The sequence below is a fragment of the Protopterus annectens genome, chromosome 4.part0 (assembly GCF_019279795.1).
Source record: "Protopterus annectens isolate FY-2018-M chromosome 4.part0, PAN1.0, whole genome shotgun sequence".
Classification (NCBI taxonomy): domain Eukaryota; kingdom Metazoa; phylum Chordata; order Ceratodontiformes; family Protopteridae; genus Protopterus; species Protopterus annectens.
In genome coordinates, this window is record NC_056733.1 from 1,849,895,775 (window position 1) to 1,849,967,863 (window position 72,089).

A 72,089-nucleotide genomic window follows, 5' to 3' on the forward strand; every position below is an offset into this window, starting at 1 on the left:
TGGTTTAGTAGATCTATGTGTGGCTGGAGGTGTGGTGCAAGTGTTAACCTTCTCCTCTTGACTGTCTGTTCCAGTCTTGGGTGGAGACAGCTTAGCCTCCAGTTTGGCTGTATAATTGCATCTCTCGCATATGTTAGTGTTTTGTGGTAGGAGGAGAGGGTTGTCTGTGTACATGAGGCAGTTGTAACACTGCCTCAGGATACCCAGATTCACCAGCTGGACTGGAGAGTACACCTGAAATTGCCCTTTGGTCATGCCAAAATAGTAGGGTGAGCTGCTTAGTTATCTAAGCGGCTTATACATTATCTAGCTATGTAAATATTCTCTGAATGGCAACAATAAAAAGGCTTTCAATGTTGATAATTCTTTAACAGTGTGCTTATTAAAGCTTACTTGCATCTTACAATCCCAGGTAAGCTTACCTGATGGTCATTGAAGTGCTGCTACTTAAACACAGAGCAACATGCACTGCAACAACATGCATTTTTCTGAATAATAAGAAGCATAAAATCAACAGTATAAAAATTTGACAGAAAACCAGAACATTCTGCAAAATCAGTGATAGATGAAAAAACAACTGTAGTACTTGTGTCTACCTTGGATGGAGGGATACTTTACACAATTACACTGCATAACTAATCCTTGCCTTGGTTGGACACATCCAGAGTCACTACATGGGGGAGTGGGGTACAACAAGTATGTCACAATTTGAAATGTCTCTGGCTGACAGTGATGGCCCTGACATATTTGTCATGCCTCTCAACCTCAAAGCAAGAAATATGGAAAAAGCCATAAATAGAAATGGGACAAAGGCCCAAAAGTAAGGACAATTTTTAAATATTGCTCTTATAAGCTTAGAAAGATAATAGAATATCAGGTCTTGCATTTGTATGAATTTTCTGAAGGGTATGAAATCTGAAACTCAAATGTCTGTCATTATTTTCTAACCTCAGTCTTTAATGATTTGCTACTAATTTACTAAAAAAATACAATTTTATGAAAAACGGACCAAAAATGTGATGCAAAAATATAAAATAGCCGCACAATACAGCTGGGAACCTGTCAAAAAAGGGACACTTTTTTAATATTAGTACTCTTAAGTTGAGCAGCTGACAAAATAAAAGAATCTACATACATTTCTAAAATAAAAGTAATCTGTAACTCTGATTGTTACAATTATTTATTAATTGTAAACCCTCCATGTTTCTTCTAAAATTGCCATTTTGCGAAGGGATTATTAGGGGGAGAGCAACATTTTGAGCCAAATTTGGAAACAGTTGAGAGGTTTAAATATGCCTAATTCTATAAAGCAATTTATTTCCGCATACCTCTCAACCTCTTAATGCAGGAAATCTGGACAAGGGCAAATATACTGGGAGAACAAACAGTACTAAAAGTTGCTCTTGTATAAACTTAGACAGTTGCTAGAATAACAGGTCTTGCTTCAACATTCATTTTTCGGAAAGGTATGAAGTCTGAAACTCAATGTCTGCCATTATTAAGTGACTGCAGTCCTAAATGATTTTCCAGAAAACCACACATTTTATGAGGAACAAACTGAAAATAAGAAGCAAAAATCTATTCAATCTGTGAAAATCTGTACAGTTTAGAGGTATAGTTTAGCCAGGAGAATTGTGCGGCAGAAATCCTACACAACGGACTTAGCTCCCTAGGTGTGGACAATAAGTTACCCCCCCCAAAAAAAAAAACAAAAAAAAACAAAGATCTAAGAGAAGTGATTGCTTCAATCTGGCTTCATCACTTTCAGTGGCAGTCAGACTCAGTGAAAATATTCACTAACAAAAAAAGTTTGTGCTTGTAGACAGTTGATTTAACTGGATCCTAATCTAACACATTCAACCAAGAACAGGGAGAGGGCATACCTGAGCTGATCAGATAATCAATAAACACGTTCCTGATTTGTATTAAATTATATTCCTTGTATAATACAGTACAGTTGTTAGACGGCATTTTAAATGTATTGTTTTGAACATTCTTCCAATAAACAATGAAACAAAATGCATGCAACAATAATGACAAAACTACCCAATTCAGAACATTTCCATCATGAAAGTCTACTCAAACTTCTACAGTCCACCAGTATCAGTAAATATGCACAATCTCTGCAGAAGTAAAAGTCATCTAAATAACTCCACATTAAAGAGATCTGTAAATAATGAAGAGGATACTGCTAGCAAACAACTTTATATTTCATTGTTTCATCTACAAATAAAGTGCCTGTTACCCTTGAGGAATAAATTGCCTATGTTACATTAAAAAATGATAAGCTAGTAATATTGCAATAGGGAATGGATGGCAAACTGATAACAGGTTCATAGTTACTAGGTATATCTGCCAAAGAGGACATTCTCAGGACTGCAGCATCCACCCCTTTTAAAAGTACAACACAGTACAGTATCAACAATGCATGTACATACTCTGGGAGTAGAATCCACAGCCTTCTACATCAAAAGCAAGTATACTACCTGGTGTGCTATTAGCAATCCAAGCAGGTGCAGCATAAGCAGCACCAAACTTCTCTTCAAGCTCTCAGCTCCTTGTAAAATGCACTTGACACTCAACTGTATCTCTCAACTTTGCAGCACAAGAAATTTGGAAAAAGCCAAAATGTATTGGGGCTACACAAAAGCCCAAAAACCAGAGACACATTTTAAACATTGCTTGTATAATCTTGGAAAGTTGCTAGAATAAAATGTCATGTTATAGCCATGCATTTGCCTGCAGAGTCTTGGCCCCTGGACCCTACATATTACAGTCATTATGCCATATAAACTGTTTCTTGAAAGACACAAAGACTGAAACGTAAACGGCTATCATTTAGTGAAATCAGTTTTCACCATAACTCTCAACCTCTTAGCACAAAACACCTGGACAAAGCCAATAATGGGGGAATACAGCCCCCAAACATATTCAGTGAATACAGTTCTCAGTTCTCACCGTAGCTCTCAACCTCTTAGCACAAAAAACCTGGACAAAGCCAATAATGGGGGAATACAGCCCCAAAAATAGGGACAATTTTCAAATATTGATCTTATAAACTTAGAAAATTGCTAAAATAAAAGGTTTTGTGTAGTGTTACCACGGATTTTATGAAGAATATGAAATTCAAATGCCTGTCATTTATTTCAAAAATCCAGAAAACCACTGATTTTATGAGGAACAGAAAAGATTCAGAACAAACATATGATGCAAAAATCTGCAGTGGTGGTGGATAAGGAATTCAGGCTCTTGCTACCTTGTATCCAAAGTACAGGGTTTGAGCCTGGTCCAATAGTGATTGCTTCAATATATTCCTTGCAGAGCTTCTGAATTACAGCAGCAAAGTCAGTCGCCATTACTGTCTTGCAACAGTCAGTCTGAGAGTGTGTGTATGTGCCAGATATGAGCCGGGAGTGCTGGGAGCCAATCAGTTGCTATGTAGACTGCAGACATTGCAGCCCATTCTCTATTCAATCTATGTGGTTTGTAACCACATAGACTTCTGAGCCATCTACACTGATGGCCTTCTTTTTGTAATCTGGACTGGTAAGATGGCAGTCCAGATAGGAAAGCACACATATACAGAACTTGCAGCTAGCTTTCTGTTCTTTTCATTTTACAGCTGGGGGGAGGCTGCAGTCCAATAGCACAAGCCACCCCTGCTTCAGAGAAATAAATGTCAAAAAGGAGAAATTCTAAGGCCGACCCCTAAGAGAGTCCACTTGTGACTGGTCTCTTTGTAGGCATGGACTCTAATTTCTATCTTACTGGGTCCTGTCTGTGAGACAGTTGGCTATCCACCAGGTGACATATGGGTTTGTACCTAACCTCTTGAGTTTGTCAACAATGCCTGAGTGGGGTATTGTGTCAAATGCCTTGGTCAAGTCAAGCTAGGCAATTTGAACCATTTTTTTCTCATCCATTGCGTTGGTGACCATTTCAAAGAAGTCCACCAGGTTGAGTAGACATGACCTCCCCATGATGAAACCAAACAGGGTGGGGTCCATTGTTTGGAGGCTTACTAAATCATTACTGATCATTTCCATGATAATTCTTTCCTTGGCTTTGCATAAAAAATAGAGAGACTTACGGATCTGTAGCTTACAGGGTCTGTAGATGGCCCATCTTTGTGCAGAGGGATGACTGTTGCTGTTCTCCATTCATGAGGCGCAAAGCCTGTTTGGAGGCTACAGTTAAATTGCAGTTCCAGAGGGCCTGATAGGTCATGTTTCATGCAATTAAAAGGCATCCTGAGATATTATCTAGGCCCATTGATGCAGTGTTCTTGGCCTTAGAGAGAGGATTAAGGGCCTGTACCCTAGTTAAAGCAGGGAGAGTTATCTTTGATGGTATTTCCTGAGGGACGTTTGAGGGGGAAAGAGGGTTTAAAGTTGGAACTGAATTTGTCAGCCAGTAGGTTTGCTATATCTTCTGACTCAGTATAGATGGCTCCATTTACAATGAACTCTGCACACAATTGTGTATTGCCTTTGAGGTTGCAGACATAGCTAAAGAATGCTAAATATACAGTGAAGGCTTGTAAGGAAAGAAAACAAGAGCAATTTATACCCTGTATCAAGATGGAAGATAGAAGGTACACAACAAGAGAAAGAAGATTACATTTAAATTTAAAGATTAAATAAGTCTTCTTGAAATACTACTTTAATTTATACAGTTCAAGTGGCCACTGGACAAATTACCACCTGGTTTGGAGAGAGGGAACTGAATAATACAATAAAAGAAATAAATCAGGAAACATAAAATATCCAAATAACACAGAAGGAGGTAAAATGGGAAATAAATGATACTACATGAGAAAGGCAACAGACATGGGTAAATTGTACAAATTAAGGAGAGGTATTTGATAGAAATGGTAATGAGCTTATATAATGATATGGCTATGTGCAGGATTAAACAAAAAGAAGGCTCACATAGTGCTGAACTGACAACCAGGCACCAGAAGGCAGGAATATTCTCAGTTGCACAGTAACAACAAGGGAAACCAACCAGTAATAACAATTCTAGCTTCAGACCACATAGGGAAGTGCTCAAACAACCACAAGGAGTTACTAGAGAATAGTTTATTTTCCAACAAAAAAAAATAAAAATGGTTAAGTGCTTTCGTACTATATGTGCAGGACTTCATCAGAACTGTTTTATAAATGCAATTAGCAGCATTTAAATAGTAAGAAAAAAATCACGATTCCATTCAAAGTACTGCATAAAAAGCAGTCATCTGTAGTAACATGAAAACACAAAAGAAATTTAAGAACATAATACAATTATATTTTTTAAAACTTCAAAAAAATGAAATTCAAGTATAAAAAGATAAAAACCTTATTAAATATCTTAAAAAAATATGTAAAAGTCTATAAATAATGTTGCTAATAAATATATCTAAAGGTGAGCAGCTCTGTATTTCAAAACTTGGACAATGGAGATGTGTTCATTTAGCTCTTTATCATTAGAGACTTTGTGTGTGTGTGTGTGTGTGTGTGTGTGTGTGTGTGTGTGTGTGTGTGTGTGTGTGTGTGTGTGTGTGTGTGTGTGTGTCCTTTGTAAATGTTTCAGAGGAATTCTGAAAAAAAGGAATGAAAGCGTTCAACATCATGCTTGGTTTTCTGTGTTGCCTATTTTGCAGACATTTTGGTTAATTGTTTTTCTATCTTCTAGTGCATTTATTCTTTTATATATATATATATATATATATATATATATATATATATATAGTTAGTTAGCAAGGAGTGTGAGGGCACAGGTGGGCTTGCTCCTGCAAAAAACAATGTTTTTTTGTTTTTTAACATTTTGCAAGTGTCAGGACTGTTTCTTGGAGAATGCTATGTGTTGACATTGTCATTTTCAAAATTATTGCATTGACTTTTAGCAAGCCAATGTTGGGTGTATTCGATATAGAATAATACACCCCATATTAATACACACAAACACACAAATATATATATCTATATCTATATATTAATATATATATATATATATATATATATATATATATATATATATATATATGCCGAACGTTTCCTGAAGTTCATTCATTCCAATGCCCTGGACTAGCTCATTCTTACCCCCACTAGAGGTAGCAACATCCTTGACCTGGTCATTACTAACATCGGCGACCATTGCTCTACACCAATAGTCAGCCCCTCCCTGGTTAGAACCAACCAGAAACTAATCACCTTGGAAATCTACATCCCTCCCACCACTCCAGTAAAGGTAACCACCATGAAAAACTTCTCAAAAGCTAATTTTGGGATCCTAAAAATAGAGGTGGCTAACTTCACAGCACCCATGCAAATGGAGGATAGTTGTGTGAATGCAGAATCATACACCAATGTATTGTGCGAACACGTACACAAATGCATGGACCTTGCCATACCCAATAGAACCAAGACACTCTCCTTCAAAAAAGGAAGCCAATCTGGTGGTCCCCTGCCATAAACAAACTCTTCAACAGAAGGAGGAAACTGATGCGGAATAAGGTGAGGTCCCAAGACTGGAAAAACTCCCTTATCTGTCTCAACAAAAAGTTGAGATCCCTCATCAAATCCTCTAAAGCTAGGTATGAAAACAGAATTGCAGCAGATAGTAAAGACAACCACTAGGTCTTCTATAGTAACGTAAAGAATCTCCACGGCAATACCCAGATCTGCTCTGAGCTACTGCACAATGGTACCTCCTATACCGAGCCAACAGATATTGCCAGTATCCTGGCCGACAGATTCATTGCCAACTTTACCCCCCCAAAGGACCAATCACAACACCAGTAGATTGCCAGGCACCCAGTATTACTGCTGCACAGGTTAAAGAAGAACTGTCCAAGGCCAAGAATACAGCTTCTATGGGACCTGACAATATCTCTGGCTGTGTTCTACATGAACTACAGAGTGAACTGGCACCTCAACTGTGTGCCCTGTTCAGTCACAGCCTCACTTCAGGCTTTGTCCCTGCCAAATGGTGCACTGCTACAGTCAACCCTCTCCACAAAGGAGGAGCAATTACAGACCCTGGGAACTATTGCCCCATTAGCCTGACGAGTCTGATATGCAAAGTTATGGAACGCATCACCATGGACCTAATAAACAAGGATATAGGGAATCTCCAAACTCTGGATCCCACACAGTTTGGTTTTGTGAAGGGTAGATCATGCCTGCTCAACTTGGTTGACTTCTTTGAGTCAGTCACCAGAGCTGTGGATGAAGGCAAGGTGGTTCATACAGCCTAGCTTGATGTGGCCAAGACTTTTGATACCATTCCCCACTCAGAAATCATAGAAAAACTCCTTAAGCTTGGTATCAACCCCAATATCGCTAGATGGGTTGCAAACTGGCTCACAGATAGAACACACAGTGTGAAAGTAGCTGATTCCAAGTCAGATTGACAATTAGTCACGAGTGGAATCCCACAGGGCTCAGTCCTGGGTCCCCTCCTGTTTGGTATCTACTTCTTTGAAGTCCATGCCAACACAAAGGGACTATGGCTGACAAAGTTCGCAGTCGATTGCAAGTTGAGAGCTATTATTAACTCCTCATGTGATGTTGGCATTCTACAGAATGGCCTCACTGTGACCAATGACTTGTGTCAGAACTATGGCCTTAAGCTCAATGCCAAAAAATGCGTCGTCATCCCCTTTGGGAAAAATCTGGTTCCCATGAATTACAACATTTATGGTACTCCACTGAACACAAAAGACATTATAAGAGATCTGGGAACAGATGCTGACAGTAACCTCTCTTTTGATCACCACATTGCTACTGTGGTCAGAAAGTCCTTCTATGTGGCACATCTCATTACTAAGGGTTTTGCATCCAGGAAGAAAGAGGTCATTGTCTCCCTCTACTCTTCCCTCATTAGGCCAATCATCGAGTACAATGCCACATTTGACAGGTACCTCACTAGACACCTGCAACAACTGGAGAGGCTGCAAAAGTACCTCACAAAGAGGATCCTAGGCCTTAAACATTTGTCCTATATGGACAGACTCAAAAAACTTCAACTATTCTCTGTGTCATATCACCTACTTAGAGGCGATCTCTGCTTGACTTACAAAGCCATGTCTGACCCAGCTCTGTTAGAAATGCTACATCTAAAGAAATCTCAATCCCTCTACACCACATGCTCCAGAGACCTCAACCTCATTACAACAACTAACATAACATGCTGGAGGGACACGTTCATAACCCAGAGACTGCCCATGCTATGGAACAGACTTCCCATACATGTCAAGCAGAGCACCTCGTTGACCCTGTTCAAGAGAAATCTTGATGAGTTGATGGGAAACAGAAAATTCACACCGGGGATAACACCAGTGGCTCTACTCGACAGAGGCACTGGGAACTAAGAACAGGTGGCAGTATGCAAGTGTAATCCTATGGCTAGGCTTGTAAAGGCCGCAGGGCCATTAGCCGAGTACACACCTATGAACCTATATATATATATATCTATATATATATATATATATATATATATTTTTTTTTTTTTTAACTTGGAGACAATAGTAAGAAATCTGAAAAAAGATGTTGTACATAATTATATATAAGTATTTCCATCAGAATGGTAATACCATGTGATTCATTTTTTTTTTTACATTAGGTCTGTCAGTACAGCTGTTCTGAGTGATAAACTTTAATATGACAGAATATGAAGGGATGAAAAAAGGGGATAGACTTGAGTTAGAAGAGCTATTAGATGATGAGTGAGGGAAAAATATTTTGGTAAAGTGGTCAGCAGTGAAGCATATACAATTAGATTTGTTAATGAGTATTTATTTGTGCTGCACTCTGAATTAAGTGAAGGAATATCATTGTTCCTTTAGGGAGGATGGAGAGAATACACATATACATGTACAAAAAACATATAGTGATACAGAAGTTTAGACACATAGCAATGAAATATAGTAAAAACAAAACAATTTAGATACAAAAGCAGGTTCAAAATACAAATAGTCAGAACTTACTAGTAAGTAAGATGTGTGTGTGTGTGTGTGTGTGTGTGTGTGTGTTCTGCATTCAGCTGTATCTCAGCAATAAGCATTAAGTGTCCAGCAGCAGGTTTAGATTTGTTGGGATTCTTGCATTGACACAGTGTGTTAACCATCACTTTTGAAGGATTTGCATTTGTATTCCTTGAATTAGGAGTTAGGTTATGTGGTTTTATTTGATAAAAGCTGCAGCCAATTTGTTTTGACAAGTCATAGCTTTGAGTGGTTTGTTCTCCACATGGTATAGAAGAACCACATACAGAGAAATGTACCACATAGCTGATACGTCAGAGTCTGATTTAAATTTTGCTTATTTTACAAGCACACAGTTTGTGCTTTTTATGTGCACGGATATCTCAGTCATTCTAATAAAATATCAAAAATGATATTTTAAAAGGGAATTCACATAAGGTGACTTGTTTTTAGTTAAAACACATGATATTTTGCAAGCATGGCATTTGTGCTATGTGGTATATTCAAGGTACGACGGGACATGATGAACAGACTTGTCTGTTAAATGAATAGTCCCATAGGTATGGATGTTGTAGACAGAATGCAGCAGTTTATATTTTTTCATAAAGTAAATAAGGAATGTTGCACATGCTTGTGGCACAAACAGACTACATGTCCATATTTATTCCACATGCATGTATCTATGCCATCAGTCATTGTCTTTTAGATCATTCTGATGAAGAACAAGTTGATATGGATCATGAAGCAAGAAAGGAAGTGGTTGTGGCAATTGCAGTATGAGGCCCTTGCACTACTGTTTTGCCTGTCTTAATAGGCCTATATATGCTTATGCAAGCAACTTGTAGCAACTGAAGTAAACATGGAAAGGGGGTTTATGATGCTGTGGTGGATCTCTGTCTCCATGTAGTAGAAAGTAATTGACAAAATCACCTTGACACAAGAACACCACCAAACTATGCTATCACAACCAGCTTACTGACCAAAATACACACATAAGGATAATAACACAGCAAATATTGAACCATCCATTGCATTTGTTAGAACGCATGAAAACTTTAACATTATAGGCAGCATTGACCACTCACCCTCAGTGATCACAAGCAGCGCTACTCTCTTATGATCACTTTAAACACCCAAATTGTGAGACAGTGTATCTCCATTCAGGCTCTTCCCCCCTCCCCTTTCATAGCTACTTGACCATATCCTGTAAAGTCAAAGCCAGCTGCACATTAATCAAGTTCAAACCTCTTTGCATCAAATTTACCACATCTTTTCTATACCAAACTAAGTCTCTATCATCAAAATCTCAAAGATTAACCACACACACACATATATGGCAAACAACTGCAAAATAGGCATATTTAAATCCTGTATTGCACTTTGTTAATTGTATTTATTTGAATTGCTGCTTCATTTTTGCTGATTGTGTCTGTATTTTTTTCTGCACTTTAAAATTCTGTACTACTGTCTTATGTAGTATAAGCTACACTCAGACTTGCTGAATCTAGACTGTTTGCTATAACTGTGCTCTAATCCAACCATCTGGGTCTCCCTGCACCCTTGGGGCAGAAGTGTGTAGCTCAGATTCCATTTGAGTTGGGGTTTGCTGGAGAAAGGCTCAGTTTGGGGATTTCCCATTGGTGTTTATTTTAAAACGATTGAATTTCATCTGTATTTAAGCCTTGCATTTGCGTGTAACTGCACAGCGCACAATTACATTTTCCCTAGACATCTGTCAGTAGGACCCTCCAAGTCCCATGTTGCTGTGCAGGCAACTCAACTGCACACTGAGCAGCATCGTCACAGCTCTTCACCCTAAACTGTTGACAGAAAAAAACCCTCTGTTATTCCTGCATCATAAACTAATCTAACTTAACCACTCCTCAACAGTACTACAATATAAACCTCCCATTATGGATGGCTACTTTTCCACCATTTCTCCGGCCAGCCTGAATGACTTTGGCATCCTGAGGCAATACAGTAATTGCCTCATGTACACTGACAACCACTTACTCCTGAAATAAACAAATACCATATGTGAAAGATGTAATCACACTATCAGTTTGGAAACAATCCTCTCAAATAACACATCACCAAGACATGAAACAGGTTGTCAGCTTACACACTTCGCCTTTCATACAAGTTCAGGACACAACACTTAAATGCACATACCTGGAGGCACTCACTAGAAGCCTACCAAAAGTTCAGAGACCGACCCCAAGTGCAAATTATCTGCACACACCTCAAGATGTATTGAAACCACTGCACATAACAACACACATATTAGTGTCTCACCAAATAAGACCCTAAGACAAGACACCTCAAAACTAAAATGTCTCTGTCATAGGAGACTTCATAATGAGACACACAAATGTCCTCCTCACCAGACTGGACAAGAAGGTCATGGTTAGCTGCCTATCAGGTTCAGGATCTGTCAGAACATGCATGCACTCAGGTCACTCAACAATAAGTAGCGTTATGAATTTGTGATAGTCGACACTGGGCTGAATGACTTGAGATGTACCTCCCTGAACTATATGAAGAGAGATGTGACTAAACTCTCAGATTGTGTCCCAGGGAGGTATGACCCTGCCCTAAGCAGCGTTCTATCTTCAGCCAGGATGATGCCACAATATAAACAAAAAATGATTGACTTCAACAATTGGCTTAGGTCCTGGTGTTATTCCAGGGAGATCCAGTATTTGTCAGCCTGGAAAGACATGGTCAACAGACCACGCTGCTTTGCCAGAGATGGTCTGCACCTGTCTATTCTAGGCTTTTAGATACTGGCTAAGGTACTCACATCCCTCATAGTGCCTTTTTAAGGCAATGTCAAAACAACAAAATTTCTGACATAGGAAAATCCACTTGAGACAAACTCAAGGTTCTGCTGCTTAATGCTAGGAGTCTAAACATGAAACTGCACTCCCTGGAAGCACTCCTCACCTTTGAAGTTGCTGATGTCTGAGCAGTCATTGAAGCATTGTTCAAGGCTGCAGAGAGCACACCAGCTGGGCAAGGCTACAATGCCTTCAACACCTTCAGACTTCAGAATGAGCATGAAAGAACCAAAGTTGGAGGTGTATCCATCTTTATTAAAGCCAAGTACAACTCAAGACTGGTCAAACAGTGCAACTCTCTCAAACTACTGCATCCCTAATTAATTATAGACAAAATACCCCACCACATCATTGCTAGCTATAGGTCCCCTCCCTGAACTAAGAAAAGCCCAATGCCTACCTGGATTTGCTGGAGTCATTCCCCATACAGCCCAAAACCTTCATAATGGGAGATTTTAATTATCCCTTCACTGAGTGGGTAACATACATGAGCTCAAACATGCTCGCCCAGAGGTTGCTGGACTCTGTCAATACAAATGCTCCAGAATGGATAGTCTGCACCCCCACAAGGGGCTCTAATGTCCTTGAGATAGTACTGCGATCACTGCACTGCCCCCTGTGTGATGTGCTCCCTGTTAAGTTCAGACAATAAATCAGTCCCATTTGAAGTAACTATTGGACTCCACACCCCCAAAGGAGCAAAAAAACTAAGGAACTTCTCCAAAGCAAACTACAGCCTGCTAAGTGATGGTATAAAAAGCTTTATACCCCCTGCAATCACAGGTAAAAATGACTCTTATGCATAGATATACACAAATACCCTGTGTAATTATCTTAGCAATTGTATAGACTTGGCTGTACATGACCAGATTAAAATTAGGTCCTCCCAAAAAAAAAAAAAAAAAAAGCCGCCTTGGTGGACATCTAGTATAAACAGATTATATCACAAAAGGAAGAAACTAATGTCCAAGAACAAGAGGCAACTGCCTCTGCAGAGGAAGAATTCCCTCCACAGACTGAACAAGCAATCAGAAGTCTTGTAAAGTCCTCTAAAGCTAATTATGAAACTAAAATAGCATCCCCAGCCAAGGACAATCAGAAGGCATTCTTTAGCTACATCCCAAATCTAAAAGGGAGTCCCCCAGCTATGTGCCAAATTAGTAGTAGATGATACCACACACACTATACTGAGGAAATTGCCACCCTGCTAGCTGACAGATTTGGTGCAAAATTCACCCACCTATCCCTAACAGCCATACCCCAAAGCATACCTGACACCAGTTCTCTACCTAGTATCTCTACAAATTAAGTCATATATGCACTCTCCAAGGCCAAAAATAAGGCCTCAGTGGGGCAGAACTGTGGATGGTGGTTTGTAAGGGTCAGAAAACTAGCAACGACTGCAGATGCAAACACTTCTTAAGTGAAGAAGAAAAAAGACAGAAAACTCATCTGCTTAGTTCATCTGCTTAATTTCAACTTTTGAACCCCCATTTAATATTAGTTTTGTTTAGTCGCAAGCAAGAGCTAGGCTTTTATGGTACATTTGAGTTAACTTTGCTGTGATCATATTTTGGAAAAGACCAGCATCAAGATCTTGTTATTATTGTCATTATGGGTCAGACAGAAACAAAAAGTGTCTCATTAAAAGATGTTAACCAGAGCCACTAACAGTTTAAGACTTTAATGTTAAAACTAAAGCACATAGAATTTTGAAAATAAAATAAAACTTCATGTGCAGATATTAACTGCTGAATGCTGATACACTTTAATCAAATGTCTTCCTCATCCTAACATTTTCTACATACTTTTAATGTGCTTTAGTTTTAACGTTAAAGTCTTAAGTAGGGTTGCCATCTATCCATTTTTTTCTGGACTATCCAGAAATCAAATCAATTTTCCAGTAGTCTGGAAAACACTGTATGTTTCTAAAAAGGAGACAGATTATCGGAGTTTGTAAAATTGGCTGATTTACTATGCTTTTTTATTGAAAAGCATAATAAATCAGCTGAAAGCAGGCATCAGGAATGGAAAAAGGGGGCTTTCCTGCAAGCTGATGTCAAAGTGATGTCACAAAATGGGAGTAACATGGCCGAGAGTCGGGGTGGGAAAGGATGGGGTTATGGCTGATGCGAGGCATGTGGCCTTAGTCCGGTGTAAGCCACAATGAAAGGTGGCAACCCTAGACTTAAACTGTTCATGGCTGTGGTTATCATCTTTTTATGAGAAACTTTGGATGTTCTTCATCTCACATTGCTGCAGTCCTTACTTATGGGTAGTCCGCTGTCCTCGGTCGGCCCGAATACCAAAGTATTAGGCTGACGTCGGTCATGGGCGCCTAGATCTGACATCAGAGCGTCAGGGTATAAAGGCGCATGACCGACGTCATATCCTCAGTCTTTTTTGCCGCATGGTCCGATGCAGAAGCAGCGTTGCAAGTGCCGTTCGGCGTTCTGAAATTTTTCGTTTTCGGAGTTTCAGACCGATACCAAGTTGGGCTAAGTACCCCGTTGGAGAATATTTTTGTTTTTTCTTGCCTCAGTTACTTACCGGATGTCAGAAAAAGTGAATAATTGTATTTCTTGTGGGAAACAGATACCGCATAGGGATTACCACTCGCTTTGTATTCCTTGTTTGGGACCGGAGCATGACGTAGTCGGGTGTCGGTTTTGTGCTAGGTTTAATAAGCGCACTATAAAACGGAGGTTAGATTGCGCTAGGTTAGTCTTTGGCAAGAGGTGTAATTATAATATGCCGTCGGATGTTCCGACGCCTGCTTCTACTAAGAAGTGCAAAGACAAATCTTTAAAGCCTAGGCAGGATGATTCGTCCGTTTCGGACGCCGGACCTTTAGAAGCTACAGCTGAACAGGTGGATCTGGCTGAAGTTTCTGTTGAGTCCCAGGGGGAAACTTTGATTTTACAGGATGTGGCCTCTCAGGAGGCAGGTCAGGCTGAAGGGGCCTCTCAGGTTACTATTCTCCCTTCTATGCCTAAGGTGGTTAGGCCTTCTGCTACTGTTTCTAAGGCTCCTTCTAAGGGCAGGTCTGTCTTGCCTTCCTCTGGTGTCAGTTCTGGTTCTTCAGGGTCTGTGCCTAAAAAGCACATGCTTAAAATGGCAGAGGATTTGATTACTTTAATTAGAGGTTCTATGCCCCTCCTGATAAGAGGCCCAGGAAGGAGGCAGAGATGGAAAGTTTGGAGCAGGCCTCAGATGATTCAGAGTCTTCTGCTGAAGACATTCAAGATTTCCTCCTTATTCTGATTCTGATGCAGAGGATTCCACTCCTTCTGCTTCTCCTCCAGAGGATTTTTCATTTTCAGAAACTCTGCATTCCATGAGGGAGCATTTTAAGTGGGAGGGACAGGATTACTCTGATTCACGGAAGAGACTTAGGGAGTTCTTGTTTTACCACAGCATAGACCCTTAGCTATACCTCCGGTTTTGGATGTTGTTTCAGATGTTTTCTCGAAGCTTCCCTTAACCCAGATTCTGTGCCTCCTGCCCCAGTTAAACCGGACAGGTATTACAGGGTGCCTGAGGCTCATAAATATCTGTATAAGAGTCCTAGGGCGGACCCAGAAACTATTAGTCAGGGGCCTAAGGGTGTTAGAGCCTCTGTTGTTAAGAATCCGGTTCCTCTGGATAAGGAAGCTAGAGCTTTGGATAGATGGGGTAAGAAGGTGTATACCTCTTCTACTTTAGCAATGAGAGCTTTGAACTGCCAGTTTCATATGTTGAAGTATCAGAATTTCCTCCTTTCTCAGCTAAGATCTAAAGTGGATGCTTTGGCAGAGGGCATAGAGTGTAAAGAATTGCAGGATTTAGTGCATGTTTCTGAACAGGTGGGTAAGCACTCTTTGCAATGTGGTTTTGATGCTTTACAGGCTTCTTCTAGGGTGGCTGCCACTGGTTCAGTTATTCGTAGGCACGCCTGGCTTAAGGATCAGAATTTGTCTGAGCATGTTAAGTCTAGAATTCTGGATGCCCCTTTACAGTCTGAAGTTTTGTTTGGTCCTCCTGTGGAGTCAGTCTTAAAGAAAATGGAAGACAAGGCTAAGTTTATGCAGACTGTTAAAGATTTTTTGCAGGTACAACCTCCAAAGTTTAGTAGAAATTGGCCTACTAAGGGGTGGACGTACCCTTCTTCTGATTCTCAGTCTAGGGGTAGATCTAGGCATGGTAGGGGCAGAGCTCAGAGTACCTTCAGGCCGAGACAATGGAGTTCGCCTGCTCAATCTGCTGGTGAGGGCAGGGGCCAGTCCTTTCGTAAACAGGCCCAATGACCTGCATTTTCAGCTGCCAGATTCTTCTTGCCTGGCAGCTCCTTTGGGAGGAAAGTTGGCTCTTTTCAAGCAAAATTGGCATTTAGTCACCCAGGACAAATGGGTATTGGACATTATAAACCGAGGTTACAAGTTCTATTTCCATACCATGCCTCCTTTCAAAGGCATGCCAGACGTCCTTCCTCGGCAAAGGATAGAGGCTCACAGACAAATTTCTTTACTTCTTCAAATAGGAGCTATACAGCCAGTTCCTCTGTCAGAAATGGGCCTAGGATTTTATTCTCGCCTGTTTCTAGTTCCGAAGAAAGGGAACACGTGGAGACCAATTTTGGATTTATCTATCCTCAACACTTACCTGGACATTCCAAAGTTCAAGATGCTGACTTTACAACAGCTTTTACCTCTGTTGGGAAAAGATCACTGGATGGTTACTCTGGATCTCAAAGAGGCTTACCTTCATGTTCCTATCAGGCCCAGTTGCAGGAGGTACCTGCGTTTTCGGCTGGAAATTTACATTATCAGTTCTCTGCATTGCCCTTTGGCTTATCTACTGCGCCCAGAGTGTTCACAAAGGTTCTGGCTCCAGTGATAGCATTTTCAGGCTAAGAGGAATACAGATTTATCCTTATTTGGACGACTGCCTGATTATTGCACAAGAAAAGGACGAACTTCTTCATCATCTACAGTATGTGATGGCAGTGTTAAGATGCCTAGGGTATTCTGTGAACGAAACAAAGTCCAGTCTAGTACCCTCTCAGGACATGTGCTTTCTGGGTGTGAGACTGAATACAGCTTCCCAGATGGCCTTTTGACCCCGGACAAACAAAGAAGCCTATCTCTTTATTTCCATCAAATGTCTCTACGGTCCAGGCTGACTGCAAGGACAGTCCTTCAAGCCTTGGGGTTCATGGCATCTTGTATTCTGGTGCTTCCCAATGCCAAATTGCATATGAGGAAGCTTCAATGGTATCTCAAAAATGTATGGACACAGCACTGCCAAGATCTAGACACTGTCATTCAGATAATACCTTGCATTCAGAAGGAGTTTTTGTGGTGGGCTCAGGAATGTCACCTAAACAAGGGACTCTCTGTGACCCGGCCAGAGGCGAGTCAGATTCTAACGACAGATGCCTCGGACAAGGCTTGGGGAGCACACCTCAATGGAAAATGGGTGCAAAACACGTGGCCTGTCAAACTCCAACATTTGCATATCAACTTGAAGGAAATGTTAGCAGTCCAGTTTGCATTGATGGCTTTCAAAGATTTACTTCACCCAGGGCAGGTGTTGATTCAAACAGACAACACTACTGTCATGTGGTACATCAACAAGCAGGGGAGAACCCATTCTTACCCTCTTTGCAGGCAAGCGATGATTCTGTGGGAAACTGCTCTCAATCTACACCTCAGTCTTCAGGCAAGGTTTCTACCAGGAGCACAGAACTCCTTAGCAGATGTATTGAGCAGACAAATAGTGGATCCTCACGAGTGGAAATTGGATCCTCATGTATTTCAACAGTTGACAGTGTTATGGGGAACTCCAGACATAGATATGTTCGCTTCTCCACTAAATTACCAGTTGCCAAAGTTTTGCACAAAAATGTTTCATCACACAGCTTGGAAGGTGGACGCTCTATCATTCAGTTGGAACAATCTGCATGTATATGCCTTTCCACCTCTGCCTCTTCTTCCCAAGGTACTTTTGAAGGCCAGACAAGACAAGCCAACCATGATTTTGATAGCACCGGATTGGCCTCGACAACACTGGTACCCACTACTGAGGAGTTTAGTACGAGAACCTCCATGGCCTCTGCCTTTGATTCCGCACCTTTTGTCTCAAGAGGACAGTCACTTCCTCAATGTCAAGATTCAGTCTCTGCATCTAACAGCCTGGCATATTCTGTTTTAGACTCTGGAGGGTCTCAGCTTCCACAACAAGTTTTGAATGTTATTTTGGAGGCCAGGAGGCCTAGTACCAGGAAGGTTTACGCTGATAAATGGAGGAGATTTTTTATTTGGAGCAAAGGAAAGGACTTTGATGTCTCCAAACCTGATTTAAGTGTTGCTCTTCAATATCTTACTCAGTTATTGGACAAGGGTTTGTCTTTCTCCTCAATAAAGGTCCATGCTGCAGCCATATCTGCTCACTATGATTGTGACCCTCCTTTATTCTCTCATCCTTGGTTTAAGCAATTTCTTAGAGGGGCAAAGAATATAAGACCCCCACGTAGAGCTCCTACTCCTGCTTGGGATCTCAATTTTGTGTTGGAAAAACTTACTCTACAACCTTTTGAGCCTGCAGCTACTGCCGAGTTAAAGTATTTGTCATGGAAAACTGCTTTTTTGTTGGCCATTACCTCTGCAAGAAGGGTTTCTGAATTACAGGCCCTCATGGCAGTGGAGCCTTTCCTGATTTTTCATAAGGATAGGGTATCTTTGCGTACTAACCCTTCCTTTATGCCTAAAGTGGTTTCTAGTGTGGCCTTAAATCAAACTATTCATTTGCCTACTTTTTATGCAAACCCCCAAAATAAAGGGAGAAAATTTTGCATACTTTGGATATTCACAGGCAGTTGCGTTATTATTTGAGCAGAACCAAGGAGTTCAGACAGTCTCAGCAATTGTTTGTTTCTTTTGCTTTGGGTTCACAGGGTAAACCTGTTTCAAAACAAACTATTTCTAAATGGATTGGGTTTTGTATTTCTTTCTGTTATTCCCATCATGGTAAGGAGATTCCTGCTGGAATCAGGCCTCATTCCACTAGGGCTACTGCTACTTCTACGGCCTTTCTAAGGGGGTAGCTACAAAAGACATTTTGGAGGCAGCTACTTGGAGTTCAGTGCATACCTTTTCTAAACATTACCACCTTCCTCTTTATTCTAAGTCTAGGGCTGGATTTGCCACTGCCATTTTACAGGGCATTTTAGCGGCCCCTAATGCTTTATGATTTTTACCATCCTCCCTTTCCCGTTGCTTTGGGATTCTACCCATAAGTAAGGACTGCAGCAATGTGAGATGAAGAACATAGTACAGTTTTGTACCTACCATAAATGTAGATGTTCGAAGATCCACATTGCTGCAGTCCAATTACCCTCCTTCCCCACTGTAGTTTGACTTGGTGCTATGCTTTAGGTGTTGGTTGTTGTTGGGCATGTTTTTGGGAGGCATTCTGTTTTTGGCTGTGGCCTTTCTGGTTTGGCCTTCTGACATCTGGGGCAAGAAAAGACTGAGGATATGACGTCGGTCATGCGCCTTTATACCCTGACGCTCTGATGTCATATCTAGGTGCCCATGACCGACGTCAGCCTAATACTTTGGTATTCGGGCCGACCGAGGACAGCGGACTACCCATAAGTAAGGACTGCAGCAATGTGGATCTTCGAACATCTACATTTATGGTAGGTACAAAACTGTACTTTAGTTAACTAGACCAGACTCATCATTATACTAATACCATTAAAATTTGCTTAGTCTGAGAAACAAAAAATGGGTGGCTGTGTAATACAACAGTGAACTTAAAGTGAAGGCAGTGAAATCCCATGGTTACAAGCATCATCAATTTTCAAATTTTTATCCCTCTACACTGTGTATTTGTAAATGACATAAAATTAACACCGGGATGCCCATTTATATGTACAAAAGTAATATATTTCAGGATCAGGGATGTCTGTGATTTACTCACTATAGTACACGCATTGCTGTGGCTACACCACAGAAATTCTGCAGGCCCCCGAAATGCAGGAGATGGTTTTATACAAAAAGACTGTACAGTGGGCGAATGCCTTTTTTCATGTATGCTAGAATCGTATAGTTTCTGAACCAGTAATGTGTGTATATAAATGTATGATTGCCTATGTGATATTTTAATAAAGATGCTTCTTGTTTTAAAAAAGTTGGCAATTGAATCTATGCGTTGCGAGATGAAACATTAAGCACACTCAAATGAAGGTGAATGACAGCTGCACAGTCTGTAGATAGTAGCACATTCTGTAGACAGTAGGAGAAATTAGATGATCTGAAATGGAAGAAGATTTGCAAGACAAGTGCAAAAGCTGTAATGAGGCTTCACTTGGGTGATCCATTCACAAGCATTTAATAAATCTCGCGTCATAATTTCAAACATCAGAGTTGAAAATTAATTTTTCTGTTGAAAGTATATTTGCTCTAGTTCTGTTTCTCTGTCTCCTTGTATACCTCCAGCCAGTTTCAAAAATAAGTAAAAAAATCAAAAAAAGTCCTAATGTTTGCCTTTGTCTGGTACCCAAGCCCATGTCTGTGTGAATTTTAGTCTGTTTGGGTCATTGCAATTCGTGATCACTCTTATACGTTTATTAACAATCAGCAGCATGCCGCTGCTGCCAGTAGCAATCCACATTTCCAAATAAGCATTGGCCAGCAGATTTTTTTTTTTCATACAGCAAAAATGGGAAGCAGGAACTACCACCTTAGCCACATCCTACCAGTTAAATGCTGTTTCCAATAACGCATAAAGCCAGAGGACACATCAAAACTCCATGGTATATCTTCTCTCTCTTTTGATGAAGATTAAGAGAAAAGTTAATAATAACTAACAAACTGCACACTTTTAATTTCATTTCCAGATCACATGCATTATGTCTTACTCAGCCACGTTTTATTCTTTAGTGAAGCACTGTGTATTTAGGCTGTGCGCATGCTCCATAGTACTTTCCCTCACACTTCAACTTGCATTTGTATCTATTTTCTAAGTTAGTATATTAGTTTCAGCTGCAGCCATTTACTGAAATACAAGGTTGTAGAATCTTGGGTGGTTTTAATGGAAGGATTTATGGCTGGGGCTACTTTGGATGATTGTTTCTTTGAAATGAAAAGTGAAAATCAGATTTTCTAGAGGTGGAAGAAAGCACAAGTGTGGCCACCACTGACCATACATTTGGGTGACTATGATTTGTGAGAAGCAAAAGGAGGAATTGTTATGCTGTTGTTCAATGTTGGTTTAAAAACTGGAGATTTTGGAACCTTGGATGATTTCAGAACAGATGTGCAGGCCATGATGGAGGAAAGGGAGACATAATAAGAACTCCAGCTAACCCTATACCAGATTCCATGTAAAAGTGAACTGTAAGGAATTCTTCTGGTGAGTACACAGCAAAGTTATTACTGCTTTCTCTTGAATTGTGTGGGAAATGGTCTATGGACTTGAATTCAGTCTCTCAGTGAATGAGCTGTATGGAAACCTCCAATGCTCTTCAGTAGTCCCGAGAGTGTAGCTGCCTATTTTGTTTACTACACAGCTGCATCACACGTAAGGTAACTAAACTGAATCTTTATGATTTATTTTATTTCTGTAATAAGTTTGAGCAGTTTGCTGTTTTCCTTCTGTCTACAAACTGACCAGACTATGTGTTACACTGTGCATACATGAGCTGACGAGTGTGTGTGTATATGTATGTGTATGCATATTTGGCATATGTATATATATTGAAGTGTGTGTGTTTACAGGCAGAATATGCCTGATACCTCTCATTTTGTCTGTTCTTCAATTTGCGTTTGAATGGTGGTATCCCACAATTCCACTGGGGTGGGGGGTCACATAATTAAGTATGCAAATTTTATGTTAATCAGTGTCCAGATTGTTGGCCAGTTGTACCTACTTTTCATTTGCCTTTGTCCATATTTGTGATGTTTCCAGGTTAAGAGGTATGACCTGCCTTTCTTCCTCTGTTTCACCCACAACCTTTTCTTACTGCCTTCCCCACCACCCATCATTTCAATATATATATATATATACACACACACACACACACACACACACACACACACACACACACACACACACACACACACACACACACACACACAAACTTTCTATCAAAAAATTATCCTCCTCCCTTCTTTTTGTACTTTATGGCTACCCATGTGTGTTTCCACCTGCTTACTTTCCAATTTAACTCCCTTCCTTGTCATTTATATGCTAAATAAGGCTGAGCTTTTTTGCTTTGCACACTCACAGTGGTCCATCTGTTTGCTGCTATACTGCCCTTATTGTGCTGGATGAGCACAAGATACTGCTGTGTGGTTCTGTATTCCACACAAGAGCATGCATTGTTTCAACTGCACCGGCCTGCCTTACTTGTGACTAATGTCACTCTGCTCATGTACCGTAATATAACGTCACTCCTCTTAATAGGCAGTTTATCACTGCTTCTCCCATTAGGTCTTTACTCCCCTGTATTTATGCAGTCCTTTAGTCTGACTGTCAGCACTACTGACATGCCTAACATACATTTGATTAGATATGAGGCTTATTGTGTAGTCACTCCCTGCCAAAAAAAATAAAAATAGTGATGCACACGCATCTATCACTAGTCTATGTATCTCAGCCTGTGTGTGTTTCTGCTTCTGCTGGGTTTTCTCTATGCCAAAGATCTCTTTTGAAATACCTTTGACTCTGCTTGTGTTCCAGTTCGTCTTTGTGCTATGTCTAGGGGATCCCTGCAAAGATCAGAGACTCATCTAGGGGCTTTCCCTGTGGGAATATAATGGATTATGCTGTTACAAGTAACACAGCATAACTGATGAACATCATGTTATAACCATTTTTAGCTAATCTTTACCCTTAGTGTATATAGAGCAAAAGACGTGCCTTGTCATACTACAGTGTGAGGTACATCTGAACATCAGAACTAATTCAATTATGCCCTCACTCAGTCTAGATTAATTAACTCTTAGACCTTCAAAATTAATCACTAAATGTATTGTACCTCCAGTTCCTTTATATGTCACATAAAATCTAACTATAAAATGCTATGTCAATGTAATTAAAGCGTTTCCCTAAACAACGTTGTGCCATTTAATCATAACCTGTTGACACTGACTATTAATAAAACACATTTCAGCTACTTCACAGTTCTCTAATTGGCCTGCAAAAATAACTTTACTTTCTGTACCTTGACGGTGACATTCTCACATTTTAAATTTTACATCTCATTTACAGTTTGTCACCGCAACTCTCCATTGCGTTTAGCTTTCTTGCCTTGCTTTGAGTTCCTTTGCTTACAAATTGCAGTCCATGTTTTATAGCAAACTAATACTAGCGCATTTTCTTGCTTGGTTTTGTCTTACACTATCTATATAATGCAAATTTTAAGAAACAAAATCACCAGAAAAAGAATTCTAAATAGAATCGTATTACATTTTGTTATTACGTATCCTCCATACCTGCCTGTGATTTTTTCAGAAATCTCATTGATTTCGACATCAGAATTTTGCTGAGTTTCCCTATAATCTTTGTTACTGTCACTACATAATGCCAACCATTATAAACTATAAATTTCTTATCCTGGAAGTGAATATCAATGCAATTCCTATTGTTTTACAATATATCAAACTGAACAGTGCTATTATTTGAAAACTGTTTGTGATTTGCGGACCTACAGCCTTTATTGTTTTAAACATTGTCCTTTGGTCTTGATTTAAGAGTTAGAGGACATTGTACTTTTTATGCTTGCAAGCAACCTGCCTTCAGTATACTAGAGCAGATGCACATGGTGCTAAGAGAGAGAGAGAAAGGCAGGTAGACACATACACATAGGTGCGTGCACACGCGTGCACACACACACACACACACACACACACACACACACACACACACACACACACACACACACACACACACACACACACATATATGCACACACCTCTCACTGACCATAGGTATGAGTAGCCAGCAGACTAGTATAAAGCATTGACATCAATTCTTCTTATGCTCCTCTTCTTATATTTTCCAATATACTGAAAGCAAGAGTGTAAATGTATATGCAAGCACTGAACAAACACTTTACTGTTTAGTTGAACATGAATGGTCAATTCAAATTCAGTGGAAACATGAGAGTTTGATGTATTCACATATTATTCTCAGGGCTGGCTTTTAATAACCATGGTCTAGAGGTCTGCGAAGGCTCCAGTAATGTCTGTGTGTATATGTGAGTGTGTGTTTGTATGCTATAAATGCATAAATAGAGTGATAGATACAATACAAAAATTAGTGCGCTGCTGCACAATACTCAAATGAGAAAATGGAAATGTGGATAAATGCTCAGATTATATCTACTGGTATTCACATATATTATATGCTTACATGCATGCATACAAGTTTGTATGCATATAGATAAATATATAGATAGACAGATAGACAGTTAGGGATATTATCTGTAGACTCCCGTTGTAAAGCATTTTTGTTATCCACCCTGAATGTTCTTGTAGATGCTGAGATCACTGAAGTCATAAGGCTAGGAAAAGAATAGTTTTCAAGCATCAGAAACCCATATAAAGGCTGCGGAGACACAATATGAAGGCCACTTCTGATACAAAAACAGACAAAAGCAGTTCTGTGCCACATGATGACCCAGACATGAGGACCTAACCCTTTATACCTAAATGTAGTGTTGGAATATACCATGCCTAGACTAATTTTGCTGGTATCCACCACTTTGAGGATTACAGCATAGCAAAACAAGTTATCATGACAGATGTGCATTAATGTGCAATTTTTTTCATGGATGCAATAAGAGCAAATGGAAGGATCACATTCTTGTGGTACCAGTAGAAGAATAGTAAAGTGTAAAACACTAGTTAGGGGTTTCTGCAGCCAGAATTAAGAAGGTTTTGTATGGCCTTCCTCCAGTCTGTTCATTTCTTCTAGATGATCAGCTGTTCTTTTCAAGAATCTGACCAAGCAGATGAATGAATTCCATGCAGGTATTATAAAGGTGATACAGGATCTGGTACACAGGCTTGACTCTATCCATGATGTAAAAAATGCTGGCTTCTGGTGTTTTGTTCATTTTGGTTTGGCCGAGCATGCTGTACGAGCGAGGCATTGTGTTTTGTCTATCCATGATGTGCCAGAATAGTACATCATCTAATGATGGATGGCAGGAAAGAACAGAACAACAAGTGGCGTCTGTGTCATGGTAACATCAACAAATGCCTCAGGAAAAGACAGTTTCTTTGCGTGATAGCAACTAAAAAGAAACAATTATCGCATGAGCCCATCCGGCAAATATCTTCTCTTTCCCCCTACTACAAGGCTGCCATTATTGTACATGGACAATGATGTGGCATGCCACTGGCTTTTATTAAACAGTACTTGTCTACTATTGGGCTGTCAGATATTCCTGTGCACTGCAGGAATCTACAAGATTATGTTCTCCATTTTTTTGGTGTCAATTTGCTGCAAACATGCATGCTGGCATCGTATGCATGGCCATCTTCTTGCCTCACTCCTTGCAAAAAGTAGTAGCCAGCACCAGCAAGGTGTGCCCAAACAGGTCTATATCAGTTAGTCAAACACCCTAATTTATGAACATCTGTTTCTTGACTCCTTTTTATCAAAGTTACACATCAGCGAATGGACTGTTCATTGATACTTTTCCCAGGGATAACCAACGGTAGGCCAACCTAGTGACCATCAAAAAAATTGTAAATTTTAAAACCTACCCAGCTGGGGGGCAATGCTCCTCCCCACACAACCACCCTAACTAAATATACCAACTCCAAGATCGTACTACAGTGGGGAAAAGGGCAAATTCCACATGGCCTACCATTGGTTATCCATGGGAAACATTTCCATGAAAAGTCCATTTGCTGAAGTGTGACTTCGACAAAAAAAGGGTCGAGGAAAAGGTGTTCGAAAATTGGGGAGTTTGACTAACTGAAGTAGACCTGCCCAGAGATGGCAATTTCCCAGATGTGCCTTTGATTCATCCTAGTTCTCCTTCTTCAGGACATCATAGCTACACATCTTAAAACAGTCGAAGAAATGTGGATCATGCCACCATTAAATATATCCATCTTTCCATCCATCCATTCACATCTCCTTTTTCCTACTTGTTGCACATGGGTCAGGGTGTCACTTAAACAGTGGCAAACATCTACAGTCAAAGTTTACTGCACATTTATTGTGTTGCTATAACAAAGCCTTTTGAGTGCCCTGACACATACGCAAATGATGGCTATGCCACTTAATTACTTTTGTGCTGTTTATCTGTGATAATATCTTATGCACATTGCTCAAAGGATATACACTGGTCAGCATTGCCTGTATCACTATGGTTATGGTATCATTCCAGCCAAATGCATCATGTTTCTTTAAGGTCTGGTGTTGAAGTTTATTTGTTTATGTATTTATTTATTAGACATTTGTTTACCAGGAAAGTCTGACTGGGCCAGAAAGTGTCCATTTTCAGTGGAGGCCTGGGGAGAAAAGCTTCACAATCACAATATTTTAAAAATCAGATGCTATATTTTAAATCATAAAGTTTCATGCTACATTAAAAAACATGAAGTACAAATATTTTAAATCACAAAGTATCATTTTATACTACAAAACATAAGAGTGAAAAAATGTCGTAATGAAAAAAAGATAAAACATGTTTCATAGTAAAAAGCAATGAAAAAAATAACATGAGTTGGAGAAAATATGTGAGGAAAAACTAAATAGTCATATTATTTGTTATATACATTAGTATGTGATAAATGAGACATGAGCCAATTCTAATAAGATATTTAAAGAGATATTAGAGATTACATGATTAGAGACAGTGAGGTGAATTTAAGTGATGTTTTAGTATAAGAGAGGTGTTCATATTATGGTTATAGAAGAAAAAAAGGAACAAGGATGGAGAGAAAGAAATTATAAGAAGAGTGCAGGGTAGAGCGTCTTCTGGTAGCTTAGGTTAGTAGGGAGGAAAGAGAAAGAGGTAGAGGAAAGGTCTGCAGAGATGAAGTAAAAGTAGGGTAATGGGAAAACAAAAAGAGTGGAGTAGGTAACTGGAAAGGGATTTGAAGTGTGATCTAGATTTAAGGGGGTGAGTGACGTATAGTGAGTAGGTTCAGCCAGGACTGGCACAAGAGCAGGTCCAAGATTTTGTGAGGTATTCTTTTAGGAAGCATTTAAAGGTGGGTAGGTTAGAAATTGTTCTGGTGGTTAGAGGTAAGGAGTTCCATTTGTTTCTACTGAGTACGAATATAGGCTTTGTCCAAAGGATTTTATTTGGTTTAGTTATGGTGAGAAGTTGCTTATCTTCTGATCTTAAGAGTCCTTTTTGAAAAATATATGTTGATTAAACCTGGGCAGACTAATGGTTTGTGTATGATTTTATATATATTGCTATAAGTTGAATGTAGGAAAGGTGGAGGGGAGTTCCAGCCAGTTAAGGGTATGCAGCTCTTTAAAGTGATGGGTAAAAAAGGATAAATTAGTAGAAAACTTAGTAATTTTGTTATACCAGCTTTTATATTTGTTTTTATGGAAGATTATAAATTGCTTAGAATTGGTGATCCATAGAGTAGGGAGGGCAGAAGTTAGGTTTTGACTAGAGTAATTTTTGTGGGTGTGCTCAGAAAATGTTTGTCTCTGTATAGCATGCTTATTTTTGATGGATTTTCTTGATAATGCTTTGGATGTGGAGGTCAAATTAAAGATTATCATCTATTATAATGCCTAATAGTTTGATATGGTGGACTAATTCAGTTTCAGTACCAGTTGCTGAAAAGATTTTGAAAGATGCTTTGTTAGTGGTGTGAGTTGTTGAGGCAACGAGGAGGTGCGTGATTTTTTATGGGTTGAGTAGGAGTCATCCCATTGAAAGCCAGGTTTCAGTGAAGATGACAGCTTGTTCAGTGATTTCATGGAGGTGGGATAAGATGATGGAAGAGCAGATTATGGTAAAATCATCTGTGTATTGAATCAATGTGCCTTAACGAGAAGACAAATGTAGCTTATTGATAAAAGTATTGAATAGTAGAGGGTCAAGGATGGATCCTTGTGAGACTCCTGTGGAAGTGGGAAGAGATGCAGAGATGAATCCTTGCTATTTTGTAGCTTGTTGCCTGTTGGCAAGGTAGTTAGAGAACCATTGAATAAATGGAGATGTTAGACCCAGGGTAGAAAGTTGATTGAGGAGTTTACTGTGAGAGACCATGTCAAAAGTTTTTGACAGATCTAAAAATACTGCGGATATAAGTTTATTAGAGTTGCAACCTTTATTGACAGTGTTTGTAAATGATAGTAATGCAGTAGAGGTGCTGTGGTCTGGACAAAATCCTTGTTACATATTGGTGATTAGCTCATTTTGTAAGAGATAGTGGATAAATTGTAGATGTATATATCTTTCAAGGATTTTATAAAGATGAGACAGGATGGCTATGGGATGGAGATTTGTAATGTCAGTGGAAGTATGCAATGCTCAGCCATTCTGGACATTAACATTATTGCCTCTACCCCCTAGTTGAATCCTGCGTACTGCTGGTTATGATACAGGGTGGATTAACTGCCCTCTATGATTTATCGTGTTGTGGTTATATGCAGTGTAGTATATGTAACTGTAACTATGGTAATGCACAGATACAGGAAGTGGAATGCCCTGTGGTGTGTGACGACCCACCACTGGACCAGTAATCAAGCAGCCTCAATCCTCAACACTGGAAAAGTGGGGGAGTTCTCTGGGAGGATGACAAAAGCACACAAACACAGTATTTCCAGGTGAAGCTCTCTGTATCAAGTGCAATTTCACTTAAGAGCAAGCAGAGACCACAGTCAGTACAGGGCTGTTTCTCCCTCTTTCTCCAGATCCCCCGTAAGACTCTCCCATGTCACAGCTATAGAGTTCAGATCTCGGCTGAGTGACCAAGCCAAGACCTCCAGCACCATCTCTGTCTAATCAGTGCTTCATGTCCCTGCCCAAGTAGCTGACAAACACAGTCTTTGAGGTTAGATTCACATGCACACACACCTGGGAAAGGCTGGTACAGGTTTACTAACTACACCCCCTTCTGCCCAGACTATAAGGTAGTTTCTACTGCCACCAGTCAACTCTTTATCAGCTACTTTAAAACCCTTAACAAAGGATGTCTAATCTTACTGTGTAATTTAATATTAACACAAATGGTAGTTTGACCAAAAACAAGGCTATTAGGAGTGGCTCACACAGTGTCACCAAACAAATATGCAGATACTCTCAAAACTTAAATATGTCTACACAGATCAGCCAAAATGAAATGCTTAATTGCATTTAATAATAAATAATAGAAGAACAGGACAATATTAAATATATAGTCACAGTGACATCAGAGTTCAAAACCACAGGAAATATTTAAAACAACATTGTAGAACAGTCTCAAATAAATAAAGAAAATATCTAAATTATGCTTCACTATATTCCTGACTGAATCTAAGAGAATTGCTATAAACTAGTATTTTACTCCATTAGAGCAAGGCAGATGTTGTGATGAATGGCTCTTGTCAAGTCCAAGACCAACTACAGAATGCTCTGTCTCACTAAGAGACTTCTCAAATTAACATCTAAAATATTACTGCTGGGATAGCTTGCGCAATGACATCATTTCTTGTCATCTGTCTTTTAGTTTTCAGGCCAAATGACCATTGATGAAGCTGGCAGTATTTAGCATCTACTTGTAAATATACATAGACAAAGGCTTTGCTCAGATCTTCGGCAGATGGCAGATGCTGGAAGTCATAAAACAATTACATTCCTCCATGCTTTCAAGAGTACTAATTAATTCACCATAAAGACAATACAGAAAGTTTCCTAGTACAGACATTGTGTTTCTTGCTGCATTGAAAACTGAAAGATACCACAGTTTATGGCCTAGCCATAAAGTAATTTAATTTCAGTTATTTTTCTAAGATTTACTAGACTGAGGTTAACCTTCTGTATCCCATTTTCCACTATTAAAATACATACACTTAAACAGTTACAATAGTGCATTCACACTTCTGCTCTCTTCCAGCAGGGCACACTGTTGCTATATTTCAAACAGCACTCTGCAAATACCTTTTCAACACTCACATCTGTGCAAGCGGTTTGACACATGGCATACAGTTCTAATACATTTATAACACAAGCATCTTATATAAATAGTTTCAATATTCACCAATGACATATAATTATTTACAAAATTCCAGCTAGCTGTGCTAGCAGTACCTCCTTTTGTCACTTGGTACATTTTCTGAAAGCAATTGGAGATTAGAATATCATCTACACTTTCTGAATTGCTTCTGAGCATTCTGAAAAGTTTCCAAATGGTTTTCTTTTAAAGATTAAATAATTGTACCCAAGGATTAATTATCGAATAAAGTACATTTGCAGTTTCTAATCAACTGGAAAGATAGATGTTTGAGAGGATACTGGAATGTGCAAACAAATAAGAAGTTAGAATTATAAAAGAAGTCCAAATGAAGAAATAACTTGCCCAGTTATCCATGGAGTCTAAAGGCCACTCGCTTTTTCAGTTCAGGAAAATTATACATCTTATTTATCTAGCTTATTATTTCAAGCTCTCTAAAATCAAACTGTAAGGCACAACATGTTCTTGTTTGATTAGTGCATTAATAACTATATTCAAAACATACAGGGGAATTTTGTCTATTTATGGTTTTCTATCTGTCTGTCTATCTATCTATCTATCTATCTAGCTATCTATCCTTAGTATGATGCCCAACAGAAATGTTATATATTTTCTGAGCTTGCCTTAGAGTAAATATTGCATGCACATTAATATACCATAGTAAAGCTTGTTGGCATATACCAACAAAAAGAAAATGATATATAATCAATGTGCTAGTAACAAAAATATTACATTAGACTACATAGATGTAATAAATCTTCACAACCAGCGATGATCCAGTACGTTAGGACACTAGATTGTCATGCTGCCTTTATAAGGCTAAAAGTACAATGAGGGGCAATATGGATAATGTGAATTTGTATTCATCATGGAGTGGAAAAATGCATATCCGTTTGTTATTCAAAACTTGCTAAGTCATCGCCTGCAGGGAAAGGGGGGGCATGCTACTGACTGCAAATAATGACAGTGGGAAAAAGTGTGAGGATCATTAACAGATGACATTTCTAGACTGAGGATGAAATAACAATCAGCTTACAAAGGTTTACTGGAAATGGATAAAAGGTGGATTATAGGGCTAAAATGGATTATTATGCAGGGTACGGGCAGATAATGTAATTGGTATTAGTGTGGTATTATGCATAGGAAAGTAAATGGCCCTTATGAGAATTAGAGTGCTGACAGCTAAATTAAGAAAATAAGATAAATACAAAATTTATATAATATTAATAAGAAATATCAATTTATTAGAGATATTTATAAGCATAGGTTAGCATGCAATGTGGTATCACTGTGTTATGTTAGTTTTGAACAAAGTTGACCATCTAGCTTAATGATATATTTGAAATGACCCACAGCACAAAACAGGAATTCAGAAGATTTCCTGTATTAGTTATAGATCATACATGTACAACCAGTATGTGTTATCTGCAGTTGAGTGGACAACTTAAAAAAGAAATATATAGACAGTAAAAATATTATGAGAAAGAATAGTAGTAAAATATATACTGTTTGGTGTCTTGTAATTATGGAATATAGAATAATTGATTGGAGTTACTCTGCAATTCTATTGTTAGTGATCAAAAGGTGAAAATGCAATTTACCTGCTTTATTTGCACGCATAGCTCTCAACTGTCCAGATTTTCACAGAATGTCCAGATTTTTGCCTCATTTTTTTTTGGTCCATTCCTTACAAAATTGGTGTTTTTCTCGGAAATAGTTGAGGAATGAAGTCACTAAATAATGAGACACATTTGAGTTTCACACTTCATATCCTTCAGAAAATGCATGCTAATACAAGTTCTCTTGTGCTAGAAACTTTCTAGGTTTATAAGAACAACGATTACAATCTGTCCCTAGTTTTGGGCCTTTGTCTCCCCCATTATTTTAGGCTTTGTCCATATTTCTTTTGCTAAGAGGGTAAGAGATATGTCTGCATGTAGTAAGTTGGATTTTACTGTTCACTTCAAGTCTAGACAGAAAAGAATGTTATGGCCAGACATAAGAAATGAGTTTTGAAAGCTGTATTCCTGAAGCTAATTAGCAAAGCATAGCTCATTAGTCATTAGATTTGAAAACCAACTTGAACAGCATAGCTGCCCTTGGTTCCTAGCTAATTACTAGGCTAGCTGCCATTGCAAGACATTTTAAACCTAGCCAATTTCTTGTCAAAGGTGAAAATCAAATGCTGCACCTTGAATCTGTTAGGCAAACATCTTAACCACAATGCCATCCCCCACCCAAACTAAAAGTCCAGTAATATGAGCTAATTGCAATCTGTGTTCTGCACTCATGTCCATTTTATAACTGATACTGATATTATTTGAGAAAAGTATTTACTGTTCAAAAGTTGTAACACTTATTCCTTTCCTTCTCTTCTGCCAAGGGGGAGCATCAGCATGTCTCTTTCTAACTGGTGAGGTGAAAATAACAACAAATAAAATACTTTTGCTCAGTCTTGCACTGCTAATACTCAAAGCTGAAAAGTCTAAAGTAGAGCCTCAAACATCAGCATTTATAGATATTTGGAACAGCAGCTGTGAGAATCATTTTCTTTTTTTTTTCAAAAATCTATCTTTATTAGACAAAATTATGATGAAACTTCTACAAAGTAACATTATATTGCACATCATAAACTTTGGAACGCCAATTCAACCAATACTCATATCATTATTCCTTATAAATAAGACATTCCCAGATCTGTCACAAGCAAATACCACCCCACCCTCCCAACACACACACACACACACACACACACACACACACACACACACACACACACACACACACACATGCGCACACGCGCACACACAGACACACAGACATCATTTTACTGCCTTTACTTTACCAATTATATTGATAAGAGCACAAATTTACACTGTTATTTTTAGGTAGTGTATTTTAACCCCATGCCCAACCCCTCCCCCCTTAGCATATAATAAGAGAACAAACATTATTGTAATTATTTACTTAGTTTGATAGTTTCACACACCTATTAAAATACAAGTGACAACATTTCTGTAACATTTACACCAATTTTCATAGTCTTTAGGTTGTCATAACCCTTCCGATCACTGCAGGTATATATGGACTCAGCAGCACCCATGTTTTCCTTCCTGGGTTGTCCTAAACGAATGACACATTTTCTTTAATTAAGAGGCTGTGAGAATCTTTACACAGGGGTAGTTACTCTCCCAATAGAAAATTCATAGCTTCACTAGTATCAAGATTGTTTGTATTGGTCTTGAGAGAGAGAGAGAGAGACAGAAAAACAGAAATAGAGTTTTGTGAAAACACTAGCTTATGCAAAGATCGTAATCAGATGGTGTATGACATAACTGCATGGAAAAATCATTCTTTTTTCATGTCCCAAAATGTAAACATCACTCAGATATTGCTAGTATATATGAAATAAACTTGAATATCTATCTCACACAGTTCTTTTATACAATAGTGCTATATAAGTACGTTTCCCAATACATATTTAATTAACTTCCATGTATCAACAAGATGCATTCTGTGTAAAGCTCTAATCAATCTCCTTAGAGTATCAGGTCATGCTTTGCTAACTTACTTATTGTAATTATATGGCATTTTGTTTTGCAATAGTATGTAACCAGTATCTCAAAAATTAATATATTACCAGAAAATGCGGACTACCTATTGAATTGTTGGCACTTGAAATGCAGAGTGCTGACAAGTAGAAAGAAAAAAAAGACCAAAAACACAGGAGAAGATCATATCTTGAAAACTGCTCTTCTCTGTTAAAATTGCAGGGGTGACAACTTTCACTCCCAAAGCTGTGTATCTCCTCCTGAACTTATTTATACCAACTCTTAGATTGTCATACTTTAAAGAAAAGGGAATATTCTGAGAAATGGCATATCGGACTTAGTATATGTAAGTCCGATTTTTCGGTCATTCAGTCTATGCATTTTGGAAACCACTGTACTGTGTCCCGACATTTCAAATGGTTACTGGAAAGGAGATGTAATCTATATTATTGCAAAAGAATGAAAGGAGGACACTCTTTCTGTAAGATCATATAAGCCTGTATTAGTCGATAATCAGAATTATAAAATACTGTTGGCATTGCTAATATCCTTCCTCTCCCCAGCTGTCACTAGTCTGATTTACAGTCATTAATATGGGTATTATCTTGAATTGAAGTCACTCGTAATAATGTAAGAAACACAATGTTTGAGTGAGCCATTGCTATTGGTAAGGCTGTATGAAAAAAATAAACAGATGTCATTTCATAGAGTCAGCTGGGACTTTTTAATTCAACCACCTTGCCCCAATCAGAACAATTAGGATACGTAGTAACCCTGCCACATGGGTACAAAAAAACACAAGAGCCTTACTGACTGACAGGGACAAAGCTTGGAAAATCTGGTGAAAACACAAGACACCAAAACTAGGCAAACCTTTCTTGAACTCTGAAATAAGGCCAAAAATAAATTAAGACTGACAAGCAAAATCATTACATTTCCCTACAAAGTAAATACAATTCCAACCCTTAAAAAATTTGGGTGTCAGTGAATAACATCCTCCAGCCTGGAACCCCCCCCCCCCTCCAGTACAGATGGTACAAACTCAGACATAGCCACTAGCTTCAATGAATACTTTACCACCTCTGTACTTAAACTCATAAACTGTATAAACACTCCCAACCTACCACAAACCCCTAAGGCCCAAAACAACACTACCCCCTTCTCTGTCATGCCAATACCAACTACTATTATCCACAAATACTTAACTAAACTCAAACCAATCACCCTCTCAGCCGACAATCTTCCTGATGAATACCTTCAACTTGCATCCCAAGCTATAGCTTACCACATTCTCACTACTAATAAATAGTTCTGTTACGGCCTTGTGGAGGACCTCATTCATCATTCCCCTTCACAAGGGTGGCCCCTCTACTGACCTCTAAAATTACTGACTCATCACGATCCTCCTTCCCCTATCAAAGATCTTAGAAAAGTGCATCCATCATCAACTCCTCACCCACCTTCTCTCCAATAATCTCCTGTCCAAATCCCAACATGGATTTCACCCATCCCACAGTAGTACCACCTCCCTAATCAACTTCACCAACACTATAAACTCACTCAGGAACCAAGGCAACCTAGTCTCTGCTACCTTTCTAGACTTATCCAAAGTATTTGATCCAGTCTCCCACAATAAATACCTAACATGCCTCTCTGACCTCAGCATCGACAGCCCCACCCTACTCTAGTTCAAACATTACCTAGATAACCACCAACAGTCTGACAAATGGCTCCACTTCCTATCCCCCCACTTTTTGTCACACTACTCATCCCATAAAGCTCTATTTCAGGCCCCCTTCTATTTAACATCTTTACAAACCTACTTCACCTAGCAACCACTAAAGCTGACATAGTCCAATACACTGACAACACAACTCTGATCTTCTCCACTCCTAATATCCAAATTCTTCAGCAAAAAGCCCAAGAATCCTTTACAGAGATAGAAACTGATTAAGTAAGCCGCAATTGATATTAAACCCAAAGAAAACATAACTTATGTTGTTTCACCAAACAAAGACCAACGACCCCCAACTTCTCCATACTCTCAGTCAACAAGATACTCATCCCCCCAGTATCAGAAGCTACTAGGGCTTACAAATGATCCACAGCTAAGGTACAACAGACATATCTCCATGACTATCTCCAAAGTCCATAAAAACCTAGGTACCCTATATCGCGGCAAAAAATACCTCACCTTCAAGTCTAGAACTGATATAGCCAGAACCCACCACATGTCCACATTACTTTATGCATCCCCATTTCTAACAAACCTAAGTAAAACTGATCTGAACAAACTATCCACCTGCTACAACAAAATCGCAATGTTCTCAAACAATGTCAAATCATGCTCCCAGCATTGCTAGTCCCTACACTTATTACATTGGCTTGAATTTCCCAGTTTACTACACTACCACCAACTCAACCTAGTCCATCAAATACTATATTATCTTGAGAGAACCCCTGCCTTGACTTGTCTGCTAAACTTTTCCAACTCAAACTGACATTTACGATCCAGTAATAAAGCTCTGATCAATACATTCTCTCTTCCCTAATGAAGTCACAAAAAACATGGAACAGCCTGTCCCCTGACCTCAGAATACAAAAACATACTTCTTCATTCAAAAACCTCCTTAAATCATACCTTTACAGTAACCACTTTTGTAACTGCAATACACCCTCCTGAAACTGCACCTACTGTTACACTTAACTTTTAATCGGTTCCTGCTGTTATTACCTCATGCTTCTGGTGTTCAATAACATTGTTGTCTATCAAACTTTAATGTACTTATTGTATATATTACTACTACTTAGTAAATGTCTGGGAATACTGTCCTCTAACTATGCTCATTATGTATACTGTAAATATTTTATCTACTATAACGAAAAACCAAATGACACTCATAAGGGTAAACGCTCCACTTCTAACAGAAATAAATCCAAAAAGTCCAACTATGTAAAAAAGCAGTGAACCAACCACGCAGTAAATGGACCATAAAATTATTTATTAAAAATAAAGATGGTAAGCGCTTTCGCTATTCAGCTTCTTCAGACCAACAATGAACATTCAAATAAAATCAAATAGCTTATATATACATATAATTACCCTATCAGGTTAAGAGATGAATTTAAAAGTAGGAAATGCTGTGTTTAAAGGCATACCCCAGTAATGTTAAAAACAAGTATATGTTCATATCTATTTAACTTGTTTGGTGAAACATAAGGAATTAAGCATACTTACAAAACTGTAAATGATAAAAAATAGTTGTTTTTCTAAATCATACATATAAACGTGAATAAAGCATTAAATTCTAAGCCATGCAAATGTATATTAACTTCCTGGATAATAAAATATGGTAGGACTGTATGTAAATGATAGTAGTGCTAGATTTCAATGTGTCATAATAGTAAACTGCATATAGCCTCCCTCAGAATTATACTTGAATATAAAAGATGCTGTAATTGGAGCTGCACCAAACTTTCTAAAATTCTATTTTAACTATTAGCTCATGAAACATATTCTATAAAGCACAGAGAGATGGCCACATCTAAGGATGTAAAAACACTAAATAAACAGTACATTTATTCACTATACATATATTAAAGCAGATGTCTATCTGAGGAAGCATACACATATGAGGGAAGTATCAAATACGCACTAATTCTGAAGGAGGCTATACGCAGTTTACTATTATTACATATTGAAATCTAGCACTACTATCATTTTGAAATATAATTACTTGTTTGCTGCATTTTTTACTGATACCCAGAAGAATGATATACGAGTCCTGGCATTATTAGGTGTATGCAGAGATAACAATCAGTAATAACTTTTACAAACACACACAAAAATGCCTTAGCAATACTAGTTTTGTAATTATTTCAGCAAATAGCAATACATTGTGCAACACTGGTACTATCACACCTGATCAGTGAATCCTGTTTAGCAATTGCCAAACAGCAGCAGGGTAAGTCACTTATTTACTTTGGTGAGGAGTAATGCATACCTGTCACTGTCTCTGATTACACAGACCTTCTTTGATTCTGCTCATAATTTTGATCTGTCCTTCATAAAAAGTTTGATTCCCTAATAAATCATTCAGGGATACAGACAATCAATAATTCCAGGTATTAGAGATTTATACTTCTTATTGTCCAAAAAAATGCATGTTGATACAAAAGGTGTTATTCTATTAACTTTTTAAAGTGAATTAGAGTAATATTTACAACATGTTCCTGATTTTGTGCCTTTGTTCTGCTATTTTGTTTGGTATTATGCTGAATTCTTCTGCAAAATAGTTGCAAGTTGTGGTATCTGGTGTTCTACCAATATTTATAAAACTCCCAACAAAAAAAACATCCATGAAGATCAGAAGCATCAGCTCTTCTTAAAATACAAGGTTTGCACTCAAATTAGTCACTCCAGCCTGCTGATCTCTCTGCTGCTTACTTTGCTTATGTTCATTATCAGCTTTATCCTAACAGGGTCATACCAGAGCCTTGTTCAGGTTAAAGAGCATAATCAGGAAATTAATGCAGTTTTTCCTAATTTTTCCTGTCCATCAGCTGATTTTCTGGGGCCCCCACACAGTCGAGGATGATTAAAGGGCCCCCTTGCAGCCTCAGGTATTGCAGGTATTTAAACTGGGATATGTTGTTGGTTTTAGTGGAGAGAATATCCACCAATCGGGGTTTAACTAAGCCAAGGCTCTATGACAGTGGTAAAGTATTTAATGGGATTGTGAAGCCTGTTACTTGATAAAACACTGTTACAATAACCAGAGATATGTTTGAATTTTAAAGGAGATATAAATAATTTAGAGTTATTACTCACCTGGTTTATTAAGTATACACAATTACTGTAATAGCTTTTGTTTGTTTGACAGACATGTTACAAGATATCAAGATAAATACTTGCTGCGGTTGGGGACCCCCCCCCAGGAACAGGGGGCCCCCAGCAACCGCAGAGTTCGCTGGTGCCTAAAGCCGGCTATGCTTAGAATAAAAGTAAGGGTTTAGTAAGGGGATAGATATAGTGTTGAACTTGTTTTATGTTGTCTATATTCTGTTTCCTTTTGTCTTATGTTGTGGTATTGTTAAGGAAAGGGTTTTAGTAACATAATCTGTAGGTTAGGCTTAGAGGCAGGGGTAAAGTTAGCATTATGATTCGGGTTAGCACATGAGCAGGATGGTGCAAGGGAGAAATAGTAAAATCAGGGATTTCATAAATCTCATCATTGTTTGTGAATGGTAATTCCTTTTCTGAAACAGCTCATCACAGAATTCTGGTTTAGCTGCCAGTATATATGAAACATAGCTTTTACAGTGACTGACCCTGTTCTCCTTCATGCATTGCTGCTACTGATACAGCAATCCATGTCTGATACTCTAAATAAGACAATCGTTTACTCTTGAGAGGGTGAGGTACTCTGTACTAATCGAGATTGAACCAAAGACAGCAGTAGTATACTGCTGAAGTAGTGCTGGAATTTACTGGCTTATAAGTACAAATGTGAAATATCAGTTTAGCAAATTGTAAAAAATGTGAACCAGCTGCATTTCTAACCTGGAATATACTAGAAAACTGTGATATTGGAAACTGAAACGTCTAAGTAAAACAGTAAACCTTTCCAAGGCTGAGGTTCCAGAATTAGAGACATTCCATAATGTTCTCTTAGAAAGTCAGGGACATACAGAGGTCACAGCTCAAAGCTGCAGATAAAGCAGAGCAGGTGGAAGATCTTCAGACATATTCAGCATCTTATGCTAATATAATAAGGGCTTAATGGAATCTGGGCACCTGGCAGCCACCAAATTCCATTATTTTAACACAGTGATTTAAACAGTTATGTTTTATTTCAGGTTTTGCAATCAAGTTATATGTAAGATTTGTAATGTTTCCCGATCATCTATTTTTCTCTACTAGCTTATGTTTCTTTGTTTGCATCTTTCTGCTTTTCCTGGTTAGGGGTCGCCGCAGCGGAACTTCAGTCCACTAATGATTGGCAGTAGAGTTTTACGTACTGGCTTGCCGGGCCTAATGCACAACCTTCAATGAAGGAACGCCCGTTCATGCATGTCATCACACAGAAGATGCTCTAACTGAGAATCGAACAGGCAACGTCTAACTGTGAGGTGACAACGCTACCACAGCACCACCACTGCAGTGCTTTCTCTACTAGCTTATACAAAGCTTTATTTTTTTTTTTTGTTTGTTTGCAACATACTACACCCCCACCCACCAATTATTTTCTGTCAGTTGTATTAGAGTCACACAGTACTATTTTGGAGTGAGAGCAGTTTCCTTTTCTTCAAACTGTAGTACACTGTAATAAGGAGTGCTTATCTTTATTATTATTATTATGATTATTATTATTTTAATTTTTCAAAGATACAGTAATTAAAACAGAAAAAGAAACACCTGTAAAATCAAACAAATTCTTTACAATACTAAATAATTCAGAAAATAATTTAAGCATATATGTATTTAGACTATCCTTGGCATTATCTTATAATGACTTGGTTGACTACGGGTTATATTTCTTTAGCAACAATAAAGTATTTTGCATTATTTACTTTTTGACTTATGTTCATTTGATCTTATAGTGATAACAGGGAGTTCTTTATGGAATACAACAGTGGCTCAGTTTTTGAATTGTTTGAAATTTTCTGCGGTTTCAGTTTTTTTCCAGTTCATTATAATTGCTTTCTTGAAATTGTTAATAAAGTCCTTAGTAAAGAACATTATTTTGACTTAACACATGGGTAATTGAGCATTAGTTTATGCATCTATTAGACCACACAGCCTTCAGGAAATTCTGGAATTCGCTCCAACAATTCTTGTTTTTTTTACATCTAGGACATATATGATAACAACCATCCTTTATATATATATATATATATATATATATATATATATATATATATATATATAACGAGAGAGAGAGAGAGAGAGATAGATATGTATAAATATTTAATCTCCAACATGTATACTCATTAGTTTTATAAAGATTGGCTACTGTATGTAGAGTAATGAAACTCTATTCAAATACATCCAAGTAAATATTCTCTAAAAATTATTGAAGCTGTAGATCCTGCAGAACTCAAGATTACCTTACAGTTGTCATTATCTACATCTTTAAGATTAATATGAACAATATATTATTAAATAAAAATTTTTAATCTGAAATTATTATCATTATTTGATATAAGTGATTTGATATCTCCTTCCTCGTTAATAGTTACAGAAAATAATCTTGCATTATGGGAATTTGCTTGTTGTATTCGTTTCAGCCTCATGTGCTACTTTAGGGTTCTGACATTAAGTTACAGTGTGTTAAGATCATAGGTTCATAGGTTCGTAGGTAGGTACTAGGCTATTGGCCCTAGGGCCTATATAAGCCTATCCAAAGGTACCCTGGCTTTCGCCACCCAAGAAAATTATCTTCCTGTGCCACTGTCGAGCAGAGGCACAGAAGTGATCCCTGGGGTGAATTTCCTATCTCCCATCCAATCATCAAGATTTTTCTTGAACAGTTCTAATGAGGAGCTTTGCTTGATATAGATAGGTAGTTTGTTCCAGAGTATGGGAAGTCTCTGGGACAGGAATCTATCCCTCCAGCATGTTCTGTTTATTGTGGTGACGAGGTTTAGGTCCCTAGAGCATGTAGCTTATAGGAATTGGGATTACATTAAGTGGAGCATGTCTAAAAGCTCTGGGTTTGACATAGCCTTGTGTGTTAGGCAGAGATCACCTCTGAGTAGGTGATATGCAATGGAGTAAAGCTGCAGTTTTTTGAGACAGTCTGCATAGGGCATTTCTTTGAGGCCAGTAATCCTCTTTGTGAGGTATTTCTGTGGCCTTTCCAGTTGTTGTAGATGTCTTGTGAGGTACATACCAAAAGGGGCATTGTACTCTATAATGGCTCTAATGAATGTCGAGTAGAGGGGAACGATGACCTCTTTTTTCCTGGATGAGAAACCTTTTGTGATGAGGTGTGCCACATAGAAGGATTTCCTGACTACTGTGGCGATGTGATTATCAAAGGAGAGACTACTGTCCAACTGTGTCCCAAGGTCTCTTATCACACTTTCGGTGTTAAGTAGACTACCACTTATGTGGTAGTTCATGGGTACTGAGTTTTTACCAAAAGGAATGACAATGCACTTTTTGGCATTGAGCTTGTGGCCATGGCTTTGACACCAGGCATCTGTCTCAGCAAGGCCCTTTTGTAGGATGTCCACATCTTTTGGAGTTTTGATTATGGCTCCTAGTTTGCAGTCATCTGCGAACTTCTTTAGCCAAAGACCTTCTGTGTTGGCCTGTACTTCAAAGAAGTAGATACCAAACAGGAGAGGACCCAGGACTGAACCCTGTGGTACTCCACTTGCCACTGGTCTGAAGCTGGATTTGGAGTCTGCTACTTTCACAGTGTGGGTTCTGTCAGTGAGTCAGTTGGCAACCCATCTTGTGACATAGGGATTTATACCTAGTTTAGTGAGTTTATCTATAATTCCATACAGAATGGATCACTTATGAAATTAGATATATTTTATCACCCCCCCCCCACTCCCATCCTTCATCAATCAAAACAAAAAGAGAAGGAATTTTTAAGAGTATTGTCAGGTTTATTTACTGAAAATTGTGGCATCATAGCAGAAGATCTAAATTAACCAAGGGCTGAGTGGAAGGACTTGTCCTCCGATAGTGGTCCTTTAAGTGACATTATAGTCTTAAGTAGAATGTGTGACTGCATTAAATTGTTAATAAACCTATAAGGATTAATAGTATTCTGGATGTGATTTTGGTGAAGGATAAAATCAGGATCGCTTCCTTCTCAATTTTACCTGAACTTTGTTGTGAATACTATTTCTATGTAAACTAGGTAATAAGTGGTTACATGCAGAATAAGAAATTTTTAGTAGACAGAGAATATAAAGATTGTTATAGATCTGCCTTTCATTCTATAAATAATTTGAGTGAATGAAAATGGGAAGATAATATGAAGCAACTAAATATTACACATTCCTGGAAAGTTTTTTTATAATGTCATAAATAGAAATGTGGATAGGTATGTACCAAATGTGCACTTGAAGGAAAGGAAAACATGTTTGATATGGCGGACAAGACAGTAAGAGAAATTGAGAAACAGGAAAAATGTATTGCAGAGAAAATATCAGTCCTATCCAGCTGTCTATAATCTGAATAAATATCAAAAGAGGAAAGTGGAATTTAAAAAAAAAAACTTCTCAAGAGAACACTCTGTTGGGATGAGAAAGATCTTGTAACTGGCAAGAAGAAGGTTTTTTTTTTCAAACCCATAAGACAATATAAAGAAAAAAATCAAGGTTTAGGTATTGTTGAAAATAACTGTTTAGTAACTGAGACAAGTGCCGTATTTAACTCGCTTAGAAGCAAATTTGCTGGCAATAAGCCATTAGCCAGTACCTGGAATGATGCAGTTGAACTTGAAGGTGATGATATATGTTTTTTAAGTACCTTTAAAATTCATTAAGAGTAATAGAAATTTCAACTTCAGCAGGACCAGATGGATTAAATTGATACTTTTTAGTAAATATTGTTGATAGTAGAACTGGATCCCTATTATTTTTATTATTTTTACTTCAGAATATTTTAAAGTGTTGTTGTGTCCCTTAACTGTGGAGAGAGGTAATTGTTGTGCTTATTACAAAGGTGGGGCAGATGCCATTTCCATTGACAACTGTAGACCCCTAAGCCTAATATGCAGTTTGAGTAAGTCCTTTGAAAGAATTGTCATAGAGCTGTTAGGTAACAAGGTAACCATGTGTAGAAACATTTCTCAACATTGCTTTACAGAAAATAGGCTAATTTCACAGTCTTATTAAATTTACACCAATATATTTTGGAAGTTAAGTATAAGGGCTTTGCAGTAGATGTGGCTTACTTTGATTTGGCAAAAGGTGTTTGACACCATCCCTCAGCAGAATTATGATCCCTTTTTTTCTATTAATAAATCAGAGAACCTTTCATCACATACCAGAGTTATTCAATACCAAAATCTCATTTTCAGCTTACGCGGACGACTTAAACATTTACTATTCTCTTCCCAGTTCAGATATAGGGAAAATCATAACAACAATAGAAACATTCTCCAAATTTTCCAACTATAGAATGAACATGGACAAGTCGGTAATTTTTCCGATAAATAAATATGCACAATTTCCTATACTAATTACCCCACAAAAGATCACAGTTAAAGATCACCTACATTACCTAGGAATCTTATTTTATCAGAAGGAGAATAAATTTTATCAGGAGAATATCAAACATTTTTGGTCAAATATACAAAAGGATCTGGATAGATGGTTACATCTTAAACTTCCTTTTCTCTCTAGAATAGCTATAATTAAAATGAATGTACTCCCCAGACTACTGTTTGTTTTTAATGCAACCAACATCCCGATTCAAAACAATTTTTTTAAGAACACACATAAAGAACTTTCAAAATGTTTATGGTATCCCAAACCAACAAGAATAGGTTATCATAAATTAGCTCACCCTAAAGAAAAAGGAGGATTGGGCTTACCAGACCTGAAACTATACTATGATATTATTAACTGTGGTAGGTTAATTAATATGATAGAATACTCCAAAGAATCCTCTAGGTGGGTCCCGACTTGGGTGAAGCTATACCATAATTATATTAGAACATTACAGTTTAACCCAAAAGCATTACCCTTCCTGTTGGGGGAAAGGTTGAAGAAATTCAAAATACATAAATATATAAAAGATAACATTATAATTATACAAAAAATTTTTTTGACTCATTGAACTTAAAATCTGCATTTATGACCCTCCAACCTATTCATCTTAATCCCAATCTCAGGCTAAATAACAAGATGATTAACCTGGATCAATATCCAGCATTGAGGGATATGTCCATCGCTGATTTTTTCCCATTCAAACAAGACTCGGCTATCTCTATGAGGAAAAAAATAGACCTCCAGGCAAAATACACAATCATATTAAGACAAATAAAGGAGTGCTGTGGGAAATTCTGGGAAGATCATTCACTTTTCACTTCAGATATTTTCACATACCTAGCCCTGTGGGACTTGTTTCGCCAGAAAGAAAAATGAATCTCGAATGTCTATAAATTTGTTATAGTGATTAAATACCAGAAAAAATGTATATGTTCTAACTACTGGTCGAAACAAGACCCTCAGATTTCTAACAATTGTATTGCTCAAGCTATTCAAAAATATTCTAAATTCATCCCACTCCAAAAATTAAAATATACACAAGTTATGATATTAAACAATGCTTACTTTACACCTGCAGTTCTAAACAAAATTTTCCGCAATATACCAGCATATTGTGAATACTGCCCCACACAGACTGCGGACATCATACACATATTTTGGAGCTGTAAATGCTCATATAAGCTTTGGTGTGCTCTAAGGGTCAAGCTAGGAAAAATGGGGTACGAAAAAACAACCTTATCATGGAAATTTACTCTTCTCCATATCCCTCCTCCAGGGTTAAAGAAAGAACAAATACGTATCCTCATCGCTCTTTTCATGTTGATCAAGTACTACATCACTCTAAAGTGGAAAAATAGGAGGGAATTATCTTGGGAAGGGTTAAAGCAGGTGGCTAGAAAACAACTCTATGCACATAAATATTTTTGTTTATAAGGAACCAGCAGCCGAAACTCAAGGACTTTTGGAAACAACTATTAGACCATATTTTACTATAATACTATAAAGGATGCATTAAAGTAAATTGTTTTGAATCTTTTAGGGACAGGGTTCAGATGAGATTTGTAAATAGTTATATGATGTAATGTTTATGGTTATTGTATTGTTGGATTGTTTGAATGATATTTTTGTTTTTATTATATGTTGGATTTATAATCTATTCAAAACATTTAATAAAAAGATTTTGAAAAAAAAAAAAGAATTATGATCCTTTTGTCCTAATACATTGTAAGCAGATTTGTAGAGAGGCAGATAGCTAATAGGTTTGAAAACAGGAATAGCAAAATTAAAATATGCATTAGCTATTTAGATTGTTATGAAAACAAGCCAGAAGTTTTCCAAGGGTCTGTTCTCGGTCCCAAACTCTTTATTGTTTTTATGTCTGGGTGTCTTCTGATAAAAGAAATTGCTGCCAGTAAGTCTACTGATGGCATGAAAATAGGAGCTACAGTAAACTCATTAAATTATACATTTAAACTATAAACTATGTTAGACCAACTTGTATATTGGGTTAAATTTAATACTAAAAAGACTAAAATAACACACTTGAGAAGTCAAATAATTATTACCTTTATTCAACTGGTGAACATATTCTGAAGGAGGATTATGAGAGACCTGGGATTGCAAATAAAGACAATGTTTCCTTTTTATCAACATATGAATTATGCCATTAAGAAGTGTTACCATGAAATCAAAATGATACTAAGGATCATAAACAACAGGGAAGCTGCAATTTTGCTCTTGCTTTATAAATGTGTTATAAGATCTATCTTGAGATATGGAATGGCTATTTGCATTTATTATAAAAAAGTTATAAACAGATTGGAAAAATATAAATGTGTTACTTATGGTGGAATTATTCTCTGAAGCATCTATGCTACATGTAAAGAGTAAAAAAAAATCAGTCAACAAATTTCTCTTCTTGTTCAGATTCATCTTGATTTATTTATTATTGTCCAATATTCATGGTTCAAATTATAGTTATCGATAATTTTATCTGTCAACAATACTTTAGATCCATGTATCCAATCAAACCAATATATAAGTTTAATAAAAAGAAAACCATAAGTGATAATGGAACACTATATCACACAAAATTAACTTTAATCCACTGGTTTAATGATTTCAGCCCAAGCATTAGGCCTTCATCAGAACAAAGTATTAAAAAACTGTCTCATTTTTATACCATCATCAATACACATCACACCAATCAAATCTCAATATATAAGTTTATTAAGTTTCTACACCAATATAAATTGATGTATTTTACTTTCATGTCATCTTTTAGCATATGCTGTTGGAAAAATAGTTAAAATAAAACATATTTTTTCTAAGCTGTGTTTTCATACAAATAAAATGTCCATAAAATTATTACGTTTGTTAACTTATTAAGAGTAGTATCAAAGTAATTCTTTACAACTCATAACATTTTGATAGTCATAATATTCAAGGAAAGAGAAGTGGATTTCATTTAGAATTATTTTATATATATCTTCAAAGGAGAAAGGTAAATTGTTACATTTAGTATTTAGAACTTTAAATTTTCCATTATAATAATATAATTTTCATTAACAATGGAATTTAAATTTTTTAGAGATATTAATCATAGATGTTTAATTTTATGTTTTAGCAATATTTAAACTATACCTATTTAGCTGTTTATCTATCAAGTTATGATTAATAATTACAATTTTAGTGTTACTATTAAATTTCATCATAGATATTTCTTCACATAGCTTAATAGAGTCATAAGTATCATCTAATATTTATATTTCTTACAATAGGGTCATCTACAAAGAGATTAATTTTAGATTAACATGATTAGCTAATCTTAAAACCCTCAATTTAGTCATCATTTCTTGTGTATTCTGCAAAGATTCAATGATAAGAGCAGACACTAAAGATGAAAAGGGGAAATCCTGTTTGGTATTTATTTTAATATCAATTCTATAAGAAGGAAATGATCCTATGTGAGTATATGTAGAGATTACTTAATATTGCTATAAAAGTAATGGAAATCCATATATTTTCAAGAATTTAAATAAATAACGTGGATTAAATGAATTTAAGGTAATTTCCAAATCAATAACACTGATTAAATGAATTGAAAGTATTTTCCAAATCAACACTTATAACTTATACTAGCTAAATTAAAATTAATTATATTGACAAAGTATATGACTGTTATTTTCATTTTATCATGTGTGTTCCAGTTTAGTATAAAAATGTTTTGCTCTTGATATATTGATAGATTAAATGATTCATTCAATCTGTTGGATAGTATATACCTAAAAAGGTATAGTTAGTGTTTAAAAGTAGGTTGGGCCTATATGATCTTTATCTGGTTTCAAAACAGGGGTTATAAAGCAATATTTCTAGGAAGATTGAATTTGTTTTCTTTTTTCATTGATAAACATATTTTTAAAAATATATGTTCAGTGCATCACAAGATGATAATGTATATATATATATGTCAGGAATTACGACATTTAATCATGCAGCTTTATTATTTTTACATTTATTGTTTACTTAGTTGTTTACCTCATTTAAGGTAACATTTCTCATTACATCTATGCTATTTTTTTATTTTTTAATAATATTATCGAGAAAATTAAGTTTTGTTCTTCAAATTCTATATTTTCCTTATTTTGTTTTTTGAAGTAGATGTTAAAGATTTAAGCTTCTCCCAATAAGGGATTACATAAATTAGGTAGTCAATCAAATTTAATTAATAAAGCCAAACAAATAAATTTTTTTTTTCGTTTTATCATTCATCATGAATTTAATTTATTTGTTTGGCTTTATTAATTAAATTTGATTGACTACCTAATTTATGTAATCCCTTATTGGGAGAAGCTTAAAAATTTAATTTCATTTTCTATAGTGTTAACTTTGATTTGTTAGTAAATATTACTTCATTTTCTTGTATCATACCCTTGACAATTTTAATTTTATATTTTGTTCTACTATGCAATTTACTTTTTAGAGTAATTTCTCTTGTAATATGTTTATATATTCATCCCATTTTTTAAGTCTTGTACTACATCATCTTTTAGTTTTAGTTTACTTGAATATGCAGAGATTGTTAGAAATCAAAGTGAATCTTCTAGCACTGATTGCTACTCTGAAACATAAGGCACTACATTCTAACAAAGGATAGGGAATAGCAACTACTTTATTTAGTTTATATTGTAAATCTGAGGTAATATATATTTTCTATCAATAGTTGCTTGGGTTACACATACAAAGGAATGCTAAGTAAAATAAAAGACAGTTGCTTTCTGCAAAGTTCACTGTATCTAAAAGATTTAAATTTCCAGCCCACTTTTCAAGTGATTTTACAGTAGCTGAAATTCTGGGTTCTTTTAACATAATATTCTTTGCTTAAAACACAATTAAAATGTTCCACCATTAATAATCTACCTTTCATTTTGGATATAATATTCTCAAGGTAATTTCTGACTACCTTTGCTCCAATTCCTGAAAAACAATATATATTAGCATTATTAAGTATTTTTATAAAACACAAGTACCACTATTGCTAACATTCCCTTAATGTCAGAGTAAATATATGGAATCCTTGACTTTACAACATTTTTATTCTATAAGATTGCAGTTCATCTCCTTTTTCTCTAAATGATGATGCTATTAACTCATAATCTTTATTGGCAATACATGTTGTATCATTCTCCAAGAGATGTGTTTCTTGTAGTAAAAACACAGCTACCTTGTTCATACTGAAGTATTTGAAACCTTGTTTGTATTACCACTTGAAATGTTATTTACATTAAGAGAAAACACCTTTAAATAGTTTATATTCAGTTACTTTGTACAGGATTCTTTTAAGTTTATGAAATGCAACCATTGTGTCACATAAATCCAAATGGATTCTAATAAAAATATGGATTAGTGAAACAAAACAGTAATATTTATTATATTTACACAAAAAAATGTCCCATGGATACACAAGTTCCTGGTTCAGTATAACAACCCAAACTGACTAACTTCCTTTCAAGAATTGACTATTAATATGTAGAAAGCAATCAAGTGAGTAAATGCAAATTATAAAATGCAACAGTAGAATGACAGTATTCATTAATACTCTATTGAGAATGGAAGACATAAGTAAAAAGTCATTGAGTAATTAGGAGATTGTTAGATCACACAATGTAATTTTAATTGTTCTACTTCTCCTGCTGAGGAAATATTCAGCAGTTGCACAATGCAATAGACTTAGAAGTAAATCTGGGTTATTATTATATTCAGTGGTCCTACACTTATACTTCTAAACCACTCCCTCTTCTCCATTTCATCCAATCTAAAGGTCTCTCTACTTTAGGCTATATAACCACACCCACCTCACCTCATATCCAATCAAACATCCCTCCTTTTTAGACAACTGTACCAAACTGTTATCTCTCAACTTGTCTTAGTACCACTCCTACATCCCTTCCAGTTCCTTCCTTCTAATTTCCACTATGACTACATCAGCTTTCACAGCACATTTTAAGCGGTTACTTATTGCCACACTTTTACCTTTTCTAACCTCAGCCTACCTCTTAACTTCCTTTGAACACCCACAATATCTTCAAATCCACCATTCTCCCAAACAAACTACACTAACTCTTACTATCTCCCAAAATCACATAAACATAACTTCTATTCCTAGCTACGTGCTAGAAAAATATCACAGATTGACCCACATCAAGTACAATGATCTAAAAACTAAGAAATCTCTAAACCAAATCTGTAACCTACATAATCCTTTGTGTAGACTTAAAAGCCATTCCTTACAAGATGGTGACATTCACCCTAATCCTGGCCCAAATAGTACTTTAACAACTGAACTTCATAAACCCAGTCCCTCCAGCCCATCTTCCCCTACCAAACATACTAACTCTCTCTATATTGCACATCTCAATATACGTAGCATTAATAACAAAGTTGCACACCTCTCTGCTCTTTTAGATGTGCACTCTTTTGACATCCTATGCCTTACAGAGACATGGCTAAAACCCTATACCCAAGATACTGAAATCATCCCACCTGGGTACAATATTATAAGATTAGACCGCAAAAAATAGGAAGGGTGGGGGAGTAGCTATCCTTTTCAAAAATGACCTACAAGTTACCTCTTTAGACTATACACCACCTCTATAGAATAATGCAGAAATCCTTATTTCCAAATTTTAGCTTAATTCTAGTAAATCCATATACATCATATGTATCTACTTACCACCTGGTAATAATACCAGTATACTCGAAGATATCTTCAGCTCCCTGTCATCATCCTTCCCACAAGAAACTATAAGCCTTGGTGATTTCGATATTGACTGGAAATTTTTCAGTACTGAGCATCCTACTTCCCATATTAACCTCCATGGCTTTTCACAAATCATTACCTCCCCAACCAGAATAAACAAACCTAAGAAAAAAGAAAGCATCTTGGATTGGATTCTCATAAATAAACACCACCAGACTTATAAAGTAGGAATCTTCCCAGACGATATAAGTGACCACTCATTAACCTTCATAATCAGGCAAAAGATCGATATTCCCATCACAGCCACATATAGGTCAATACGGTCCAATAAAGACTTTAAACCTGTACTATTCCATAATGAACTTAGGGTATGTAATTGGTCTACCTTAAAAAGTCTCCCTCTTGAAGAGGCAGTAAAATACTTTAACACTAAATTCTTAGCCATCCTAGACCAGCATGCACCAAAACGCTCCATAAGAATTAGGTCAAAACCTGCCCCTTGGCTGTCTAAAGACACCAGACAGAAAATCTTACTCAGAAACAAAGCTTGGACCAGGTGGAGAACTACCAAAAATACTTTAGATCAACTAACATTTAGACAGATGAGAAGTGAGACAAAAAAAGCTATACTCTCAAATAAAAAAACTTTTATTGTCAAATTCAGCAGTCACACCATAATAATCCACAAAAGTTTTGGGCAAGCATTAATAGACTCCTACACCCAGGTCAAACTAGCACACCAACCCCACTAGGTAGTAACCATGAAAACCCTAAGCAAACTGCTAATGCCTTCAATACATTCTTCACAGAAGCTGTACAATCTCTAGCAAACCAACTAGCACCTGACAGCTCAAGCCTACCTACCTCCATTACTAGCTCTCTCCCTACATTTCAACTGCAACCCATCCCAACCCACTTCATCTACAAGCTCATCCTAAAACTAAAACCTTGTACTCCATCAGCTGACCAACTACCTGCAGAATACCTGCAGAAAGCAGCTACAGCTGTGGCCTATCCAATATCCATCCTCATAAACAGAACTATAAATGAGGGAACAATTCCAGCAATGTGGAAAATCTCTCACATTATCCCCCTACACAAAGTTGAGAACTCTAACAAACTTTCTAATTATCGTCCTATAGCACTACTATCCCCATTAGCAAAAATAATGGAAAAATGCATTCATAAACAACTACTCAACCATCTAATTAAAAACAACATACTAGCTGAGTGCCAACATGGCTTTAGGCCATTCCATAGTACCTCTACTGCCCTCCTATCCTTCTCTAACTCCATTAACAATAACAGAAATAACATCATCCTCTCCTCAGCACTTTTTATTGATCTTTCCAAAGCTTTTGACATGGTAAACCACCAACTACTTAAAATTATTCTCACATCTCTTTCTCTTGATGCACAGGCTGTAAAATGGTTCAGTTCCTACCTTATTAATAGGCAGCATGCCGTGCTCTGGGAGAATAACCTATCTTCCCACTTACGAGTCACCTTAGGTGTCCCTCAGATCTCCATTTTAGGCCCTCTCCTATTCTCAATTTTCATCAATGATCTTCACTTAGCAATTCCTCATGCTACTTGTATACAATATGCAGACGACTCTACAATTATTTGCTCAGCCAACTCCTCATCTGAACTGCAATCCATAACTCAAAAAGTGTTTAACGTAGTAGAAACATGGTTTCTTCAATGTTGCCTCCTCTTGAATCAAAAAAAAAAAAAAAAAAAGCTCCTTCTCTTTACTCCTCCTCGTAAGTCCACCCCAATAGATTTCTCAGTCACATCTAACAATGGTACACTGTTATCACCTGATTTAACAACCAAACTCCAAGGAGTTACAATTCGCAACAACCTTAACTTTGATACTCATATTAAAAACACAGTAAAAACAGTCAACAAAAAAAAATGCCTCCCTCTATAGGATCAAACCGTTCCTTACTCCATTAGCTAGATCTACTATTGCCCACTCCCATCTAATCTCAACACTTCTCTATGCCTCTCCTATTTATACTAATCTGTCTAAAAATAATCTTCAAAAACTGGCTAAATCATACAATAATATTGCCAGATTTGCCACTGGAAAACCTTTCAGAACCCACCACTGTCAGAATCTAAAGCAACTAGGTTGGCTGGAACTTCAGAATCAACTTAATTTTAACCAACTTACAATTGCCCATAAGACCCTTTACCATCCTCACAATACTCCAATACTATCCAGCCTGATCACCCCCCTATGAAAACCTTAACACCTTACACTCTTCAAATACACTACTAGTTTGCACAAGTAAGTCCAATAACATGGCAGGTGACTCTCTCTTCTCAAACACAGTTGGGAAAAACTGGAATCTTCTACCTAGTGAACTTACATCACTATCCTCCCTAACACTTTTCAAACTAAAACTTAAAATTCACCTTAAAACACACTGGCTATGCCCTTATTGTAGCCCTGACTAACCTTTGACTGATTTTTATTAACACTTTTACTTCTACTACCTTTCTTTGACTAAGTTTTCTTCTCCCTTATTACCAGAGAAATCAGGAACTGTAAATTAAGTAACCATCTGTAAGATTACTTCTGCAGAATTTATTGTATCTTATGTGATCTCCTAAATTGTATTGTCATATTAAATGAACAGTAACAATGTATACAAATATGCACTTTGCCTATATTATTGTAACCTTTATTAGTGTTTCAACTATTTTGATTTTTTATTTTGGAGATTTTCTCCCCGGGCCTCTACTGAAAATGGACATGTATCTAGTTAGACTAGCCTGGTCAACAAATGTAAAATAAAATAAAATAAATAAACAGTAATAGTCACATGTTCAAATTGTCAACTACAGCAATGCTGTTCCAAACTGGAGACCATGTTCATTGTGTTCTACACAGTTATACTCCGTTCCCAAAACATATTGTGGATAACTGAAAATTATTTGGATAAAAACACATCACAATGCACATTTTAAAAAACAGCATCTATAGGCATATGCTTTTTAAGGGAATCAAGCCCCATGTACCTCCTGTGGAGATGGACATACTCCACCTCTTGCTAATTTATTCTGTCTCTACAAGGTCATACAGCTTTTAGATGTAGTGACATATCCAGGTTTCCAAGAGAAGACAGTCTCTGTTTAAATGGATTTCTTGCATTATTGAAGTATTGGATGCCCTAGAAGTTACAATGCTCATTTTGGAATATGGTCTACCTATGCCAGCTCCTTCACTTCCTGGTCATAATACTTCAAACTACTCCAGCTCTCACCCAGACTGTCTTAGAGAACCACTATCACTTGTCAGTATATATATCAGTCCTTATAGCTCTGATTATTATCCCAGTAATAATCTTACTATACTGTCCCGGTAATAATCTAACTATACTGACCCAGTAATAATCTCACTATACTATCCCAGTAATAATATAACTGTACTGTCCCAGTAATAATATAACTATACTCTCCCAGTAATAATCTGAGTATACTGTCCCAGTAAAAATCTCACTATATTATCCCAGTAATAATCTCACTATACTATCCCAGTAATAATTTTACTATACTCTCACAGTAATATTATAACTATACTGTCCCAGTAATAATCTCACTATACTATCCCAGTAATAATTTTACTATACTCTCACAGTAATATTATAACTATACTGTCCCAGTAATAATCTCACTATACTATCCCAGTAATAATCTGACTATACTATTGCTCTCACTGCTGTGTAGATATCTTAGTTCTATCAATACATCAGCATGCTGTTCAGATAGTTAACTCTCAATTCTGCCTTTGTATTCTTCTTTCATCTTAACACACATATCTAATCATGCTAGAATTCATTACACAAAAGAACACTCACATTTCTTCATTTCTGCCCCACATGAGCATCAGAACTGAGGTACCTGTACCTTACTCTACATCTATAGGTTTCATGAAACTTAACTATGGTAAGGAAACTATATAGCACCAACCCTCCCCCCTTGACAAATTAAAACAAATACATTTAAAACAAAATAGATCAATGGTCCACAACTGTGTAGACATTCATCCAAACTGGCAAATAATACTGCCTCAACTGATCATTACAAAATTTATTCCAGTCTTTAAATTCAACAGCCTAAAATTAGCAAGAAGTCTCTGAAAAAAAATTGAAAAGCCCCATTCTTGTTTATCTTCAAAAAAGACATGCATCTTTATCATTTGCAAAACATGGGTCAGAAACCATATCATAGATGTGAGGAAATACTCCTACAGGGTTATAATATACTCAGATTAGATCCCAAAACAGTAAAAAGGAATAGCCGTTATCTACTCCAACTCCTTACATGTCATTCACTACCCCGTCACTATAATAACTTTTGGCAGTGCAGAACTCTTCATCTCCTCACACAAGATAGACAAAAATAACACATTACACATAGTAGCCTTATAGCCTCATATATTCCACCCAATAATAACAACAAACCAACTCTGGAAGACATACTATTGTGGACCAACATGAATATCTTAAATATACTCATAATTTTTGGAGATGTGGACATAGTACGGGCAGGTATTCCTCCAGAAATCTCCAATCACCCTATAGACCTATGTGGATTCAATCAACTAGCCCACATACCCACCAGCCTCAACAGAAAACCACCAAGGCTGCTAAACTAGAGTGGAGTTTAACAACAAAAAACAGCAAGATGCTTCAAACTGCCCTACCTAATTCTATAGTCAACCACCAACCATATATTTACCTTAAGAAGCATCATAAAATCATCAAAGGCCAATGCTACAACCTAAAGAGAAACCATTCAAATTTTAGTAGTGAAGCCTAAGAGTGAACCCTTCAACAATGCAGCTGGTCCCACCTATCAGATCTCCTCCAGGATGACACTGTACTGCATTTTAGTAAACAATTTCTCAACAAAATAAACACATAAGCCCAGTAAATAAAAAAAAGAAGTTATGTACTCACCATAACGTCCCATGTGAGTTGTTCATCTCGTCTTCATTCTTACTGATGGGTTCAGAGCTGATCCTCAGCTCCAACTCGGTCAACTGCAAAAGCTCGAGGTCTTCAACTAGCTCGAGGCCCACTCCCTATCCCATGATGCATCTTGTGCTTCCCTCGGATGTTGTTTGCTGCCAACAGGCTACATACTACTAGCAATATGCTAATATTGGAAGAGACAGTAACACCATGACATAAATACATTCTCAGTCCTTAAGAAGCCTAGATGGGGGTTGGAGGGTGGGACATAAGAATGCAGGCAAGATGAACAATTCACATGGAATGTTATGGTGAGTACATAACTTCTTTATGTGAAGTTGTTCTATCTCGCCGTACATTCTTACTAATGGGTAGCATCCGAAGCACCTTCTTTCTCGGGTGGCTCATAGGTTCATAGGTTCATAGGTAGGTACTAGGCTATCGGCCCTGGGACCTATACAAGCCCAGCCAAAAAGGTACCCTGGCTTTTGCAACCCACAAAAATTATTTTTCTGTGCCACTGTCGAGCAGAGCCACAGAGGTGATCCCCGGGGTGAATTTCCTATTTCCCATCCAATCATCAAGATTTTTCTTGAAGAGTGCTAATGAGGAGCTTTGTTTGATATAGATAGGTAGTTTATTCCAGAGTATGGGAAGTCTGTGGGACAAGAATCTATCCCTCCGACATGTTCTGTTTATTGTGGTGACAAGGTTTAGGTCCCTAGAGCGTGTAGCTCGGAGGGATTGGGATTTCTTTAAGTGGAGCATGTCCAACAGTTTTGGGTTTGACATAGCTTTGTATGTTAGGCAGAGATCACCTCTGAGTAGGTGATATGCAACAGAGTAAAGCTGGAGTTTTTTGAGACGGTCTGCATAGGGCATCTGTTTGAGCCCGGTAATCCTCTTTGTGAGGTATTTCTGCTGCCTTTCCAGTTGTTGTAGATGTCTTGTGAGGTACATACCAAAAGGGGCATTGTACTCTATAATGGGACTAATGAGTGATGAGTAGAGGGGAACAATGACCTCTTTTTTTTCTGGATGAGAAACCTAATGTGATGAGGTGTGCCATGTAGAAGGATTTCCTGACTACTGTTGCGATGTGATTATCAAAGGAGAGACTACTGTCCACCTGTGTCCCAAGGTCTCTTATCACACTTTCAGTGTTAAGTATACTACCGCCTATGCTGTAGTTCATGGGTACAGAGTTTTTACCAAAGGGAATGACAATGCACTTTTTGGCATTGAGCTTGAGGCCATGGCTTTGACACCAGGCATCTGTCTCAGTGAGAACCTTTTGTAGGATGTCCACATTGTTAGGAGTTTCAATTATGGCTCCTAGTTTGCAGTCATCTGCGAACTTCATTAGCCAAAGACCTTCTGTGTTAGCCTGTACTTCAGAGAAGTAGATACCAAACAGGAGAGGACCCAGGACTGAACCCTGTGGTACTCCACTTGTCACTGGTCTGAAGTCAGATGTGGAGTCTGCTACTTTCACAGTGTGGGTTCTGTCAGTGAGCCAGTTGGCAACCCATCTTGTAACATAGGGATTTATACCTAGTTTAGTGAGTTTATCTATAATTTCAGAGTGGGGGATGGTGTCGAAAGCCTTGGCAAGATCTAGATAGGCTGTGTGAACCACCTTACCCTTGTCTATGGCTTTGGTGACTACTTCAAAAAAGTCTATCAGGTTTAGGAGACATGATCTGCCTTTTACAAACCCGAACTGGGTGGGGTCCAGAGTTTGGAGATTACCAATATCTTTGTTTATAAGTTCCATGATGATACGTTCCATGGCCTTGCAGATCAGGCTCGTCAGGCTAATGGGGCGGTAGTTCCCGGGGTCTGTGGTGACTCCCCCCCTTGTGGAGTGGGATAACCGTTGCTGTGAGCCATTCAGCAGGCACAAAGCCTGAGGTGAGGTTATGAGTGAACATGGTACGGAGGTGGGGTGCCAGTTCGTTCTGTAGTTCATGTAGAACACATCCTGGGATGTTGTCTGGTCCCATGGATGCTGTGTTCTTGGCTTTAGAGAGTGTGGTTTTTACTTGTGCAGCCGTGATTACAGAAACTTTGCATTTTTCCGGTATAGAGATGGGCTCTTTAGGGGGTGAGAGGGGGTAAATTAGCAATGAACCTATCTGCCAGGATGTTGGCAATATCAGTTGGGTCTGTATATTTAGTGCCATTGTGCTGTAACTTAGAGCAGATCTGAGTGTTGCCATTGAGATTCTTGACATAGCTATAGAATGCTTTGTGGTTGTCTTTAGAATCAGTGGCAATTTTGTTTTCATAACTAGCTTTGGAGGCTTTTATCAGGGATCACAGATTCTTACTGAGGCTGACCAGGGAGCTCCTCCACTCGTAGGATTTTACTCTCTTTTGCAACAGTTTCTTCCTTCTGTTGTACAGTTTATTTAAGGCAGGGGACCACCAGATAGGCATTCCTTTTTTTGGAGGATAGCGTCTTGGTTCTGTTTGGTTTAGCATGATCCATGCGCTCATGTAAGTGCTTATAAAGTGCAATTGTGTGGGATTCAGTAGTCATAACTGTATTGTTCATCTGCATGGCTGTCATGAAGTTCACCACTTCTGTCTTAACAAGCATGAAGTTGGCTTTGGAGAAATGTTTTACCATGATTTCCTTAATGGGGGGTGGGGCAGGATGTGGATATCTAGAGTAATTAGCGAATGGCTGGATTGGACCAATGAGGCATTGACTTCAGGTGTAGAACACTGGTCACTCATGTTGGTAATGACTAGATCTAGGATATTGTTGCCCCTGGTGGGGGGTGTGGATAAGTTGATTCAGGGCATTGGAGTTTATGAATTCCAGAAAGCGTTGAGCAAAGGAGTTGGTACATGAGTAGTTTTCCCAGTTAATGGTGGGGTAGTTGAAATCGCCCATTATTAGGGTGTTTAGTTGAACCCTAATATTTTCCAGTACATCTAGAAAAGAGGAGTGGGAATCCTGGGGCATGGAGGGTGATCTGTAGCAAGCTACAATTTGGATTGCAGTTTTGCCCAGAGTTAGTTGCACTTGGATTTCTTTGGCTGCATTATGCTGAGCAACTAGCCTGGAGGTGTGGATATCTTTAATGAATATGGACACACCTCCACCTTTGGTGTTCTGGTCCAGGTTACATGGCCGAAAAGTGTGGTATGAGTTATAGCCTGGTAGTGCAGGGGTGTTCTGTTAAGTGGAGCATGTTCAACAGCTCTGGGTTTGACATAGCTTTGTATGTTAGGCAGAGATCACCTCTGAGTAGGTGATATGCGAGGGAGTAAAGCTGGAGTTTTTTGAGACGGTCTGCGTAGGGCATCTGTTTGAGGCCGGTAATCCTGTTATTTTCATTTTATCATGTGTGGTCCAGTTTAGTATAAAAATGTTTTGCTCTTGATATATTGATAGATTAAATGATTCATTCAATCTGTTGGATAGTATATACCTAAAAAGGTATAGTTAGTATTTAAAAGTAGGGTGGGCCTATATGATCTTTATCTGGTTTCAAAACAGGGGTTATAAAGCAATATTTCTAGGAAGAATGAATTTTGTTTTCTTTTTGCATTGATAAACATATTTTTAAAAATATATGTTCAGTGCATCACAAGATGATAATGTATATATATCGCAGGAATTACGACATTTAATCATGCAGCTTTATTATTTTTGCATTTATTGTTTTCTTAGTTGTTCTTCAGCTCATTTAAGTTAACACTTCTCATCATATCTATGCTGATTAAGTTTTGTTCTTCAAGTTCTTTTGGCAGTGCAGAACTCTTCATCTCCTCAAACAAGATAGACAAAAATAACACATTACACATAGTAGCCTTATAGCCTTATATATTCCACCCAATAATAACAACAACCCAACTCTGGAAGACATACTATTTTAGACCAACATGAATATCTTAAATATACTCATAATTTTTGGAGATGTGGACATAGTATGGGCAGGTATTCCTCCAGAGTACGGGCAGGTATTCCTCCAGAAAACTCCAATCACCCTATAGACCTATGTGGATTCAATCAACTAGCCCACATACCCACCAGCCTCAATAGAAAAGCACCAAGGCTGCTAAACTAGAGTGGAGTTTAACAACAAAAACCAGCAAGATGCTTCAAACTGCCCTACCTAATTCTATAGTCAACCACCAGCCATATATTTACCTTAAGAAACATCTTAAAATCATCAAAGGCCAATGCTACAACCTAAAGAGAAACCATTCAAATTTTAGTAGTGAAGCCTTTAAGTGAACCCTTCAACAATGCAGCTGGTCCCACCTATCAGATCTCCTCCAGGATGACACGGTACTGCATTTTAGTAAACAATTTCTCAACAGAATAAACACATAAGCCCAGTAAATAAAAAAAATAAGTTATGTACTCACCATAACGTCCCATGTGAGTTGTTCATCTCGCCTTCCTTCTTACTGATGGGTTCAGAGCTGATCCTCGGCTCCAACTCGGCCAACTGCAAAAGCTCGAGGTCTTCAACTAGCTCAAGGCCCACTCCCTATCCCAAGATGCATCTTGTGCTTCCCTCGGATGTTGTTTGCTGCCAACAGACTACATACTTCTAGCAATATGCTAATATTGGAAGAGACAGTAACACCATGACATAAATACATTCTCAGTCCTTAAGAAGCCTAGATGGGGGTTGGAGGGTGGGACATAAGAATGCAGGCAAGATGAACAACTCACATGGAATGTTATGGTGAGTACATAACTTCTTTATGTGAAGTTGTTCTATCTCGCCGTACATTCTTACTTATGGGTAGTGTCCCAAGCGCCATCTTTCTCAGGTGGCTCATGGGAGAATGTTCTTCAAGAGAGTGGAGCCAAAGGAAGCCCTGTCCCTGGAGGCCTTATCTACTTTGTAATGAGTGATGAAGGTATGGGGCCTTGACTAAGTAGCTGCTGCACAAATAGTATCTAATGGTAATTTAGCCATAAAGGCTAATGAAGTAGATACAGCTTTAGAAAAGTAGGCTTTTATTTTCTGTTGTAACGGTGTATTCACTGAAGTGTAAGTGAAGGATATACAATCTGATAATCATTTTGATAAAGTGGTCTTTGCCAATGGTGTGGCTTTTTTAGACCCTGAAAAGGAAACAAAGAGCTAATCTGCTTTCCTGATATGTTTGGTCCTGTCTAAATAGAATCAAAGTTGTCTGTGAACATCAAGTTTGTGCAGTATATGTTCCATCTCATTAGTGTTATTAAGGAAAAATATAGGCAATTCAATAGACTGGTTGAGATTTGTCACTAAGCAAACTTTAGGTAAAAATGAAGGATTCATCCTGAGTGAGAATCTGTCATTATGGAAAATCAAATAAGGGGTTTTAATGGACAAGGCCTGTAACTTTGAAACCCTCCGAGCAGAAGTCATAGTTATTAAAATATGGTTTTCCGTGATAGGTATTTCAAGTCACAAGATGCAGCTGGTTCAAAGGGGGGCAGGATTATATGGGAAAGAACAAAATTTAGGTTCCATGGCATAACTGGAGCTTTGATGGGTGATCTCAAATGGACAGTACCCTTCAGAAAGGCTTTTGAGAGTCTATGTGACATAATATTAGATCCCTGGTTATCTAGATGAAAGTTAGCAATCGCTGCCAATTGAACTCTAATGGTGACCCTTGACTGAAAGGTTTAGTCAAAAACTCCAGAATGGATGAAATTGAAGCCAGGTACGGATCAATATTGTTCTGAAGCACCCATATAGATAACCTCTTCCATTTACTATGATATAACTTCCTGGTGGATGATTTATGAGAGGATGTTAAAATATATTGAGCCGCAGCTCATAGATTGTGAATCTTGGCTATTTTTGGAATTGGAGCAGCCAAGCTGTCAGTTTGAAGGACTGAAGAGAAGGGTGGAGAACCCCTGATGAATGAGTCAGGAGATCTGGAACTGTGTCCAGAATCCAAGGTTCTTCAAATTTGACAAGGCCAGTAAGGGGCTATTAGAATGATGGTACTTCCCAGAGCCTTGGCTTTCTGTAAAACTTTCGGTATGAGAGGAAAAGGAGGGAATGCATACAGGAGACCCAGGGGCCAATTGTGTACAAGTGCATCCCTTGGGGCATCCCCCGGAGGGGGGATTAGGGCAAAGTAGTTGCTGCATTTCGTGTTTGTTGGAGTTGCAAAGAGATCGCAGCAAGGCTGGCCCCAGCTGCAGAATATCCTTTCTGCTACTACTTCTTTTAGGGGCCACTCATGAGGCAGTAGAATCTCCTTTCTCAGCTTGTCTGCTATCACATTGGATCACCCCGGGATTTGCGTTGCTATCAGAAAGCACTGGGTGGAAGTTTCCCATTGCCATACTCTCAGAGCCTCTCGACACAGGGGGTAAGATCTGGTTCTTCCTTGTTTGTTTATGCATCAGACCACTGACATATTGTCTGTCTGAATTGCAATAGTTCCCAGATGAAGAGAGTCCTGAAAGGACTACAATGCTAGAAGTACTGCTCTCATCTCCAGAACGTTGATATGCAGGTGAGCCTCGTAACTGTTCCACATGCCTTGGGCTGTCCTTCCCCGATAATGCCTGCCACCCTATCAGGGAGGCATCCGTGGTCACTGTGGCTATGGGAGCGGGTAGAACAAAAGGGTGACCTAGAGTTACTTGGTGAGATGTCAGCCACCACTGAAGGTCCTTCTTGCAGGAATTCGTTATCAGTGACATTGGGAGTTCTTAAAAGGATCATTGCATGAACAGGAGCCATTGTAGCACTTTAACAAAGTCATTTTTGTGTTTAAATTACCTGTTTATTTTATTTATTTTTGTGTTTAAATTACCTGTTTAACTGTTGTAGGCTACACAGGAGGAGTGGTTTCTGCCCAGAAATTAGTAGTTTATTGGCCATTTTGGGCTAATTTCTATCTTTCATTTCCCTGCTATAAAACCCACATTTGTGAGGTTTTTGCACTTGTATACAGCTCAGCAAGCTCCTGCCTGGTGCCCTGCAGAGTTCTACAGCAACAGAGAGACAAATGAGAGACTTTGGAGTGATTAGGTATCATTTTTCCTGCATTTTATTGCTGCCTTTAGCTAATTCCAGCTAAAACGCCAATTTTTTTTTGAGTTTCTGTGATGTAAAAAGCTTGTTTCAGCTACATATTGTACTTATTTTACTGACTGCACTTTAACAAAGTAATTTTTGTGTTTAAATTACCTGTTTATTTTATTTATTTTTGTGTTTAAATTACCTGTTTAACTGTTGTAGGCTACACACTAAAGTGTGATAGCCATTTCTGTGCATTGAAAGTGTTTTTTTGATTATATCTGCTATATTTTCTGAAAAAAAAAAAAACAAACAAAAAAATATACTTGTTTTCCCACCTTTCTAAGTTAGTGTAGCCCAGTTTTCAGGTTAGTGCTGAATTTAGGGCTGTGTTACAAGTTTCTGTGTTTGCCCATACCTTACTTGGATAGAAGGAAGTTTCTCTGTTCACCTGTGAGAGAGGGGAGCTTTGTGCAGCCTATCCGTCCCTGGAGGAGTGGTTTCTGCCCAGAAATTAGTAGTTTATTGGCCATTTTGGGCTAATTTCTATCTCTTTCATTTCCCTTCTATAAAACCCACATTTGCTTGGTTTTGTGAACCGGGCAGCACCAGTTAGCTAGGGTATAACTATTCCCGGCTCCACAAAGTCTACTCTTCAATTTTTCCCTTGGAACTAGACAAACTTTTAACTTAAGCACTCAAACCATTCACATCTCAGCCCAGCACTTGCTCAAAACTCATAGCAAGCACTAATAACCCTTAGCACTAGAACCCCCTATACTATAGAGAAGGACAAGGCTCTCTATTCGACCTTACCAGCCAATCAGTAAAACAGTTCACTCTACCTATCCAGGCATGTACAAAGGGCAGTTTCAGGTGTACTCTCTGGTCCAACTGATGAATCTGGGCATTTTGAGGCAGTGTTAAAACTGCCTCATGTACACAGACAACCCTTTACTCCTACCACTAAACACTAATACGTGCGAGAGATGCAATTATACAGCCAAACTGGAGGCTAAGCTCTCTCAACCCAAGACTGGACCAGACAGTCAAGAGGAGAAGGGAACTACTTGCATCACACCACCAGTCTCACATAGACCTATGAAACCACCACTGGCAAAACACACACATAAATACACAAAAACATACTCGGAGGCTCTAAATAAAAATCTGCAAAAGCAACAGAGACCTCCAAAGCAGACACTCAAGCAACCTCCAACCCCCAACACAAACCATGATACACATACTTCACAAAACCAGTGTGTCATGCAATCACAGCCCTTAAGGCAAAATAACATACCTAACACACTAGTAATAGGTGACTCTAATAGTCAGGCACACTGACGTCCCACACACTAGGCTGAACAAGGAGAAGGTTACTGTTAGCTACCTGTTGGGTGCCAGGATCCACCACATAACACAAGCACTCAGGTCTCTCCCAGAACAAGTACAAATACTACTCTGTCATTGTCCATGTTGGTGTGAATGACCTGAGCCGTACCTCCCTGGACTACATGAAAAGAGACATGGAAGAGATTGCTGATCACATAGCCCAGGCTGGTATGACCCTGACCTTGAGTAGCATCCTGCCCTCACCAAGAATGATACCATGGTATAAAAAAATTATCAATTTCAACAATTGGCTAAGCTTCTGGTGTCATTCAAAGGGGATTCAGTGACTGTCAGCCTGGGATGACATGCTCAACAAGCCACACTGCTTCGCTAGAGACAACTTGCACCTGTCATCCTTAGGCTTTTGAATACTGGCCAAGGCTCTTGCCACCCCCATAGTGCCTTTTTTAGGCAAGGCTCAAAAGACAAACCCAACACCGTAAATAGCACAAGTAACAAAAAACTGAGGGTAATGCTGCTCAATGCCAGAAGTCTAAACCTCAAAATGCACGCACATGAGGCACTCCTCAATATGGAGAAAATCGGTATATATGCAGTAACAGAAACCTGGTTTAAGGCTCCAGAGAGCACCTCAACACTACCAGGCTACACCATACATTTTGGCCACAAAACCCAGACGGAAATTAAAAAGGTGGGGGCGTATCCATATTCATCAAGGATACTTACACCTCCAGGTTAGTGGTACAGCACAATGCTTCAGAGATCATCCACGTGCAACTAACAATGGGAAAAAAACTGCAATTCAAATTGTAGCTTGCTACACATCACCCACCATGTCCCAGGATCCCCATTCTGCATTTCTGAAAACACTGGGAAACATAAAGGTCCTACCAAACACCTTGATATTGGGTACCCAAACATTAACTGGGAGAACTACTCAAGCGCTAACTCCCTTGCCCAACATTTCTTAGAATTTATAAATTCAAATTTCCTGCATCAACTGGTCAACACCCCCACCAGATGTGACAACATATTGGACCTGGTCATCACCAACATGGGCGACCAGTGTTCCACACTGGAGGTCAACCCCTCGCTGGTTAGATCTGACCATAAACTAATCACTCTGGATATCCACATTCCACCCCCATCCCCGGTCAAAGAAATCACCGTGAAAAACTTTTCAAAAGCAAACTTCATGTTACTTAAGACAGAGGTGGAAAGTTTCAAAGCTCCCATGCTAAAGGATAATGCTGCCCAAGCTGCAAAATCCTTTACTAATGCACTCTATGGCACCTACAAGAATGCATGGATTGTGCTATCCCAAGCAAAACCAAGACTCACTCCTCCAAGAAAAGGAAACCAGTCTGGTTTACCCCTGCCATAAACAAGCAACACAATAGAAGGAGGAAACTAGTACAGAAAAGAGTAAAATCCCAAGAAGATAAGACATCCCTGATCAGTATCAGCAAGAAACTACAATCCCTCATAAAATCATCCAAGGCTAGCTTTGAAAGAAAAATTGCCAAGAACTCCAAAGATAACCGCAAGGCATTCTTTAGCTACTTCAGGAATCTATGTGACAATTCTCAGATCTGCTCAGAGTTAGTGCAGAATGGCAGAAAATACTGATATGGACAACATCCTGGCAGACAGGTTCAGTGCAAACTTCACCCCCTCTCACCACCAAAAGGGCCCATAACCATACCAGAAGAACAGTTAAAACAGCCCTCTCCAAAGCCAAAAACACAGCATCAATGGGACTGGACGGTGTCCCAAGCTGCATCCTACACAAGCTCAAAGATGAACTAACCCTTCACCTAAACACACTGTTCAAACTCAGCCTTTCCACAGGCTAAGTGCCCATAGAGTGCTACTGCTACTGTAAGACTGTAGTTATTAACTAAGTAACTAAATTGTCTGATACATACTGCTGTCCTCAGTTTAATTGGTCCTTGTCAGCTTGAATATGTGTCTTCTATGAGTACTTCCAGCCAATATTAAGAGAAGGGCTAAAGCTGGGGAGACAGGATGTGCACCAGCGACAGCCACCCATTCTCCTTGATGAATGTTACAGTTGTGCACGCCATTTTGTTTGCATAGTCAGTTTTCCTGGTTGTATAAAGTTGTCACATTTGGCCAATACTGCTTTTTTCATCGCAGTGGTTTGTACTGCACTGTATAGACACAAGCACTTAGAACTGAACATTTCCCTGTAAAACTACTTCTCAAAATTCACTAGGTCTTAGTTGTACATAGACCAACTACTTTGTGTATTGAGGACCACCACCTAATGAGTTTAATATTAGATAGCTTTAATAGAAGTCAATACTCATACAGCACCCTAACTAGCCATATGTAAGACCTTCAATTACTACTGCCTATTGATCACAAAGCAAGGATCTGGTGCCATGGATATTATTTTATTTGACATTTGTTTACTGGGAAAGTCTAATATAGATGTTGTCCATTTTCAACAGAGGCACAGAGCAAAGCACTCTAAACACTAAGCATTAATGATATCAGAAAAATATACGTGAAGAGATAGTGCAATTTAACATTGGCTAACAAATAAACAGTATAGTGTAGGAACACAGCTTTGGTATTCATAGTAATTGAGCGATAACAAATAATTCAGTTTAAAAATTGTCTAGGAGTAAAGCATACATAGTACAGGATTATTTGGATATGTACAGCAGCTGTATGATTTGCTAAGATAATGTAAAAAAATTGAATCTGTTGGGGGGGGAATAAAATCTTAGAGAAGAGGGAAGTTGAGAGAGAGAGAGAGACAGAGTTATAAAGGTGGAGAATACGGAAAGAGTTTAAAGAAAAGAAAGAGTGGGATAGGTTAGGAAGGATGAGTTAGAAGAATGCTAATTAAAGTATAAAATTAGAATAAGGGGATGAGTGAAAGGAAGGGTGAGTGATAATGGGTTGTAAGTTAATTTAGCATAAGGGAAGGGTGAGTAGAGGGAAGGGTGAGCGAGAATGGGGGTTGAGTGTAGCTGAGAGGAGGTGCTTTTTATTATAGCAATGCTAATGTTAACTTAATGCAGATGAGGAACACAGCCACATATTACATAGGAAGTCTTTTAGGTTCATAGGTTGGTACTAGACTATCGGCCCTAGGGCCTATACAAGCCTAACCATAACAATTCCCTGGATATTTCTTCCCACAATATTTACTTCTCTGGACCCGAGTCTAGCAGGGTGACTGACATGATCTCCGGGGTGAATTTCCTGCCTCCCATCCAATCATTAAGGTTCCTTTTGAAGAGGGGGAAGGAGGCACTCTGTTTAACATGTATGGGCAGTCTATTCCAGAGTATGGGGAGTCTCTGGGTCTGGAACCTGTCCCTCCAGCATGTTTTGTTCATTGTGATGACAAGGTTTAGATCCCTGGAGCGTGTGGCTGAGAGATTGGGATTTCTTTAAGTGGAGCATGTCCAACAGCTCAAGGTTTGGCATGGCCTTGTATGTTAAGCAGAGATTGCCCCTGAGTAGATGATATGCCACAGAGTATAGCTGGAGTTGTTTTAGACGGTCAGGATATGGCATCTGCTTTAGGCCTGTGATTCTTTTAGTGAGATATTTCTGTGGCCTTTCCAGCTGTTGCAGATGTCTTGTGAGGTACAAACCAAATGGGGCATTATACTCTATAATGGGTCTAATGAGGGATGAGTACAGTAGGACAATGACCTCATTTTTTCTGGATGAAAAGCTCTTAGTGATGAGGTGTGCCACATAGAAGGATTTCCTGACTGTTGTGGCGATGTGGTTATCGAAAGTGAGACCACTGTCCACCTGTGTCCCTAAGTCTCTTATCACACTTTCAATGTTTAGTGTACTGCCACCTGTGTGGTAATTTATGGGTACATGTTTTTTCCCAAAGGGGATAACTATACATTTCTTGGCATTAAGCTTGAGCCCATGGCTCTGGCACCAGGCATCTGTTTCTGTAAGGCCCTTTTGTAGAATATCCACATCATTTGGTGATTCATTAATGGCTCCCAGTTTGCAGTCATCTGTGAACTTTGTTAGCCAGAGTCCCTTAGTGTTGGCCTGTACTTCAGAGAAGTAGATTCCAAACAAGAGTGGTCCCAGGACTGAACCCTGAGGTACTCCACTTGTCACTTGTCTGGAGCTGGATTTGGAGTTGGCTACTTTTACAGCCTGGGTACTGTCAGTAAGCCAGTTGGCAACCCATCGAGTGACATAGGGATTTATGCCCAGCTTAGTAAGTTTATCTATGATTCCATAATGGGGGATGGTGTCGAAGGCCTTGGCGAGGTCCAGATAGGCTGGGTAGACCACCTTACCCATGTCCACAGCTCTGGAGACTGATTCGAAGAAGTCAATCAGATTCAGGAGACAAGATCGGCCCTTTACAAACCCAAACTGGGTGGGGTCCAGTGTTTGAAGGTTGCCAATGTCTTTGTTTGTAAGTTCCATGATAATGCGTTCCATGCCCTCGCAGATCAGGCTTGTCAGACTGATGGGACGGTAGTTCCCAGGATCAAAGGCAGATCCCCCCTTGTGGAGTGGGATAACTGTAGCTGTGCACCACTCAGTAGGCACGAAGCCTGAGGTGAGGCTATGATTAAACATGACACTTAGGTGAGGTGCCAGTTCATTTTGTAGTTCATGTAGTACACAGCCTGGGATGTCATCTTATCCCATGGATGCTGTATTCTTAGCTTTGGAGAGTGCAGTTTCTAGGCCTTGATTACTGGGATTTGGCAATCTTTTGGTATTGAGATGGGCCCTTTAGGGGTTGAGAGGGGGGGGGGGGTGAAGTTGGCACTAAATCGATCTGCCAGGATATTGGCAATATCCTTGGGATCAGTATATTTAATGCCATTCTGTTGTAGCTCAGAGCAGATCTGAGCATTGCCTTTTAGATTCTTGACATAACTATAGAATGCCTTGTGGTTGTCTTTGGAATCTTTGGCAATTTTATTTTCGTAAATAGCTTTTGAGGATTTTATGAGGGATCTCAGCTTCTTACTGAGGCTGGTGAGGGAGGTTTTGCATCCTGGGATTTTCCTCTTTTCTGCAACAGTTTCTTCCTTCTGTTGTATAGTTTGTTTATAGCAGGGGACCACCAGATTGGCTCCCTTTTTTTTGGAGAAGAGCATCTTGGTTCAATTTGGGATGGCACTATTCATGCATGAGTGGATGTGCTTGTACAGTGCCTTGGTGTAGGATTCTGCAGTCAAACTTTCAGATCCCATCTGCATGCATGTCATGAAGTTTATCACTTCTAACTTCAGTAGCATGAAGTTGGCTTTGGAGAAGTTTTTTTTAAAGAGGTTTCCTTACTGGGGGGTAGGGGTGGGATGTGGATGTCAAGGGTAATTTTCTTATGGTCAGACCTTACCAATGAGGGGATGATTTTAGAGTAGATTTGAATGATTGAAAGGAAGGAGTTTACCTAATAGATATGGGTATAGATTTCCATAATTTAGTGGCAGAGTAGGACCATAACCTGTATTCGGTGGACTTGGTCAGTTTATGTACAGTAAGGAGTTTTTGGTCATTGGATCATAGTGGTTAATTAGGAGCACAGTTGCATAGAGTTTTATTTAGTGTAGGACAGGTGAAGGGGTAATGTATGACTTTGTAAGGTTCATAGGTTGGTACTAGGCCACCGACCCTAGGGCCTATATAAGCCTAGTCATAACAATTCCCTGGCTATTTTTTCCCACAGTATTTACTTCCCTGGAACCCTGTTTAGCAGGGCAACTGACATGGTCCCTGGGGTAAATTTCCTGTCTCCCATCCAATCATCAAGGTTCCTTTTGAAGTAGAAGGTTTTTATGTTGAAAGGTGGGGTAGCTCTAACTATTTGAGACTTTTTAGTATTTCCTGCAAATGTAGTATTTTTATTATAAAATTGTTCAAGTTTTTCTTTTAGTGATGTCTGGAAGTTTGTGAGGGCGGGAATACCATAATGAAGTGAAGGAAGGAGACAGACAGAGGCTAATGTATCTCTTCTGCCTCTGTAGAGCATGCTAAGTCACATGGGTATAGCTGCAAAACATGGGACATTTACAATTAAAGGTTCAGTCTCACATGAAAAGTACTGAAGAAAATTGTAAATGACTTACTTCCATAGTTCTTTGCTTGTCAAGTTGTTTAGGCAAGTATTTCTGAACATAACATAACATGACAGTTCAGTCCAACAAAAGCAGCAAGCAAATAACTCCAAAAATCCAAAAAGTAAACAAAAGCTATGTCAGTACGAAGAAATTTATTATAATCCAAGCCGATAGTAAGCGCGTTCTTCTCTTATGCAAGAGACTTCTTCATACTATGGATTTACCATAAAAAAATATGCTTTAAATACTACATTAATTAACATTTTAAAACACCATTTAACATTTAAAAGCACAGTGACATAAAAATGCACAGTAACCATGCATACATTAATGCTTCAACCCCTTTCTTTTTAAATACATTACAAACTGTTCCCTGTTATTTAAACCTGGAGGGAAACAAGCATTTAATTTAACATGCCAACAATATTCTAGCCAACCTAGTTCTTCTTCAACATTTACTAACTTAATATTTTGATGCACAGTGTCCAAAACTATACATTTAAAATTAATTTTACATGTCTTATCAACATAATGTTTGCTCATAGCATTTTTTGTATCTCCATTACTAATAGCATAATTATGTTCATAAATTCTTTTGTATACTTCTCTCTTTGTTCTTCCCACATAAAATGATCTACATTCTGAACACATCAATAAATAAATAATTTTTTTTGATTTACAAGTAAACCTCCCTGGGACTTGGACTACTGTTTTCCCAACTAATAATTCACTACCATCAGTAAATAAATATTGGCAATAGTTACAGTTATAACATTTAACCATCCCTTTTCTTACCTCAGCTTCTTTAACTTTATTTAGTTTACTTTGAAAAAGACCTTTAAAGTTTCTAGCTCTTTTCTGTACAAACTTGGGTTCATTCCCTATTTTCTCCATAATTTCTCTATTTCCTTTTAAAATTCCCCAGTTTCTCCTCACTATATTCTTTAGAGTGTTTGAATCTGTACAATTTTGTATTGCTAATGCTGTACTATAATTGTTATGTGTTTTATCACCAACATTCATATTGACATTATTTCCAGTATTATTCCTCTTAATTAATTCATCAGTGAACAACCTTTGTACTTCATCTTGAGGGTATCCTCTTATTTCCATCCTTTTACACAAATTTAAAGCTTCAAGCTCAAACAATTCATCATCTTTAGTTAAATTACTAATCCTTTTAAGTTGTCCCTTAACAATATTAACTTTAGTTCTTTTAGGATGCAAACTAGAATAATGCAAATACATATTATTTTGAAAATCTTAGAAATTAATTTATTATCATATTTATATATTGTCAGATCTAAAAAATTGATTTTATCTGCATTATAACTATATGTAAATTTTATATAGGAACAAACATTATTTATGTAATTCAAAAAGTTATTTAACTCATTAATAGTACCATCCCACACTACAAGGACATCGTCAATAAATCTTAACATCTTGACTATATGTTTACTATGTTCACTTTCTAAAATATTGGCTATTTCCCAACCTTGCATAAACACATTAGCATAACTAGGGGCTAGAGCAGCACCCATCGCAACACCATTTGTTTGGACATGTATTTGATCATAAAACTCTAAATAAATATGGCTCAAAACTAAATCAATCATCTCCATTATTAACCCTACTGTACTTGGGGAGAACACTTTAGATTCTAATAGTTCTACCCTTACTGTCTCCATTCCTTCTTTATTCGGAATCATGGTATACAAAGAATTGATATCTAATGTAACCAGTATATGCAAATCAGACACCTGAATCTCTTCCAGTTTTTTTATACAGTCATAACTATAAGTCTTACCCCTTGGTACTACCCTCTGTAGATGCTTGTCAACAAACACTGACATCACTTCAGTTTTGCTATTTCTACTCACCACTATGTGTCTTAATGTTGGAGAATCTAGGTTCTTATGGATCTTTGGAATACCAAAGATCCTACTTATTTTTGGGTTGTTATTAGATAGATTTCTTTTAGTTTTCTCATCAATTCTTCCTGTGTCGAACCATTCTTCCACACAGGAATCAATTAATGAAAATCCCTTTCTTACTTCTGACATATTCACAGGTCTATAA